Below are 71525 nucleotides of genomic sequence, written 5' to 3'. Positions count from 1 at the left end.
CCGCAACGGCGCCAGAAAAAGAGCTTGATGGCGTGTAACTCACACGTTCGTTGGGAACCCCAAGAGGAAGGTATGATGCGCACAACAGCAAGTTTTCCCTCAGAAAGAAACCAAGGTTTATCGAACCAGGAGGAGCCAAGAAGCACGTTGAAGGTTGATGGCGGCGGGATGTAGTGCGGCGCAACACCATAGATTCCGGCGCCAACGTGGAACCTGCACAACACAACCAAAGTACTTTGCCCCAACGAAACAGTGAGGTTGTCAATCTCACCGGCTTGCTGTAACAAAGGGTTAACCGTATTGTGTGGAAGATGATTGTTTGCAAGAAAACAGTAAAGAACAAGTATTGCAGTAGATTTGTATTTTAGTATAAAAGAATGGACCAGGGTCCACAGTTCACTAGAGGTGTCTCTCCCATAAGATAAAAGCATGTTGGGTGAACAAATTACAGTCGGGCAATTGACAAATAGAGAGGGCATAACAATGCACATACATGTCATGATAAATATAGTGAGATTTAATTGGGCATTACGACAAAGTACATAGACCGCCATCCAGCATGCATCTATGCCTAAAAAGTCCACCTTCAGGTTATCATCCGAACCCCTTCCAGTAGTTGCAAAGCAACAGACAATTGCATTAAGTATGGTGCGTAATGTAATCAACAACTACATCCTTAGACATAGCATCAATGTTTTATCCCTAGTGGCAACAGCACATCCACAACCTTAGAACTTTCTATCACTGTCCCAGATATCAATGGAGGCATGAACCCACTATCGAGCATAAATACTCCCTCTTGGAGTTAAGAGCAAAAACTTGGCCAGAGCCTCTACTAATAACGAAGAGCATGCAAGATCATAAACAACACATAGGTAATAACTTGATAATTAACATAACATAGTATTCTCTATCCATCGGATCCCGACAAACACAACATATAGTATTACAGATAGATGATCTTGATCATGTTAGGCAGCTCACAAGATCCAACAATGAAGCACAATGAGGAGAAGACAACCATCTAGCTACTGCTATGGACCCATAGTCCAGGGGTGAACTACTCACTCATCACTCCGGAGGCGACCATGGCGGTGAAGAGTCCTCCGGGAGATGAACCCCTCTCCGGCAGGGTGCCGGAGGAGATCTCCAGAATCCCCCGAGATGGGATTGGCGGCGTCTCTGTAAGGTTTTCCGTATCGTGGCTCTCGGTACTGGGGGTTTCGCGACGGAGGCTTTAAGTAGGCGGAAGGGCAACGCGGGGGCCACACGAGGGCCCCACACCATAGGTCGGCGCGGCCAGGGCCTGGGCCGCGCCGCCCTAGTGTGGCGGCGCCTCGTGGCCCCAATTCGACTCCTCTTCGGTCTTCTGGAAGCTTCGTGGCAAAATAGGACCCTGGGCGTTGATTTTGTCCAATTCCGAGAATATTTCGTTACTAGGATTTCTGAAACCAAAAACAGCAGAAAACAGCAACTGGCTCTTCGGCATCTTGTTATTAGGTTAGTTCCAGAAAATGCACGAATATGACATAAAGTGTGCATAAAACATGTAGATATCATCCATAATGTGGCATGGAACATAAGAAATTATCGATACGTCGGAGACGTATCAGGCTGCCTGCGGCGTCGACCCGGACGCCGTCGAGGCCGCAGCCTCGGTGTCGTCCTCGTCTGCATGATCGTACGGGCCTGCAGCGCCCCCCATCGCAGCCCCACCCTTCCCTGGAGGACGTTGCTGCCTCTCCGCTGCTGATCCTTCCTAGCTCTGCTAGGTCGCGCTGCTGCTACTCGAGACCCTGCGACGTGTGAAGTGGCTTGAGCTGTGCCTCTCTCTGTCTGTCCTGTTGCCCTCCCCCCCCCCCCCCCGTAGACTTCCTTCTGCCCCTAGGCCGAATTGTGCTTGCAGCATGCTTTTTTTTGCTTTACCTGCCTTGGTGTACCCTGTTCTAATGAATAGCAAATTTGTTTTTAACTTACCGTCCTAGAATAGGGTTAGGTGACCCCGACAAATGCGATAAGGTTCGCGCCGATATCACCTTGGCCCAGCCTAGCATCGTGGGCTTGCAAGAGTCCAAACTTGGGCTTATTCAACCCTCTAAAGCGGCGTCCTTCCTCCCTTCCAACCTTCGCTCCTTCAGAAATGTCGAGTCAATCGGTGCCTCACGTGGACTTGTTACTGCTTGGGACACCAATTTGTTTTGACCTTAATTTCTCTTTCCCTTCGCGTCACACCCTCTCCCTCGATTTCTCCCTCCTTAATGACGGTAGCTCCTTCCGTTTCTCCAATGTTTACACCCCTTGTGACCATTCGGAGAAGGCAGACTTCCTCCAGGATCTTACCCTCCACGCCCCCGGGGACAACATCCCTTGGAACGTTGCCGGCGATTTCAACCTGACTCGTGCGCCGGCCGACAGGAATAACTCCAACTTTTCCTTCTCTGAGGCTACCTTGTTCAATGATGCTATCAATTCCCTTGGCCTCATTGAACTCCCCCACAGGGACAGACGAATGGCCGGGCCTCCCCCACTCTTATTAGGCTTGACAGAATCTTCATCAACAACGGCTGGAACGACCACTTCCCCTCGTCCTCTCTAACTTCGATCGCTAGGGATACCTCTAATCATGTCCCTCTTCTTGCTAAAATATCGACCCTCATCCCAAAAAGTGGAGTTTTCAGGTACGAGCCTGTCTGGGCTCTCCATGCCCGTTTTCGTCAGACTATCACCGCTACCTGGGGATCCACTTTCCGCCCCGACCCCATGGCCAGATTGGTTGCCCGTTTGCGCCTCTGTCGCTCCTCTTGTAAAAGCTGGTGTAGACGCGTCTCCTCTTCGACCCAACGAGAGGCCGACTATCGGCTTCTCATTAACCTTCTTGATCTCCTGGAAGAGGGGAGGGCTCTCTCCCCGCACGAGTTTCGTCTCTGTTCCCTTACTATGGATGCCCTGCACCTCTCAATCAAAGAGAACGTTGTCTACTAGAAGTCTCGGGCAAAAATTCGCTACGCTCTGGAAGGGGACGAGAATAGCAAGTTCTACCATGCCTCGGCCACTTGCAGAATGCGTCGCAACACTATCCCGATGCTCACTGTGGATGGGGTCAGTTCTTCGGACCACGCCAGCAAAGCCGCCACGCTGAAGGCCTTTTACTCTGACCTCCTCGGCGCGGTCACTACCCCTGTCTGGTGTTTTGACCTTGGCTCCCTCTACCCGGACGCTCCAAACCTCCCCAAAAACTTAAGTGCCCCCTTCACCCCCGAGGAGATCATGACTGCGTTCTTCTCTATGAACAAGTTGTCCAGTCCCGGGCATGACGGTTTCGGGCCAGCCTTTTACGCGACCTTCTGGAACACTATTTCGTCTGACGTTTTTGAGATCTTCACGTCCTTTTTTGACGAATCCATCGACCTCGCCCGTATTAACCGCGCCTTCCTTGTCCTTCTGCCCAAGGTTGATGCTGCCACTCACCCCTCTCAGTTTCGCCCCATCTCGCTTCAAAACTGCATCATGAAAGCATCACAAAAGTTCTCACCTCTAGGCTGCAAAAAGCCATTCAAAATCTTGTGGACGCCGACCAGACGGGGTTCCTGTCTGGCCTCCGCATCTGTGAGAACATTGTCTATGCTGCCGACCTCCTCCGTTGCTGCCACTCGCGTAAAGCCCCCACCATTGTTTTCAAGATCGATTTCCGCAAGGCTTTTGACTTTGTCAACTGGGACAGCCTGCTTGCTATCCTCAAGGCTCGTGGTTTCGACGACCACTGGTGCCGCTGGATGGAAAGTATCCTCCGTACTGGTCTCACTGCAGTCCTCCTAAACGGTGTCCCCGGCGACTGGATCCGCTGTAAAAATGGCCTCCGCCAGGGGGACCCCCTCTCCCCGTACCTCTTCATCCTTGTGGCTGATGTTCTGCAACACCTGGTCCGCCTGGCCTGGGGGCGTGGAACCCTGTCCCACCCCATTGTTGACAATGCCCCTGTCCTGTTCTTCAATACGCGGATGACACCCTCATTCTCTGCAGAGCCTCCCCCGGCGCCGCTGCCAACCTCCTGGTGGTGCTTGAGGACTTTGCGTCCGCTACCGGATTGGCCATCAATTTCCACAAATCTTGCTTCATCCCCATGAACATTCCGCAGTCCGATGCTGCATCCATTGCCGCGGCCCTTGGGTGCCCCATCTCCTCCTTCCCCCAACCGTACCTTGGGCTTCCCCTGTCGCCAACTAAACTCCCCGCCTCAGCGTTCGCTCCTCTCCTCCTCTCCTTTGACAGGCATCTCTCTGGCTGGCGTGCTCACTTGTGTCTTCTGGGGGTAGGCTCGTGCTGTGTAATCTCGCAACTTATTTTATCTGCTCGTACTTGCTTCCCCGTGGTGTTATTGACAGTATAGATAACAGACGCCGCACATTTTTTTTTTTGGACCGGGACGGATTCATGCTCCGGGGCTCGTTGTCTAACCGCCTGGGATAAGGTTGTTTTGTCTAAGCAGGAGGGTGGTTTCGGCGTCAAGGATCTCCACCGGCAGAACAGGTGTTTGCTTCTCAATTTTATACATAAACTCCACCAACCTATTTCATTGCCCTGGAAAAGTTGGTTCTTTTCTCACACAGGTCGTGACTTGGGCGAGCTCTTGGCGGCTCCCTCCTTCTTAGAGCGGATTGTGGGGGAATGCCTTCCCCTATACCGCTCCATCACCAGGGTGGCCATCGGTGATGGGCGCTTCACCTCCTTCTGGCTGGACAGGTGGCTGCCGGGCAGCGCGCTTGCTGAGCGATTTCCCGCCATTTACTCGCACAGCACGCGACAGCACGCATCGGTGGCCACTGTTGTGGCTCTGGGCCTTGACTTGCAGCCCCGCCTCTCCTTGGCTGCTGAGGCTGAGCTCCTGCTCATCCATCGCATCATCGATGACACACGGCTCCGGGATGCCCCGGACAATTGCTTCAGCGAATCCCCCTCTGCGCCCCGCTTCTGCTCAAGGGAGGCATACCAGATGCTCTCCCTGCCTCGGCCTCGTGATGCATCCGCCTGCATCACTTGGGCCCTGTGTCTGCCCACGAAGCTGAAGATCTTCATCTACCTCCTCGACATCGACCGCCTGAGCACACGGGTCAACCTCTTCTACAAGAGTTGTGCCCCTTCCGATATCTGCGCTGCTTGCCCGACAGTTGAGACTGGACGGCACCTGTGCTTCGCTTGTCATCTGGCCACCGACATCTGGTCTCGCCTGGACGTCCCAATCCCAGCTGAACCTTTCTCCGTTTGGGACATCCGATCCCCTCTCCCCCTCCCCGACACGTCTTGGCAGTTTGGGGTTGCGATGATCCTCTGGGCCATCTGGAAAAGTCGCAATGACCTTGTCTTCAATGGGAGGGCGAGCACCTCCAGCTCCACGCTCCGGAATGCGAGCGACGACCTTGTCCTTTGGAGGTGGAGGCTCCCGGTTTCTGAACGTGCTCACCTCGACTTGCTGCGCTCTTATGTTTTGACTAGGGCTATGTAGACCCTGCACTCTATCCCCCCCCCCCTGTATTTCCCCATCTGTACATATGGACCGGCTGCTTGGCCACTCGAGTTATAATAACAAACGGTGGGGTTCCCCCCCCCCCCCGTCAACCTTGAAAAAAAACTTAGGGCTTGTTTGGTTTATCTCCTTTTCAACACTTACTTGATCGAAATGAGGGCTGGTTTGGTTAATCCCCTTTTCAAGGGTATTGAAGTGTATTGGGGTGGATTGGAGTGTATTTTGACTTGTGGGGGATTAAATCTCTCTCAATCCCTTCCAATCCAGTGTAATCTGAGTGAACCGAACAAAGCCTCCATATGAATCAGATGGGACTAGGAGTACGATACATATTAGCAACACGCACAAGGCAATGATAGGAGCAATGGGTTACTGGGAACAACGTGATTTAAGAACAGTACATGATCAGCAACGGATAAATTGATGATATAAGCAGCATTGGTGTTTCCAGTGTAGCATCTTAGAATAAATGGAATACCTAAGCAAACAGATTCATAATATTCACCATGTATATTCATGGTTGGACAGAATTCGAATAAGACTTAAACTGAGATGATAAACGACACGGCACAAGGCATTTCACAATATGATTGTAGCAGCATCAGGCTACTGAGAAATGTGTGATTTTAGAAAAAAAAATACAACTTTCAAACATACAACACAACATTGGGGTTTCGGAAGAAGAAAATCGATCAGCATCCGACGATCAATGGAAGACATTAACAGCATTGGGTATTAAATAGAATCTGATATCAGCACTGTATATCAATGGCATAACTCCCTTCATAGAAAAAAATATATCAATGGCATAACTAAGCAAACTGATTCATAATATATATTATCAAGGAGTTCACGGTTCGATCAACCACATAAACTAAAAGGAAACGTTCCACAAGAATTACTTCAACTTAAATAATAGCTAGAAACGATGACGGGAAGCTGCATCCTAGCGAAGCTTAGAGGCCGCCGCGAAGACGAAGGACGAGGTGGAGGGTGGACTCCTTCTGGATGTTATAGTCTGCGAGGGTGCGGCCATCCTCGAGCTGCTTGCCAGCGAAGATGAGGCGCTGCTGGTCCGGTGGGATGCCCTCCTTGTCCTGGATTTTAGCCTTGACGTTATCGATGGTGTCCGAGGACTCCACCTCTAGGGTGATGGTCTTGCCGGTGAGGGTCTTCACAAAGATCTGCATCTGCAAGGTGAACAAAGGGTTGATGATCAGATCAGTATAGGTCAAACGATTGGGGTACAATTTTAGTTGTGTATTATAAGAAAAAGACTTGTCAAGCGCATCTTGTAATGGTTTAGGATCTCTATAATCATCAAACAGCCATCTAATCGTTAAGGAAACATGTCATAACAATCAATAATCAAATACGTGTGATTAGTCAGTTTCACTGTGAACAAGGGACATCCAATCCAATATTGCTAACAGGACTAATGAAACAAAATCACAACGAAAGCACACACTTGTAACAGATCCAATCAGTAGTTTTTTTCCCCTTCAGAGTAATATCATAGCAGTATCAATCTTCATGTTGATTAGAGGAACAAAACTACCGCATCAGAGAAGACACAACTAGGCAATATATATACTCTGGCGCAGGGTTAGGGGAGCAAAAATACGGCATCCGAGTCGACAGATCTAAGCAGTATATGTACTGTGATGCAAAGATGCTTATAGGGACATAAGCATCAATTAGACCAACCCTAAATTAAGTGGATGAGAACCAGCCGGAAACGACACCTCGACGCAGATCTTAACATGAAAAACCTAACTAAGATCGTACAGAGAAACACAACGCGATTAAGACGAGTAAACTACCTATAGCTGCGCGAGATTAATCTTAGTCGATCAGGATCTAAAATTGCATACTAGGACCGGATCACGAAGAACAGCAAGCGATCGATATATTCAGAAGTTTACCTTGACGAGGCGATTGGATCTCTTGGTTGAAAGGGATTAGATTAGATGCGTGCGCTATCAAATCGATGGACAAAACCCTCGAGGGTACTCTGTATATATAGCCGGATTATCTCCAGAGGAGTCGGCGTGCTTTTACAGCGACCCACGAGGTTTCCGGGACGGACTCCGCACACGTCACGCGCCGCCTCTCTTCAAGTGGGCCGCGTCTATCTCTGAGCCGATTATTTACAATCCAACGGTGCAGATAGCTCACCGAATCATCATTAGAATATTTACTAAATTTTCTCGCATATAGTGCATGAAATCAATTTCATTGGCCTACCTAGGTCCAGGGATTTGGATTTCTCCCAATTATTGGTATTTCCAGTGAATGTCTTCCATTTCATTCGGGCCAAGTAGAAATATTTACCAAACAAAACCTTTCTGAATTTTGGGAAATTTTCTTTAGTATATTTCAACTTTTGGTTGAGTTTTTCCCAGAGTCTAAACTTTGGTCATATTTCGTTCCTTATTCAAAATTTGGCTCTTGCATTTTTTCTGAATTTTGAATAAGTGGGCAAATTTCAACCATTTACTTCATACCTGATAAAAAACGAAACCCAAAATCAAATTCCTACCAATGGGCGTGAGGGTGTACGATCACAATCACCTATATCACAAATCCCCCTCGATATATAGTATAGAGAGATATTTCATACCGTTATTCGGCTATGTTCATTCGAACATACATTGTGAGGAACAAATAGCATGGGAGATATAGAGATTAAAAAAACTACATTAATAGGACATATGAAAGGGATAAAATAGCACGGGATTTGAGCTCACGTCGATATTTCCGTGAAACCAAGAACATGTTAATGTATTTTCATGAATTGTGGCAATCCAAGTACTATGATCCAAAACAAGTAAAGTGTAATTCTAAGATGTATAAGGATCAAAGCTCTGGAATTCCTACATTGCAAATAGGCTTTGAACATTGAAGTTTTATCAGCATAGCTCTAAAAGATTTTGAAGATTAATTGAACGGATCTTATGCCACCTAGAGGGGGAGGGGGAAAGGTGATAGTCAAGTTTCAGTACATTTTCAATTTAGACTCGACACAAAAGGTAAATTTCGAGATATGCAACAATGTGAATTTACCTATATGACAGAGTGCAATCAAGTAAACAAGATACAAGATAGTAAAGTATGGTAAAGTATAGAGGTAACCGAGAGTGAAGCACATGGAGATACAAGGGTTGATTCCCGTACTTACTTTATTTTGAGGGGAAGTACATCTATGTTGGATAGGTATGGTGCCACAAATACTAACCAATGCCACAACGGCCTCAGCCTATTATCTGGCAAGCAAACCACAAAGGTTAGATCACGATCCACTAAGTTTTACCCTTCAAGGTGGGAACCGAAACCTTTACACAAAGGGTTGGAACAAACTTCACAACTCAATTGGTGCCTCCCAACAATCGACCACAGAGATCTTACAACACAATCAAGCTCTGAGGGTGACTTCTCAAAAAGTTAGAGTTTCACAACTTGATTCTTCATGAAATGGGTAGGATAGTTAAATCCCTTTGGTGGAAGTGCATATCGAGGGTTCCTGACTTGATTCCCAAAAGAGCAACAAGATTGAGTGGCTTGGGAGGAAGATCAATAAGAGCTTTAAACTTTGGAACAATGAGGAGAGAGAGAGTAGAAGTCGCCACCTTCAATTGAAAAAGAAGGGTGTGATACGTCCAAAAGGGCGAGCCAGGTGGGGGCCCGAGGGCCCCACACACTAGGCCGGCGCGGCCCAGGAGGGGCCCGCGCGGCCCTAGTGTGTGGCGGCCTCGGCCGGCCCCCGATGCCCTCCTTCGGACTACTTATTGCCTTCGACCTAAAAACGCACGGGGAGAAGTCGAAATCGCCAGAAACCATCCAGTACGCCGCCACCGTCGCGAAACTCCGTCTCGGGACCAGAAACTCCGTTCTGGCACTCCGCCGGGACGGGGAATTGGAGGAGATCATCGCCATCATCATCACCGACGCCTCTCCATCAACCAGCCATGTTTCCCCCATCCATGTGTGAGTAATTCCCCCGCTGTAGGCCGAAGGGGATGGTAGGGATTGGATGAGATTGGTCATGTAATAGCATAAAATTGTTAGGGCATAGTGCCTAGTGTCCGTAATTGGTACTTTTATGATATTGTTGCAACTTGTTATGCTTAATGCTTGTCACTAGGGCCCGAGTGCCATGATTTCAGATCTGAACATGTTATCGATTCATTATGATATTCATTGTTTTATGATCTTACCTGCAAGTTGTATACACGTGTTGCTGACCGGAACCCGAGGCCCCAAAGTGACAGGAATTGGGACAACCGAAGGGGGTGGCGGTGATATGAGGATCACATGTGTTCACGGAGTGTTAATGCTTTGCTCCGGTGCTCTATTAAAAGGAGTGCCTTAATTCCCAGTAGATTCCCTAGAGGCCCGGCCGCCACCGGCTGGTAGGACAAAAGATGTTGTGCAAGTTTCTCATTGCGAGCACGTACGACTATATATGGAACACATGCCTATTGATTGATTAGTACTTGGATACCGTTTTATTATTATCTGCAAATGCCCTGCTTTGATTGTTACATGAGTTTCTCTCATCCATGCAACGCCTGTTCATCCATCCCTGTGCCTACGATATTTTAATCCTCGCTGTTTACTATAATCACTACTGCTGTCTTTGTTACTCTCATCGTCGTTATTTCACTACCGCTATCGCTATAAAGCTGTTAATACTGATAAACTCTTGCGAGCAAGTATGTTTCCAGGTGCAGCTGAATTGACAACTCCGCTGTTAAGGCTTTCAAGTATTCTTTGTCTCCCCTTGTGTCGAATCAATAAATTAGGTTTTACTTCCCTCGAAGACTGTTGCGATCCCCTATACTTGTGGGTCATCAAGACTATTTTCTGGCGCCGTTGCCGGGGAGCATAGCTTTATTTGGAAGTTCACTTGGATTGATATTGTTCGCTGCAAATTCTCCATCATGGGTAAACCTCGCGATCCTAAAGTCGCCATATTACCATCCACTACAAGAAAAGGTACAACTCGAGTACCTCTGTTGCTCTTGATTCACCATCCGTGATTGATAAACTTGTTTCACCACCACATGCTTCACATGCTCGGTACTTCGCTCGATCCGAAAAATCTTATAATATTGATGATGCTTCGCTGTGCTTGATGATAGTGGTTCATTGGGATCTTTTCTAGATGCTACAATTGCTAGGTCTAGACAAATTGAAAATGCTGAAACTCCTAATGAAAATGCTGCTACACTCGTTAATTCACCCGAGTCCGTTGAATACTCTAGTGATGATCTTGATGAGGATTATGTAGAACTTGATGATGATTTTATTGATAAATGCAATGCTACTACCGATGCAAGAAAATTAAAAAGTTGCTTGCACAACATACTCGTTAGATATAAACTGTCTCCGATCCTAAATTTGCCACATCTCCTATAAACATTAAGGATAAAGATTATGATTTTTCTCTTGATTTGTCTCATATATCTATTGTGGAGAAAACACCTTTTTGTGGTACTGAAAAAGAAAGTGCTGTAGAACACATGATTGAGCTATCTACTCTTAGTAGCTTGTTTCTGATGATGTTAAGAAGCGTACTTATTTCGTTGCTAAAATTTTCCCTTTCTCATTAAAGGATGATGCTAAAACTTGGTATAATAGTTTGCCACCTGATTCTATTAATAGTCCAAAAGAATTGCTTGATGTTTTCTTCCGGAAATACCTTCCTGCTAGTGCTCAACATATTGCTTTGCTGAGAATTTATAATTTTGATCAGGAAGATGGAGAGAAATTGCCTGAGGCTTGGGCTAGATTTTGCTCTCTTATTAGAGCTCGGCCTGACCATGATTTGGAAAAGCATGATTTACTTGATATATTTTATAGTGGACTAACCATTGAGTCTAGGGCATACCTGGATAGTTGTGCTAGTTGTGTTTTCGGGAAAAGGACTCCAGACGACGCTGAAGAATTATTGGCGAGAATAGGCCGGAATCATGATGATTGGTCTACACCTGAACCAGCCCCGACACCAATATTGAAGAAGAGGGGTATTTTAAATTAAATGATGAAGATATGAGGGAAGCCAAGAAATCTTTTAAAGAGAAGGGTATTAAATCCGAAGATGTGAAGAATTTACCTCCCATAGAAGATTCATGTAAGATCACTCCCCCTTCATCCATGATTGAGGTACACTCTCTTGAACGCTTTACTAGAGAAGATATTCCATATTCAAAACCTCCCGCTCAATGCTTAGATGAGTTTGATAATTATATTGTTAAGCAAAGTAATTTCAATATGAGAATAGAGAATCATTTAATGGAAAATTCTCGAGCTATTGGTGAATTGCATGGTATTGTGGAGAGAACCTCCAATGGTGTTAAGATGCTTGTTAAACATTTTCAAATGGTTCAAACTCAAATTGATCAACTCACTAAAGTGCAAAATGACTTGTTAAAAGATAATTCTAAAGAAAAGCATGCTTATGAAGTAACAACTAGAGGCGGTGTTTCTACCCAGGATCCTCTATATCCTGAAGGGCATCCCAAAAGAATTGAACAAGATTCTCAACGAACTGAAACTAGTGCTCCATCTAAGAAAAAGAAAAAGAAACATAAAACTGTTATAGAATCCTCTGAGCCTGTTAATGATCCTAATAGTATTTCTATTTCTGATGCTGAAACTGAAAGTGGTAATGAACATGATAAAGATAATGGTAAGAATGATGCTTCTGATAAAGAAGAGGTTGAAGAAGAACCTGAAAAGCATGCTAAAAATAAAAAGTATACTAAAGAAGATTTTATTGCTAAGAAACATGGTACGTAGTGAAAGAGAACTTTGGGTTCAAAAGCAAATGCCTTTTCCTGCTAAGAAACTAAAATCAAAGGAAGAAGAACACTATAATAAATTTTGCGATTGGATGAAACCTTTATTCCTGCAAATACCTTTGACTGATGCTATTAAATTGCCTCCTTATTCAAAGTATATGAAAGATATTGTCTCTAACAAAAGGAAAATTCCTAATGAGGAGATTTCCACTATGCTTGCTAATTACTCTTTCAATGGTAAGGTTCCAAAGAAGCTTGGCGACCTAGGTATACCGACTATTCCTTGTTCTATTAAGAATAATTATGTTAGAACTGCTCTATGTGATTTGGGAGCAGGTATTAGTGTTATGCCTCTCTCTCTTTATAAGAGACTCTATTTAGATAAGTTGATACCGACTGATATATCTTTGCAAATGGCTGATAAATCTACTGCTATTCCTGTTGGTATATGTGAGGATGTTCCTGTTCAAGTTACTAATAACTGCTTGATATTAACTGATTTTGTTGTGTTGGAAATGCCTGAAGATGATAATATGTCTATTATTCTTGGGAGACCTTTTCTTAACACCGCAGGGGCTGTTATTGATTGCAATAAAAGAAAGGTTACTTTGAATGTCGATGACAAGGAGCATACCGTTTATTTTCCCAAGAGGATTGAGAAAGCATGTGGAGTTAATACAATTTCTAATGTGAGAACTATCAAAGTGGGAACTATTGATTGTCCAATATATGAGCCTAAAGAAGAATATCAAACTCTTGTGATTGGATCCATATCAATACAATACAAGGTAACATGATTGATTTGAGGTTTAATTCTTCTTATGTTATGTAAAATTTATTTGGTGGCAAGACTTGATCAACCTTGTTAACAAATTCATTTTATATGCATAGAGGAACTAAACAACATCTCTTTCTCCCTCCACTTGATCTACTTGCTGTAGCACTTTTATTTTGCAAAGTTCTGTAGTTAACTGGAGATTTCAAAAAAAATTCTGCCCAGTAATAATAATTTTGACACCCAGATATGTGCATTTTTCAAAGTTTTCAAAAATTTACAAAAATTATACCGTTGGTCCTATTTTTCGACGAGGCACCTGGGAACACCTGGGGATGACCAGTGGGGCACCCCAGGGTGGCACCCCACAGGCCGGCGCGGCTAGCAAGGGGGGCGCGCCACCCTGGTGTGTGGGGCCCTCCTTGCCCCACTTCATCATCTCTTCCTCCCACTCTCTTCTCTCTCCCGAAAAAACTCGCACCAGGTTCCTCTCACTCGCGTTTTTGCTCAAGAGCTCCAGATTTCTCGATCTCTTTGCTCAGCCCAGATTTCTGTCTGAAATTTGGCACATTTGCTCTTCGGTATGTGACTCCTCCGATTATCCAAGTAGAATTTTGTTTGGTGGAGTATATCTTGAATATTTTGCTGCTGTAGGTAACATGTTTAGTGAGCTTGCATGCTTGTTCTAAGTGGTAGAAACTAGTTTTGATGCATGATTAGTACTTGATACGCGTACAGCACGCGTCCGTTGGGAACCCCAAGAGGAAGGTGTGATGCGTACAGCGGCAAGTTTTCCCTCAGAAAGAAACCAAGGTTTATCGAACCAGGAGGAGCCAAGAAGCACGTTGAAGGTTGATGGCGGCGAGATGTAGTGCGGCGCAACACCAGGGATTCGGCGCCAACGTGGAACTTGCACAACACAACCAAAGTACTTTGCCCCAACGAAACAGGTGAGGTTGTCAATCTCACCGGCTTGCTGTAACAAAGGATTAGATGTATAGTGTGGATGATGATTGTTTGCAGAAAACAGTAGAACAAGTATTGCAAGTAGATTGTATTCGATGTAAAAGAATGGACCGGGGTCCACAGTTCACTAGAGGTGTCTCTCCCATAAGATAAATAGCATGTTGGGTGAACAAATTACAGTCGGGCAATTGACAAATAGAGATGGCATGACAATGCACATACATGATATGATGAATATTGTGAGATTTAATTGGGCATTACGACAAAGTACATAGACCGCTATCCAGACATGCATCTATGCCTAAAAAGTCCACCTTCAGAGTTATCATCCGAACCCCTTCCAGTATTAAGTTGCAAAACAACGAGACAATTGCATTAAGTATGGTGCGTAATGTAATCAATAACTACATCCTCGGACATAGCATCAATGTTTTATCCCTAGTGGCAACAGCACATCCACAACCTTAGAACTTTCTGTCATTGTCCCAGATTTAATGGAGGCATGAACCCACTATCGAGCATAAATACTCCCTCTTGGAGTTAAGAGCAAAAACTTGGTCGAGCCTCTACTAATAACGGAGAGCATGCAAGATCATAAACAACACATAGGTAATAGATTGATAATCAACATAACATAGTATTCTCTATCCATCGGATCCCGACAAACACAACATATAGAATTACAGATAGATGATCTTGATCATGTTAGGCAGCTCACAAGATCCGACAATGAAGCACATGAGGAGAAGACAACCATCTAGCTACTGCTATGGACCCATAGTCCAGGGGTGAACTACTCACTCATCACTCCGGAGGCGACCATGGCGGTGAAGAGTCCTCCGGGAGATGATTCCCTCTCCGGCGGGTGCCGGAGGTGATCTCCGGAATCCCCGAGATGGGATTGGCGGCGGCGACGTCTCAGTAAGGTTTTCCGTATCGTGGCTCTCGGTACTGGGGGTTTCGCGACGAAGGCTATTTGTAGGCGGAAGGGCAGGTAAAGGGGCATCACGAGGGGCCCACACCACAGGCCGACGCGGCCAGGGCCTGGGCCGCGCCGCCCTGGTGTGTCGCCACCTCGTGGCCCCACTTCGACTCTCCCTCGGACTTCTGGAAGCTTCGTGCAAAAATAGGACCACGGGCGTTGATTTCGTCCAATTCCGAGAATATTTCTTTACTAGCATTTCGAAACCAAAAACAGCAGAAAACAACGAATCGGCTCTTCGGCATCTCGTTAATAGGTTAGTGCCGGAAAATGCATAAATACGACATATAATGTGTATAAAACATGTAGATATCATCAATAATGTGGCATGGAACATAAGAAATTATCGATACGTCGGAGACGTATCAGCATCCCCAAGCTTAGTTCTGCTCGTTCCGAGCAGGTAAACGATAACAAAGATAATTTCTGGAGTGACATGCCATCATGACCTTGATCATACTATTGTAAACATATGTAATGAATGCAGCGATCAAAACAATGGTAATTACATGAGTAAACAAATGAATCATAAAGCAAAGACTTTTCATGAATAGTACTTAAAGACAAGCATCAATAAGTCTTGCATAAGAGTTAACTCATAAAGCAATAAATCAAAGTAAAGGTATTGAAGCAACACAAAGGAAGATTAAGTTTCAGCGGTTGCTTTCAACTTATAACATGTATATCTCATGGATAATTGTCAACATAGAGTAATATAACAAGTGCAATATGCAAGTATGTAGAAATCAATGCACAGTTCACACAAGTGTTTGCTTCTTGAGGTGGAGAGAAATAGGTGAACCGACTCAACATAAAAGTAAAAGAAAGGTCCTTCGCAGAGGAAAGCATCGATTGCTATATTTGTGCTAGAGCTTTTATTTTGAAAACAAGAAACAATTTTGTCAACGATAGTAATAAAGCATATGTATCATGTAAATTATATCTTACAAGTTGCAAGCCTCATGCATAGTATACTAATAGTGCCCGCACCTTGTCCTAATTAGCTTGGACTACCGGGATCATCGCAATACACATGTTTTAACCAAGTGTCACAAAGGGGTACCTCCATGCCGCTTGTACAAAGGTCTAAGGAGAAAGCTCGCATTTTGGATTTCTCGCTTTTGATTATTCTCAACTTAGACATCCATACCGGGACAACAGATAATGGACTCCTCTTTAATGCATAAGCATGTAGCAACAATTAGTGTTCTCGTATGAGATTGAGGATATATGTCCAAAACTGAAACTTCCACCATGATTCATGGCTTTAGTTAGCGGCCCAATGTTCTTCTCTAACAATATGCATGCTCTAACCATTAAGGTGGTAGATCTCCCTAACTTCAGACAAGAAGGACATGCATAGCAACTCACATGATATTCAACAAAGAGTAGTTGATGGCGTCCCCAGAAGCATGGTTATCGCACAACAAGCAACTTAATAAGAGATAAAGTGCATAAGTACATATTCAATACCACAATAGTTTTTAAGCTATTTGTCCCATGAGCTATATATTGCAAAGGTAAAGAATGGAAATTTTAAAGGTAGCACTCAAGCAATTTACTTTGGAATGGCGGAGAAATACCATGTAGTAGGTAGGTATGGTGGACACAAATGGCATAGTGGTTGGCTCAAGGATTTTGGATGCACGAGAAGTATTCCCTCTCGATACAAGTTTTAGGCTAGCAAGGTTATTTGAAACAAACACAAGGATGAACCGGTGCAGCAAAACTCACATAAAATACATATTGTAAACATTATAAGACTCTACACCGTCTTCCTTGTTGTTCAAACTCAATACTAGAAATTATCTAGACTTTAGAGAGACCAAATATGCAAACCAAATTTAGCAAGCTCTAGGTGTTTCTTCATTAATGGGTGCAAAGTATATGATGAAAGAGCTTAAACATGAGCACAACAATTGCCAAGTATCAAATTATTCAAGACATTTTAGAATTACTACATGTAGCATTTCCCAATTCCAACCATATAACAATTTAACGAAGAAGATTCAACCTTCGCCATGAATACTATGAGTAAAGCCTAAGGACATATTTGTCCATATGCAACAGCGGAGCGTGTCTCTCTCCACACAATGAATGCTAGGATCCATTTTATTCAAACAAAACAAAAACAAAAACAAACCGACGCTCCAAGCAAAGCACATAAGATGTGATGGAATAAAAATATAGTTTCAGGGGAGGAACCTGATAATGTTGTCGATGAAGAAGGGGATGCCTTGGGCATCCCCAAGCTTAGACGCTTGAGTCTTCTTAAAATATGCAGGGGTGAACCACCGGGGCATCCCAAAGCTTAGAGCTTTCACTCTCCTTGATCATATTGTATCATCCTCCTCTCTTGATCCTTGAAAACTTCCTCCACACCAAACTCGAAACAACTCATTAGAGGATTAGTGTACAATAAAAATTAACATGTTCAGAGGTGACACAATCATTCTTAACACTTCGTACATTGCATAAAGCTACTGGACATTAATGGAACAAAGAAATTCATCCATCATAGCAAAAGAGGCAATGCGAAATAAAAGGCAGAATCTGTCAAAACAGAACAGTCCGTAAAGATGGATTTTATTGAGGCACCAGACTTGCTCAAATGAAAATTCCCAAATTGAATGAAAGTTGCGTACATATCCGAGGATCACGCACGTAAATTGGCATATTTTTCTGAGCTACCTACAGAGAGGCAGGTCGAAATTCGTGACAACAAAGAAATCTGTTACTGCGCAGCAATCCAAATCTAGTATGAACCTTACTATCAACGACTTTACTTGGCACAACAAAGCACAAAACTAAGATAAGGAGAGGTTGCTACAGTCCGTAAAGCGAGAAATCCATACTAGATTTGGTAGTAAAGTTCATACTAGATTTGGATTACTGCGCAGAAACAGATTTCTTTGCTGTCACGAATCTGGGCCTAATTCTCTGTAGGTAACTCATAAAATTAATCCAATTTACGTGAGTGATCCTCAGATATGTACGCAACTTTCATTTAATTTGGGCATTTTCATTTAAGCAAGTCTGGTGCCTCAATAAAATCCATCTTTACGGACTGTTCTGTTTTGACAGATTCTGCCTTTTATTTCGCATTGCCTCTTTTGCTATGATGGATGAATTTCTTTGTTCCATTAATGTCCAGTAGCTTTATGCAATGTACAGAAGTGTTAAGAATGATTGTGTCACCTCTGAACATGTTAATTTTTATTGTACACTAATCCTCTAATGAGTTGTTTCGAGTTTGGTGTGGAGGAAGTTTTCAAGGATCAAGAGAGGAGGATGATACAATATGATCAAGGAGAGTGAAAGCTCTAAGCTTTGGGATGCCCCGTGGTTCACCCCTGCATATTTTAAGAAGACTCAAGCGTCTAAGCTTGGGGATGCCCAAGGCATCCCCTTCTTCATCGACAACATTATCAGGTTCCTCCCCGAAACTATATTTTTATTCCGTCACATCTTATGTGCTTTGCTTGGAGCGTCGGTTTGTTTTTGTTTTTGTTTTGTTTGAATAAAATGGATCCTAGCATTCATTGTGTGGGAGAGAGACACGCTCCGCTGTTGCATATGGACAAGTATGTCCTTAGGCTTTACTCATAGTATTCATGGCGAAGTTTCTTCTTCGTTAAATTGTTATATGGTTGGAATTGGAAAATGCTACATGTAGTAATTCTAAAATGTCTTGAATAATTTGATACTTGGCAATTGTTGTGCTCATGTTTAAGCTCTTGCATCATATACTTTGCACCCATTAATGAAGAAACACCTAGAGCTTGCTAATTTGGTTTGCATATTTGATTTCTCTAAAGTCTAGATAATTTCTAGTATTGAGTTTTGAACAACAAGGAAGACGGTGTAGAGTCTTATAATGTTTACAATATGTCTTTTATGTGAGTTTTGCTGCACCGTTTATCCTTGTGTTTGTTTCAAATAACCTTGCTAGCCTAAACCTTGTATCGAGAGGGAATACTTCTCATGCATCCAAAATCCTTGAGCCAACCACTATGCCATTTGTGTCCACCATACCTACCTACTACATGGTATTTCTCCGCCATTCCAAAGTAAATTGCTTGAGTGCTACCTTTAAAATTCCATCATTCGCCTTTACAATATATAGCTCATGGGACAAATAGCTTAAAAACTATTGTGGTATTGAATATGTACTTATGCACTTTATCTCTTATTAAGTTGCTTGTTGTGCGATAACCATGTTTCTGGGGACGCCATCAACTATTCTTTGTTGAATATCATGTGAGTTGCTATGCATGTCCGTCTTGTCTCGAAGTAAGAGAGATCTACCACCTTAATGGTTGGAGCATACATATTGTTAGAGAAGAACATTGGGCCGCTAACTAAAGCCATGATCCATGGTGGAAGTTTCAGTTTTGGACATATATCCTCAATCTCATATGAGAATAATAATTGTTGCCACATGCTTATGCATTAAAGAGGAGTCCATTATCTCGTTGTCCATGTTGTCCCCGTATGGATGTCTAAGTTGAGAATAATCAAAAGCGAGAAATCCAAAATGCGAGCTTTCTCCTTAGACCTTTGTACATGCGGCATGGAGGTACCCCATTGTGACACTTGGTTAAAACATGTGTATTGCAATGATCCGGTAGTCCAAGCTAATTAGGACAAGGTGCGGGCACTATTAGTATACTATGCATGAGGCTTGCAACTTGTAAGATATAATTTACATAACTCATATGCTTTATTACTACCGTTGACAAAATTGTTTCATGTTTTCAAAATAAAAGCTCTAGCACAAATATAGCAATCGATGCTTTCCTCTTTGAAGGACCATTCTTTTTACTTTTATGTTGAGTCAGTTCACCTATTTCTCTCCACCTCAAGAAGCAAACACTTGTGTGAACTGTGCATTGATTCTTACATACTTTCATATTGCACTTGTTATATTACTCTATGTTGACAATTATCCATGAGATATACATGTTACAAGTTGAAAGCAACCGCTGAAACTTAATCTTCCTTTGTGTTGCTTCAATACCTTTACTTTGATTTATTGCTTTATGAGTTAACTCTTATGCAAGACTTATTGATGCTTGTCTTGAAGTACTATTCATGAAAAGTCTTTGCTTTATGATTCACTTGTTTACTTATGTCATTACCATTGTTTTGATCGCTGCATTCATTACATGTGTTTACAAATAGTATGATCAAGGTTATGATGGCATGTCACTTCGTAAATTATCTTTGTTATCGTTTTACTCCGCTCGGGACGAGCAGAACTAAGCTTGGGGATGCTGATACGTCTCCGACGTATCGATAATTTCTTATGTTCCATGCCACATTATTGATGATATCTACATGTTTTATGCACACGTTATGTCATATTCGTGCATTTTCTGGAACTAACCTATTAACAAGATGCCGAAGAGCCGCTTGTCGTTTCCGCTGTTTTTGGTTTCGTAAATTCTAGTAACGAAATATTCTCGGAATTGGACGAAATCAACGCCCAGGGTCCTATTTTGCCACGAAGCTTCCAGAAGACCGAAGGGGAGTCGAAGTGGGGCCACGAGGCGCCGCCACACTAGGGCGGCGCGACCTAGGTCTTGGCCGCGCCAGCCTGGCGTGTGGGGCCCTCGTGTGGTCCCCCGCGTTGCCCTTCCGCCTACTTAAAGCCTTCGTCGCGAAACCCCCAGTACGGAGAGCCACGATACGGAAAACCTTACTGAGACGCCGCCGCCGCCAATCCCATCTCGGGGATTCCGGAGATCTCCTCCGCACCTCGCCGGAGAGGGGATTCATCTCCCGGAGGACTCTTCACCGCCATGGTCGCCTCCGGAGTGATGAGTGAGTAGTTCACCCCTCGGACTATGGGTCCATAGCAGTAGCTAGATGGTTGTCTTCTCCTCGTTGTGCTTCATTGTTGGATCTTATGAGCTGCCTAACATGATCAAGATCATCTATCTCGTAATACTATATGTTGTGTTTGTCGGGATCCGATGGATAGAGAATACTATGTTATGTTAATTATCAAGTTATTACCTATGTGTTGTTTATGATCTTGCATGCTCTCCGTTATAAGTAGAGGCTCGCCAAGTTTTTGCTCTTAACTCCAAGAGGGAGTATTTATGCTCGATAGTGGGTTCATGCCTCCATTGAATCCGGGACAAGTGCTGGAAGGTTCTAAGGTTGTGGATGTGTCTGTTGCCACTAGGGATAAAACATTGATGCTATGTCTAAGGATGTAGTTATTGATTACATTACGCACCATACTTAATGCAATTGTCTCGTTGTTTTGCAACTTAATACCGGAAGGGGTTCGGATGATAACCTGAAGGTGGACTTTTTAGGCATAGATGCATGTCGGATAGCGGTCTATGTACTTTGTCGTAACGCCCAATTAAATCTCACTATATTTATCATGTCATGTATGTGCATTGTTATGCCCTCTCTATTTGTCAATTGCCCGACTGTAATTTGTTCACCCAACATGCTTTTATCTTATGGGAGAGACACCTCTAGTGAACTGTGGACCCCGGTCCTATTCTTTACATCGCATATAAATCTGCTGCAATACTTGTTTTACTGTTTTCTGCAAACAATCATCTTCCACACAATACGGTTAATCCTTTGTTACAGCAAGCCGGTGAGATTGACAACCTCGCCGTTTCGTTGGGGCAAAGTACTTTGGTTGTGTTGTGCAGGTTCCACGTTAGCGCCGGAATCTCCGGTGTTGCGCCGCACTACATCCCGCCGCCATCAACCTTCAACGTGCTTCTTGGCTCCTCCTGGTTCGATAAACCTTGGTTTCTTTCTGAGGGAAAACTTGCTGCTGTGCGCATCATACCTTCCTCTTGGGGTTCCCAACGAACGTGTGAGTTACACGCCATCACTTACTACCCGTGCGTGGATTTTATGAGAAGTGCAGGAATCTTGCAAGATGTTCAAAGTCTAATCTCTCGTGCAGGGTTGGATGATTTTGTTGTTGGTGAACCATGCCAATATACAAAATTGACTATGTCTGTAGTGCAGGATTTTGAATTCAATTGGTCGCGATCTAATCCCATGGTTCGGTACAAAATTTATAATAAAACTGTCAACTTGCCATTTGAGAATTTTTGTGCAGCAATTAGAGTGCCGCAATGGGGATCATGCGAGAAGATAAGGGGATCGCCGCAAGAGTTCTTGGACCTCTTCAAGATGATTTGTCATGGAAGAAGCTTCTCAGAGGATGGTGGTAAAATCAGTAGCATTCAACTCCCAGCTATTCGTTACTTTGCTTATTTCATCACCAAGTGCGTTCTTGCTAGAAAGAATGGAAGTAAGTTATCTATCCAGGATTTAGCCTTTCTAGCTGCTGCATTACAAGGTGATAGGACTTACAACTTGGGGGTTTTGATAGCCAATAGACTTGCTACTAACCGTGAGAAGGGAGAAATTTGTGGAGGTCTCATCGCCTCTCGTTTATTAGCTATGCATGGTGTAGAACCTCACCATCTTGATATTCAACTTCCCATAGAGAAACTTGACATAGTCTCCATGATTAAGCATGAATTTGTTTCTGACTCATCCAATTTGAGTAACCTATCTTACAGAATAACATTTTACAAGAAAGTTTGGAGGATAACTAAGAAAACTGAAAAATTAGTAGGATTGCCTGCACCTGTTCTATTTAACTTTGATTCCAGGAAGGATTGGTCAGTCACGGAAGGTGAACTGAATGCATACATAGAGGGAGATGGCCATCATGCAAGGGACGGAACGGAGGAGGCCGAGGAACACCTTGACTCATCCGATGCAGCAAGCTCTTCGCATCAACAAGTTGGGTATGAGGAGCCTCCACGCTTTTCTTCTGCATCGGGACCTTATTATGACTACGCCATGTATGATCCACCGGCATGGAACCCAGACCCTCGTTGGGGTTGATCTCCACTTAGGCCAAAAGCCTAAGTTTGGGGGGAGGTATACCGGCATCACTCATTCTTTGCATATTATGGTTGCTGGATACTTATATATACTTGTTTAGTTTCTTTGAGTGGTTTTCTAATGAGAGGGAGATGATATTTGGGGAAGTGCTGCCTGAAAACAGATTCTGGACTGTTACTAAAAAAAATCGTGCGCACAGCCAGAACGTTATTTTGAGCTGCCAATTTTTTTGCATGTTCCCTGGGTTGTTATCTAACTTTCATTAGTTGAACACTTTTCGAGCTGACCAGCGTAAGATTTTCTTAAAAATCGATTACTGTACTGCTGTCAAGTTTTGGCAGATTTCTGCTATCTTGCCTTTCTGTGTTTCTTTTAGTTTTCATTTTCTTATTCTTGCTTTGTTTCTTTCCTAAAACACAAAAAAACCAAAAATATTTCTGTTTTTTCTCTTCACCACTTGTTTATTTTAGTTTCTTGCTTTTATCTTGCTTTATTTGCTATCGTTGGTTTGCTATAAGAAAATCCAAAAAGATTTTGCTTTATTTGCTTGTTTCCTTTTGCTCTTGCTTCCAAATTCGAAAACACCAAAAATATTTGTTGTTCTTCTTTGGTTTTGTAAAGTTCATTATGAGTTCAATGGTCTTCGGTGGCTGGAGCGTGGTTTTCATTCCATATTATTCAAGCTACACAAGTGAAAAGGCAATAATGATGATATACGACGATCTGATTGTGGTGAGAGGCTGGTATGAACTCTATTTGTTTTCATTTTTGTACATATACTCATCCATGTGAGCATGCTTAGTTGGTTCATGTGAGGTATATGCCATTTAAGAAATTCTAGTAGTTCATGATCTCTCATGATTAGCTCCAATTTATTAATATGAGTAGCATGTCATAAATATTTGCTTGCATTGTTTTATTCATAGATAGGTATGACATTGTGGTATCCTCCTCTGAATAATTCTCTTGAATCAACTTGGCACATGCCCACGCATGCATATGACTGAACAAAATGTCAATTAAGCGTCGATGATTTACTTTACCTCGGAGTTCTTGTATCACTTTTATGCTTCCGTTAATTTATTTTGTCGCAAGCATGATTATGACAGTTACTGCTCTCTTGATTGTCGCTTCTCAGTCTATTGCTAGCCTTCACTTGTACTGAGTGGGAACGCTGCTCGTGTTTCCAAACACATGAAAACCAAGTTATTCCAGAGTGTCCACCATAAATACCTATGCATGGCATTTCAAACCATTCCAAGTAAATTCTCATGTGCTACCTTTAAACCTTCAAAATGCTTCTCAATTTGTGTTGATGTTTTATAGCTCATGAGGAAGTATGTGGTGTTTATCTTTCAATTTTGTCATTTACTCCTGATAGACTTTCATAATGGACTAGTGGCTTCATCCGCTTATCCAATAATTTTGCAAAAAGAGCTGGCAACGGGGTTCCCAGCCCCAATTAATCAACTTTCATTAATAATTCTGTTCACATGTTTTGCCCTGATTCATCAGTAAGCAACTTAAATTGCAAATAGACACTCCTCCATGGTATGTGATTGATGGAAGGCACCCGAGGATTCGGTTAGCCATGGCTTGTGTAAGCAAAGGTTGGGGGGAGTGTCATCCATAACAAAACTAAAGTACGTGTGTAAACAAAAGAGAAGAGGGATGATTTACCTTACTGGTAGAGATAACGTCCTTCATGGGAGCCGCTCTTGAAAGTCTGGTTGACGAGGTAGTTAGAGTACCCATTATCATTCGTTGACAACAACAAACACCTCTCAAAATAATTTTACTCCTGTTTTACAAATGAAAGCTCTAGCACATGTTAATCCCTGCTTCCTCCTGCGAAGGGTCAATCTTTTACTTTTACATTGAGTCTCCATCCTTTCTTTGAGCACTTTCTTGAGAGCACAACCTGTCATTCTTAGTATAATATGCTTGTCCCAAAATGTGATTAATTGTGGTATAACTTTGATGCTTTTATCTTTGATAATCTCTATTTCCAGTCTTCTCATGAACTTCAAAGGTGCCCAAGCATTTATGTTTTGCTGTACAATTACGGGCAAGCGAGATACCACTTTATCATATCATTCTATGAACATTGCAATCCTACTGATAGACATGATTCATGATGCTCATTACTAATTTGTTGGTACCTTTTCCATGATTGACATAGCTATTAGATGATTTTATTTGCATGTATCTTATTATGAACTGCTTAAGTACTTGCCATATCATGAGAATATTTACATCATATGAACAAATGTGTTCGTGAAAGATCTTTTATCGCACTCAGTTGTCAACTGAATTGCTTGAGGACAAGCAATAAGCTAAGCTTGGGGGGAGTTGATACGTCCAAAACGTATCTACTTTCCCGAACACTTTTGCTATTGTTTTGCCTCTAATTTGTGTATTTTGGATGCAACTAACACGGACTAACGCTGTTTTCAGCAGAACTGCTCTGTTGTCTCGTTTTTGTGCGGAAATCCAACTTTCGGGAAAATCCTCGGAATTTATGCGGAAGGTCCTATTTTCCCGGAATATTGGCGGAGCCGAAGGGCGAGCTGGTGGGGGCCCGAGGGCCCCACACACTAGGCCGGCGCGGCCCAGGAGGGGCCCGCGCGGCCCTAGTGTGTGTCGGCCTCGGCCGGCTCCCGACGCCCTCCTTCGGACTACTTATTGCCTTCGACCTAAAAACGCACGGGGAGAAGTCGAAATCGCCAGAAACCATCCAGTACGCCGCCACCGTCGCGAAACTCCGTCTCGGGACCAGAAACTCCGTTCTGGCACTCCGCCGGGACGGGGAATTGGAGGAGATCATCGCCATCATCATCACCGACGCCTCTCCATCAACCAGCCATGTTTCCCCCATCCATGTGTGAGTAATTCCCCCGCTGTAGGCCGAAGGGGATGGTAGGGATTGGATGAGATTGGTCATGTAATAGCATAAGATTGTTAGGGCATAGTGCCTAGTGTCCGTAATTGGTACTTTTATGATATTGTTGCAACTTGTTATGCTTAATGCTTGTCACTAGGGCCCGAGTGCCATGATTTCAGATCTGAACATGTTATCGATTCATTATGATATTCATTGCTTTATGATCTTACCTGCAAGTTGTATACACGTGTTGCTAACTGGAACCCGAGGCCCCAAAGTGACAGGAATTGGGACAACCGAAGGGGATGGCGGTGATATGAGGATCACATGTGTTCACGGAGTGTTAATGCTTTGCTCCGGTGCTTTATTAAAAGGAGTGCCTTAATTTCCAGTAGATTCCCTAGAGGCCCGGCTGCCACCGGCTGGTAGGACAAAAGATGTTGTGCAAGTTTCTCATTGCGAGCACGTACGACTATATATGGAACACATGCCTATTGATTGATTAGTACTTGGATACCGTTTTATTATTATCTGCAAATGCCTTGCTTTGATTGTTACATGAGTTTCTCTCATCCATGCAACGCACGTTCATCCATCCCTGTGCCTACAGTATTTTAATCCTGCTTGTTTACTATAATCACTACTGCTGTCTTTGTTACTCTGCTGTCGTTATTTCACTACTGCTATCGCTATAAAACTGTTACTACTCGATAAACTCTTGCGAGTAAGTCTGTTTCCAGGTGCGACTGAATTGACAACTCCGCTGTTAAGGCTTTCAAGTATTCTTTGTCTCCCCTTGTGTCGAATCAATAAATTGGGTTTTACTTCCCTCGAAGACTGTTGCGATCCCCTATACTTGTGGGTCATCAGGGTGCTATTTATACCTCCTCAAGGAATATAGTCGTTGATGGCTAACTTACATCGGAGACTCCGGTGTCTCTGGTCCCTGCTTTTTCCGGAGCCACTTAGGCCGGAGTCTCTGGCACTGGTAGGCCTAGAAAACACGGGTCTGGAGTCCCTGTACCAAAGTCTCCGAGGTATTCCAAAATTCTCTAGACCCCTATACTAAGAGTGGGGCATACGAGCCAATCACTCAAAACACTAGGGCCACAGTCTTTCTCCAGAGTCTCCGGTCTGGATACACCGGAGTCTCAGGTCAGGAGCTCATAGCAGCAGAATCCCCTAAGGCTCTCTCCGAAATTATTCCTTAGCAACCCCTCTAGGAACAACCGTCACCTATAGTTACATAACCAAAAATTATTGGCACCGACTTCGCCTTATCACTTTTGAGGGGTCGATCACTGTGATATGCTTAACATGAGTAAACACTAAAACATATAAACACAAGGTTAAATATTTTTGTGTTGTTAAGAATCACAAAAAAAACACTTAGAGGGAGAAATGCTCTTTCATTAATTGAAGAATATTGCATTCAAATCTAGAGATGTCTTGGAAAAAAAAACCGGAAGTAATATTTCCCATGAAATTTCAACATCGTACGAGGCTACTGTCTCGAGGGGTTAAGGGCGTGCCAGGCAAAGACAATGTTGTCGGTCTCCTCCACAATAAAGTAGGGAAACAATTAAACATACAATCAGCAACAAAATCGTCCCGTGTCGGCCGCTGATTTTTTTCGAAATGGGGGAAAAATCGCCCTAGCTTCTGCATCGAAGGGATGCACACGTCTTTTTTTTATTAGATTATTCACAACACCTTACAAGAGCAATACAAAATATTAAAATAGAAGCCACCTCGCTAAACCTATAGAGGGATGAAGGGGGTGACAATTCACCAACTCATATCATCCAAAAACCAAATGCCTTCCCAGGCCGCCCAATAGCAGATGAGAAGCACATCTAGTCAAGCAGACTCTCAGCATACGCCAACGCACACGCTATAGAAGTTGCTACCGCCGTCTTCCTCGACTCCATCTTCAAGAGAGATCATCGCATTGACCATGCCAGGCCTGCCATCGATGCCGCCACGGCACCAGACGACTCCACCATCCTGCGCGTGTCCATCACACTGCATCCATCCCGAGACACCACTGCACCATGCCGCGGCGACCCGATGACGTCGACACAACAAAAGCGCACCGCTCCACCTCAGCACCACCGCCATCCGTTGTCTGCTCCAAAAATGATACCACCAACAGGGAGAACGGCGTTGCGCGCCGCCATCATCCGATCCGAGAGACCCGGGTCTAGGGTTTCCCCTGGAGCAGCCCAGGCGAAGAACGCAGGCTGCAGAGACAATGCCTTCAACAAGGTAACGACGAAACGCGCCGCCATCATCCGTCCGAGCTGGCTTTCACTGGTAGTTGCGCCTCTCCATCGGGGCTAGGCGATGGATCGCAAGATCCGCCAAAGCTAGCCACACAACTAGCCGATCTCCTCCGGCGAGAGAGAAGACCACCACCGCGGTGCCACGATCAGCGGCACCTGACGCCCGCCACCTGCCACCAGGTCGACGCCGTCACCGCCATCGCCATCCAGGGCCGCCGCCCTTGGTGCCGTGGTCACAGACCTTGAGGAGGAGCAGCACGAGATCCGCCCCCATCCCCACCCGAGGAGAGGACCGCACCGCCAGGATCCGGGGCCGCACCGCCGCCCCCATCACCGCCCGCCCCGGTGAGGCAGCGGCGAGGAACGGAGCAGAGGGCCACGCCGCCATGGCTCCAGGGTCGCGCCGCCGCCCCCATCACCGCCCGCCCGACGATGTTGTGGCGAAGACAGGATGAGAGACCGCGCCACCATCGACCGACAGGTACCGGGATCACCCCTCCCCCCCCGGCGTGGAGGCGTGCCTCCTACCGCCGCACCAGGGGACCACGCGCGGATCCCCGCCCCCCATCACCGGCCGCGCCAAGTTTCGCCGGCGGTAGCCTCAGGGGACGGCGAGGAGGAAGGAGGGGGTGGGAAAGGCGGCGTCGGGGAGGAATAGGGCTCCGCCCCGAGTCGGCCGCTGATGTGGCATCATCGATGACACAAGCTGGAACAAGATGGAAGATGATTTTGTTGTAGATAGCATTTAATGAAGATCATTTTTTTAGTATTTTGGTTTCTTTTGTAGCATCAAGATTACTTGTATATTTGAACCACTCCCCGTTAAAAGATGTTATTACAACCAAATATACTCATTTATATTGGATATAACATGGGACAAAGGGAATATGTATGTTCTATGGTTTGCTGGTTTTTTCATGCATATTTGTTGTTTTCCACTGAATTGCCCCCACTAGGGTCTGACATTGCCAAGCGAGAGAGCAGACCTTCAGAACAGTGTCTCTTGCAATTCTCTACGGGTGATAAGTTAAAACAGTGGCTCACGTAAAAAAGATAAATGTTGATGCTCCAAGACGACTACGTACATGATATTTTTTTTGTCTTTTTTGTACATACTACATAAAATATTGTTTTCCCACGAAAACTTGTGTATGAACATAGAATGTCACGGTGTACACCAAAAGTTATATTACAGAACTTTTTAACATTTTTAAAATTGTTTTTTAATTATTTTGTATAATAGATGCATATGCACCTATGAGCCAAAACGCCACCTCCTCTAAAACTCCCATTATATATACTAGCAATGATAGGCGCGGCGCGCCGCGCCTGTATGGTGGCTGACTGATTTAAAAATACGTGAAACAACATGAATACACTATTTAAATTGTAATGTGTATAATAAACTGGATGAACTAAAATAGCTAGGATGGTCCATATTAGTGCATCCCCATCCCTTGCCCGGAGGAAATAGCATGGTTTTCATGGGAACGTTGTCTGCACCGGCGTGCAATTATCAGAAGGAGAATACCGACACCAGGTATGCATATATATGCTTAAACGCCTAAATTATTTGACTGAATGAATTGTTAGGACTGATCTTTGTGAAAGACCTAGCCCTGACGCGGTGGTGGCACAACATGTATGTATATATATGCTTGAACACCTAATTTATTTGCCTGAATGAATTATTAGCATTCATCTTTGCCAAAGACCTAGCGCGGGAGCAGTGCGCCTAGGAGACAACATGAGCTGAACAATACTACCTCCGTCTCAAGGAATAAGGCGCACGCGTATTTCAAGATAAACTTTGACCATAAAAATTGAGCAACATAATCTTGATTATATTATATGTAATTAGTATCGTTGGATTCGTATTGAAAAGCACTTTCTAATGATGCTAATTTCGTACAAACAATCTTTATATATTTGAAGTAATTCTTGGTCAAACAAAAAATACGTAAAACGAGAACGCCTTATTCCTTGAATCGGAGGTAGTAGAAGATATTTCTATCTGAAATTACGACAGAAAAATTAGGGGAGCGTCGACGTGTGAATAGATTCAGAAGTGAACATACCATTATCCGTGGAATAGGAAACATCGTTGCTCATATTACTTTAGATTCCATTACATAGCTCATTAAGCGATGGACACTAACAGGATGCAGAACACTAACCACATAGGTGACGATAGACCAAAATACACATGCACAAAATTGAATTTAAAGAGCAATGTAGACCACCATGCCTAGGCACGTACTCTGATTATTCCTGCCCCTTGCACGGTGAACTCTCGCTGGCGTTGTCTTTGTCAGAGAAGAGAATGATGATATCGTCGGCTGTACCTGCAGGGCCGACAGATAGTTTGGCTAAATGGTCTTCTATATCCAGGGATCACTTGTCAAGGGCCCTGGTCCCCGACGTTGGTGTCAGCCGGATTGAACCAACCAAGCTGCTCCTGCTTGGGTGGCATAGATGGCGGCACACATAATCGCATTTTACAAAATCTTCAATGGCACGCCTTTTTTATGCCGCACCTCCATAATCTCATTCCCTGACTCAACTGAATCCTGGAAACAGTTTTAGAAACGAAGTTGGTCAAGTTGTCAGTCCCAATACTAAGCTGCTTGCAGGCTAAAAATAGCTAAAATAAATCAGGTATTGTATATTGTGAAACAACATAATTCAACTATGAAGTGGAGATGGGATAAAATAACATAAGATTTGACGCGCTAAAAACGTATGATGGTCATGTTCTAGCTAATTTTAGATGGGATGGACTTGGAAAATACCATTCCATTATTGTCTAAAAATACATAGAACTGCAGTAAGTTACTTACTCTCACTTTGCCCTTGTAAGTGTCCTAGAATCTGGCGGATGAATGCAGTGCATAAAAACTTTTATATTCTACAGCACTTGAATAGATCCCTCACTTATGTTATACCCAATATTCAAGTCTTTAACCATAACTTAGGTGGTTTCTCTGCAATGTCTCGATGCAGCTTGATACCTGACATCAACACTGTCCTAATTAATATACAAGGAGTACATATAATGACATCTTACAAAACCCAACAACAAACCTTTCTGAAACAAGATGCATAGACTATCATTCACTCCAGGTGGGCTAAGCAACTACCAAAAAAAGGTTTAATTTGTGTTTATGCATAATTCTATAAGATTACACTATTAATAGATCACTGGAACCACACAATCAATTATTCGCTTCTCTCTAACACATTGCACTTTAAAAAATATATTATCTCATTCACATACCGGAGTACTTCAAGAGATTCTACATGTCAGTGAAATTGTTTACATGTATTTATGTTTCAAAACACATTCTTCTTTTTACATATGATATATATGATTCTTCTAGAACAAATAGTACTTAACAAACTCAGTATTGTGAAATATTGAGCACATGATAGCTTATAATTCTGTAAGTTTGAAAGATACAGTCGAGGGCAAAAGAAAATATGATATATATGATTCTGATGAGAATTAGTTCAAGGTATATATGATTCTCCACAAGCAACAGCACACAAGTGAAATTTTAAACTAATCATGAATTATATAATTTGCACCGCTGTCTAATTTTATCAGCATTTGCATTTATTGCAAAATCCCCTTCTTTGGGAAAACTATCATTAACCTCTAAACATGATGAATTACCAGTGCCAAGAAAATATGGCAAAAGGGGGGATATACCTTGAAATAATTCTCATCAGATTTCTATCATTTTCATGATTTTCCAGGGTCTCATTTTACTGTCAAGGTAGTAGAACTTCAATAGCAGCCAGTCTAGTGACAAAGGTGAATTCCAAATATGAAAGGTGAAAGAGCTAAGTCATGCATCTTGTGGTGATCTGTCATTGTTATCCACTTCTTTTCCAACGAGGATCAGAAAAGTAGCTTGCATGCCTGCGAGGCTCAGGTGACATGTGTTTGGATCTTCCTTTCTTTGCTTGCCTATTCTCAATGTAATGTGGATTTGTAGGCTTTTGGAGAAATTGTGGATGGGTTGGTCACTTGGACCTCCGCACCCTCTCATATATATAGCTCAACTTAGGCTTACATGTTAACTCATACACTAGAATAGTCTAGACACTACTACTATACTAACACTCCCTAGAATACTCTAGACTTTGCTAATAAACTAACTTAGATTCTAGCACACTACTGGAATATTCTAGACTTTCCTAGGAGACTACTAATCCCCAATTCCCCTAGAGCATTCTAGACTCTACTAGAGTACTATTACACTAATCTTAGATTCCAACACCCCCCCTCAAGATGGGCGATGGATATCTATCATTCCCATCTTGTTACATGCCAACAAACATTCCTTACTACCTAATCCTTTGGTTAGAAAATCTGCTATTTGTTCTCTAGAGGTTACATGGCTTAACTTCAAGGTTCCTTCGTCAAGCCGTTCTTTAATGAAGAATCGATCTATTTCCACATGCTTTGTTCGGTCATGCTGAACGGGATTGTTAGCAATGTTTATTGCTGACTTGTTGTCGCACCAAAGATTCAATGGTCCTCTCCGCAGTAGCTTCAATTCTGATAGGAGGCCTTTCATCCATAACATCTCACACAAACACACCGTCATTGCTCTATACTGTGCTTCTGCAGTTGATCTTGAGACCACATGCTGCTTCTTGCTCCTCCAAGATACCAAGTTTCCTCCTACGAAGACACAAAAGCCTGATGTTGACCTTCTGTCATCAAGGCAACTTGCCCAATCAGCGTCACAATATCCCTCCACACTCAAGTGCCCATTGGCCTTGAACCATAGACCTTTTCCGGGACTTCCTTTCAGATAGCGTAAAATTCTATAAGCTGCCTCTAGATGTCCACTTCTTGGGTCATGCATGTAGCGGCTCACCACACTCACGGCATAAGATATATCATGTCTCGTATGGCATAAATAGATAAGTCGACCAACAAGCCGTCGGTAGCGCTCTCTATTAACTGGATCTCCTGACTGAGCACATAGCCGGTGATTTTGCTCAATAGGAGTTGAAGCGAGCCGACACCCAAGCATACCGAGTCTCATTGAGTAGATCCAACACATATTTCCGTTGAGAGATAACTATTCCTTTAGGAGATCTCGCAATCTCAATACCCAAGAAATACTTGAGTTGTCCTAGATCCTTAACATCAAATTCTCTCGCTCAATCTCATCTTCAGCCGGCTTATTTCATCATTATCGTCTCCAGTGATAACAATGTCATCCACATAAACTGCAAGGATGGTAATACGACGCCCTGAATGCCTATAGAACACGGTATGATCCCTATTACATTGCTTGTAACCCATATTGCGCATGGCTCTCCGGAACCTATCAAACCATGCCCTTGGTGACTGCTTGAGACCATATAAAGACTTCTTCAATCTGCACACCTTCCCCTGGGTGTTGGAGTTACTAAAGTCAGGTGGAATGTCCATATAAACTTCTTCCCGGAGATCTCCATGCAAGAAAGCATTCTTTACATCCAGCTGATGCAAGGGCCAACCAAAGTTAGCAGCACAAGAAATAAGAGTTCTTATAGTACTCATCTTTGCAACAGGCGCAAAGGTCTCGTCATAGTCAATCCCATATGTTTGATCGTAACCCCTTGCCACCAACCTTGCCTTGTATCGTTCTATTTTCCCTTCGGGGATTGCTTCACGGAATACACCCATTTGCAAGTAATCGGACGTTTTCCGAGCTGGAAGAGTAACAAGATCCCATGTATTGTTCTTCTCAAGAGCTTTCATTTCCTCCAACATGGCCTCGTACCACTTTGGGTCTTGTTTTGCTTCTTTCCAATCTCTTGGGATCACCACAGATTGCAATGATGCGATGAAGGCCCCGTAGTTCGTAGATAGAGATGCATATGATACATAATTAGCAATGTCATGCTCCTCCCGGTACCAATTTGGAGGTTTTCTAGCTGCAGCTCGGGTTCCTTTTCTTAAGGCAATGGGCAAGTCCATTGAATCCCTCGTAATAGATGGACCTGCGTCATCGGACAATTCATCGGTTTCAACACTCGTTGGAGCATGTTGCTCCCCCTGCACTCGTGTGTCACTTGTCGTGGGAACCTGTTGTTGCACATGTTGCTCCCCGCACTGTGTGTCACTTGTCATGGGAACTCGTCGTTGCTTGCTGCTCATGCTGCGATTTTCTCCGTGTATACACTTTCAAGTTCTCTTCCTCGTTTGGCTTTCTCCATCTCTCTTCACTTGTAGCTTGTCTCCTTGTAGACACCCTTAGATTTTCTTCCTCATTTGGCTTTGTCCATCTCTCTTCACTCGTAGGAGATGGAATTGAACCAACAACAACTCTGGATGGTTCATGTTCCTTTGTCCTCAAAAGTTCACTCTCCCCCTCTTGACTAGCTTCGATTGTGCTAGGAGAGTCAAAGTCAAACAACGAGCTGAGGTCCGTCTTCTCTCCATAGAACGGCTCAGACTCTCTAAATGTCATATCCATGCTAACAAATGTTCTCCGCTCACTAGGGCTCCAACACTTGTAGCCCTTTTGTCCAGATGGGTATCCAATGAAGATGCACTTCACAACACGAGGATCCAATTTTCCCACCGAAGGTCTATGGTCTCTAACAAAGCAAGTACACCCAAACACCTTTGGCGGAACGATGAACTCATTTTGGCCATAGATCATTTCATATGGAGTCTTCATCCCAAGCACTCTTGAGGGAATCCGGTTGATGAGATAAGTAGCGAGTCATAACCGCTTCACTCCACAAGAATTTGGGCACATTCATGGTAAACATAAGTGATCGAGCCACCTCCAGCAGATGACGATTCTTCCTTTCAGCTACTCCATTCCGTGGAGAAGTATCGGGACATGAAGTTTGATGAAGTATTCCTTTTTGGGAAAGAAAATTGCCAAATTCATTGTTCACATACTCCGTCCCATTATCTGTCCTGATAATTTGAATACTAGCGTTGAAGCGATTTTGGACATATGCATAGAAGTCCTTGAAGCATGTAAGCACCTCACTTTTATGTTTCAGAAGATATATCCAAGTCATTCGGGAGTAGCAATCAATGAAGGTGACAAAATACTTCATCCCGCTAACAGAGACCACCGGGGAAGTCCATACATCAGAGTGAATCGAGTACAAAGGGCAACGTGCTCCGCAGATCCACGACTCACATATGATGTCCTGGTGTGTTTTCCAAACTCACATGCATCACACACAAGTTTTTCTTTGTCCACCTTCTTCATTTCTTCGGGGAATATCTTACTCATAGTATCAAAGGACATATGGCCCAATCGACAATGTTGGAGTATCAACCTTGCCTCATCATCATTGGTAACAACTGTGAGAGCAGTGCACAACGCTTCATCGGTTTCCCTTCTATCCAAGTACCACAATCCCTTATGTCTCACACCTATCCCAAGCCTCCTTCTAGTCTTCCTCTCTTCAATTATACAATTATATCGATCGGCAATTATTCGACAATCAATATCATCAACCAAAGAGCTCATAGACACCAAACTCACCGGAAACGATGGAGCATATAATACCGAAGACAATGTAATGGACGGAGTGCATTTCACTCGTGCCGACCCCTTTCACGAGTTGATAAGTTCCATCGGCTGTTTGGATTGTCTCTTTATGCATGGGTGGATGTGGAGTATATGATGCAAACTCACTCCACTTACCCGTGACATGTGCTGATGCTCCCGAATCCGGAATCCAATTTGAACAAGTTCCATTTAATGCGGGAGCCCGACTTGAGATTGCTTCTTCCGTTTGTGCAAGATTCACACAATTTCCTAGGACAGTTGTTTTTCCACTTTGTTTTGGAATTTCTGCACTCTCCCTTGATTGTCTCAACTTCTCAATCTCCTTGAGCAATTGAGTCATTTTCTCAAGTAGCTTCTCAATTGTTTGATTCTCCCCCATTGATCAATATTGCTGAAAATCACCAACAAACCAGCTTATGTGCTTCTTCTCTTCTCTGCTATATTTGACCTACTCTTGCAGTTCTCTCGACTCCTCTGGATATTTCTTCTGTCTGCACACGCAGCTTAGGTCTCTCCTCTGTCCTCTACTCGCACACGCAGAAATCAGCACCTTTGCTTCTCCCTCTTCACTGCAAGCCACATGCACCTGCACCTCACCCAGCTGCTCCCTTCACCACCACACCGAACTTTGCAAGATTCACCACCACTCCGAACGCTGCAGACGGTTGGCTCCGCACCTCTGCAGCAGCTCACATCAACACTTCTACCTGGGCAGCACTCCACTCCTCTGCCCGTCCGTTGTATTCCCCTGGATTTTGCGGAACTCCACCTCACTCCACCGAATCACCACAGGCAGCCCGTAGCACACACCATCACTGCCTCTAGCTCTGATACCATGTAGGCTTTTGGGGAAATTGTGGATGGGTTGGTCACTTGGACCTCCGCACCCTCTCATATATATAGCTCAACTTAGGCTTACATGTTAACTCATACACTAGAATAGTCTAGACACTACTACTATACTAACACTCCCTAGAATACTCTAGACTTTGCTAATAAACTAACTTAGATTCTAGCACACTACTGGAATATTCTAGACTTTCCTAGGAGACTACTAATCCCCAATTCCCCTAGAGCATTCTAGACTCTACTAGAGTACTATTACACTAATCTTAGATTCCAACAGGATTCCACTCCCAGGAGCTCGCATTAAAGAACCAAAGGGAGCTTACCTTTCTTTACGAACTGCCGCCTTTCAAATAGGAACCTGCAAGACATCCCCCCGAAAGGATAGCAGAAAAAGCAAATAAGAAATTGTTTCGAGCAGAAGGATAATTATAACCAAAGCCCTGCTGCGAGTTGGTAAATGAAGTGCACCATGTATCGAACTATTCAACTTGGACAGCAAAAAAATTCTGCCCAATTGAAGGATAATTTAAGCAAAAGCATGATCCAATGTTTATTTTTTCTACCAGGGACAACAAGAACAATATGTCTAATTATAGGATAACTTAACCTGAAACATGACCTGATGTTAATGTTCCGAAACATGCAGCATGTAACAGGCTACTCAACTTGGACAGTAAAAACAATATGTCTAACTATAGGATATCATAGGCTAAAGTATGATTTAGCGTAAACATGGTCTGGTGTTTATTTTCCTAACCTAGAAAGTAAGTACAATATGTGCAATTAACCCAAAGCATGGTTTTCATGTTTATTTTTAAATATTCAACCTGGACAGTAAAACAATATGTCTAATTATAGGATGACCTAGCCTAAACTATTACTTAGCTTAGAACATAATCTGATTGTTATTTTTCTAATATAGAGAGTAAGAACAATATGTCTAATTAAACAAAAGCACGGTGTGCTATTTATTGGTAAGTTCACAGGAAATACTCGCTGCTTTATGAAGTCCACTGAAAACAGTAACAAAGAAGTGTACAGACTAAAAGATGTGTCATGGTTTAGAAATGGCATACAATAAAATTTATAAGACAAAGCACATAATACAAAGCCTTGTTGACAAAAATGTGCAACGTTGGAGATGTAAGCTGCCCAAATTCCTCTATATTAAATAAACACTGGATAAAGAATGAGGAAATGTTTTAATTGTCTGAATGCAAAGCACAGATATACCTGAAGCTATGTCTAAGTTACTGAATGTACCTGCAAGGCTGCAACCATGATATGATCTGATGTGCATACTCTTACAGATAGTCCATTACCTCCTGGTATACAATATTTATAGTTTTAGTAGCCACCACATCATTTTTGGCTATCACAAGTATTTTTAATCCTTTTATTGATGTGATGAAATGCCGGCTTAGAATTGTCAGTGAGAAAATACAGGTTTTGGTAAATAAATGGCTACCTTATCCAATATATGATCGTATTTTCATTGCCGAGACGAATTTCGCACCTCCAGGCATCCATATCATTTGAAGGCTGAGAAAATTTAAATAATCAGTTAAACAATGAGGAGGCATGTTTGGGAGTTCTCCATGGCTCATGCTTTTAAAATTCGTTTGAAGTACCAAATATTCAGTAGATGGCACTTCATTTACAAACGAATACACATATGTGAGAGTATGTATATAAGGAACGTTTAGTGAAAGCTAGATATGCAATGATGAATGAAAACAAATATCAAACACTTGTCATACAGATCTGGGCGCAGCCGCGCAGGGATTTGCAATAGTTAAACGTGACAAAGAAGCAGCAAGAATGGACAGACAGCTGATATATAATTAGAGTGTGCGTGACACCAACATTCAACATGACTAATGGCTTCTTCTACTTTATTTTCCATGTTAATTATGGCATGTATTTACAGGTAGATAGCTCTCTCAAAAAAAATTGAGAATGGAAAATCTGCTGCAAAATTGAACATGGCACCGGTTGATTCTACATGGCTCGCAACTACTCAGTTTACAGATCAAGAAAAAGTCAATATGAAAAGCAAAAACAACAGAGCAGAGCAAATCTAGCCTTAGTTTCATAAACCATATAAGATTGAACTCACAAGGTTCTAGTATAAACCTAAATGTATTTCATTAGTCGTGTTAAAGTACAGGCTAAAATCTAGTGAATAACTATTTTACTTATGTTTTGTAGCGTGCATAAATTAAAGAGAATTATGCTATTACCCTTTATCGGTATTAGTTTGCACCATATGCCAGAATTAGCGAAAACGCCGACTTGGTTGTAGTCGATGGCGTCCGCTGCTCCATGATTCTTTTCGAGTCGGAAACTCATGACGTCGCCCATCCAGAATGTGCTCCACCTCAACTCACTGCTGCTCATCCTCACCCCGTCGTCCATCTTCTCGTACCGCATCCTGAACCTAACCTGTGCTCCAATATTGATCTGTCAAGTTGAAAAATGTTAGAATCTGGATCATCTACGTGTCTCCGCGCAAGCACCACACATCTTGGTGCTGAGCCATGAACTCGTGCAGTCGTGCTTGGAGGGGAACCGGCAGCGGCCGGAGTACTCACCGACATGCTGCGGTGGAGACGGAGCATCGGTGAGTAGCAGCAACAGCACGTCGTCCCTGCAGCATGGTCGTTGCCATCCGGGGAAAGCAGCGAGGAGGCATCCTCCTTGTGTCCGCGGCGGCGTGTCTGGAGGTGCAGCAGCCGCGCGGACGTGCCGGAAGGCCGAGTGTCGCATGACCTTGCCGCCGGCGAGCGGGAGCGGACGAAGGGTGGCGAGGGAGAGGCAGTGGACAGGGGGATGTGCGTGACCTGCGGCTGGTATCATGGGCGGGCACATGTGTATTCATGGGTATGCAGGTGAATACCCAAAATTTTGACAAAATTTTCAAATTATGTGAAATATCCATCAGCGCTAATTTACTTTGTGTAGAAATCTGTGCTTCTCTGGACACAAAGATGTGGAGGCTTGGCTGGTTAGAGCAGTTGCATGCTCCCTTGATGGTCATGAGATCGAATGCTACTTGCCACTGTTTTGTAGTACATTTTCTTTTATTTTTGAATACCCATTGTTAAAAGTCTGTGCCCGCCCATGGCTGGTATGCGCCGTCCTTGAGGGGTGGCGGGTACAGAGGAGCTCGTGCAGGAGTTGGAGAATGGTGGAGGAGTGGGGGATCGGGGAGGAGGAGCTCCGGCGGCGGAGGCTGGTGGAGGTGTGGTGGGGGATCGGCAAGGACCTTGGAGTGGTGAGGAAGACGATGAATAGAGAGAAGAGAGGAAATCAGAAAGGGATTTATCCAGAGAGAGGACAATAAATGGTCAAAGCAGTGCATCTTTCATGGCCCACCACTATGTCAGGGACAGACCAACGCAGCTATGGCCACACCCAACAATACCCAGAGCATCCACCATTAGAGAACCAATACATTTTCAAACAAAATCTGAACCTGCCTAAAATTCTTAGGGAGCACCGAAACTATACACGGAAAGAAACACACAGCAATCAACCACCATGAAACACACGCGTCATATCAGCCTTAATCTAAAAATAAGTCCAAAATTAGGAGAAAAATCAAAGCTGTTAAGTTTTAGTATAGTAGATATGCTCTTTAAACCACATAGACCATAAGTATGGGGGCTTAATTTTACATAGTACTGGCAGTAGTAATGACTTTATTCCAGCAGTGTGTACATCATAGTTACATGTGCTAGCTTGATGGCCTGATTCATGGCTGCGACATCCCAGGTCGGGGAAGACAACAGTTAAGCACATCTTTAATGATCATGGCTTCTTGGGCGGCGGAGTGAGTGCCGTCTTTAGTTTCTGCACCGTCGGCACGTCGGTCTTGAACGACTTGGCAAGCACGGTGTCATCGACGCCGGTGCCGAAGACGGTGACCGGCACGGACACAATGCCTGGGGCGGCACTGCCAAAGGCCGAGAGCGCCACAGCTGGGCCGGCCCCCTTGTTGTTCTGGTAGTGCACCAGCCCCTTCGGGAACACGAACATGTCTCCGATGGTTAGATCTTGCGTGTAAAGCTTGCCAGCCGTGTCAATGAAGCCCACGGAGAGCGCGCCGTCAACGACGAGCAGAAGCTCGGCGGCGCGCGGGTGGGTGTGCGGCGGGTTCACGGTGCCCGGCGGGAACACGAGCCTAGCGTAGGACACGCTCTGCCCATTCAGGGCCGGGAACTCCACCATGCTGGCCTTGGTCGCGGCGAAGGCGGCCACCGGCATCGTGTAACCGCGAAAGCTGGTGAAGGTGAAGTAGTCGCCCGTGATGTTGGCGGGCTCGCCGAGCATGGTCGGGGCGACGAAGTCGGTGAGGATGTCCGGGTCGCCCGCTACAGCAGCCATTGGCGCCGAGGCCAGTGCAAGCGCCATGAGTACCAAGGAGCAGTAGCAGCTGACTGACGCCATTAGCACAAATGGTCTTCTTATGCTGATGCAAGCTAGCTCGTGGTTGTGGCGATGGAGAAGCTTGATGATTCATCAGTAAGGCGGCACACTTTATAAGCAGTATAAACACCAAAGAGATGATGTCTTGTTTGACTTGTTCCTCAGTCTCTTGTTCGACAGCACAAGAGGTTGCATAGAGAATAACGACCAATTTGCTGGCAAAGATACTTGCAAATAAAATAATAGCAGGCCAATTTACCCGAGTTGCTAACTTGGGAAATCTTTCTGCTTAAGTACTTGCTGATGTACAATTCTGTATGTTTGTTTTGTCAGAAAAAAGTTGTATCATGCCGTAATTTGATCTGAGAAGAAAAAACATGTCTGCAATATATCCGAAGCACACCGTTATATCAACAAGATTTAAATTGTTGGCTGGCTGAAACTTGACTTGCTAAAAATGACTCAGAGATCTGAATTGAACCCAATAGTAAAGTTTCATTTACTTCTGTGAACTCATAGAAATGATGATTCATCACGCTCAATCCTACATATATGACCATATCCTCCCAAAAACCAGGTATCAATAGCTTCTGAAACATGAGCATGGACATCAGAAAATACAAATACAATCTGACAATTTAAATATATCTCGCTGTTCTTGAAAACATCTTTAAAACCTGTAAACCAATTCAGAAGCATTCAGAATTACTGCCAAGACCCACAACACACACCCACCCACAATAAACTGAAATATAGCATCAACATCCAGTACTGGACTATTATAACTTCCACTGAACACATCATTGATCATGTCATCCTGACGCCTCACCTTTCCAACAGGCCAGGAAGATAAATACGCAGAGTGTACTAGGGCCATGAAGAAACTTACAAACAATGCCCAGGGTGTAACCATGCAGTTTTGAGGATGACCAACACGCACAGAAGAGTAATGGAACAAGAAAAACAATACTACCGGGGGATCCACCTTCGGAAGAGGAGATTGGAGGTGGAGGGCTGGAGGCAGCGCTAGTTTTTTTTAGACTTAAAGTTCAATTTACTGTAAATGAAAAGGACGAAGGCATGATAAATGAAAAGGATAATTCGTCAGTTTTTATATGACTATTATTCAGTTTCGTCAGTCCTAGAGATAGGTTTTAGACTTGTCGTCTTTCCGTTTGGTTTTGTAACAAACTGACGTGTTGGCAGCACGATTCCTCGGGGTGGCACGAGATCCATGCCCCATGGAGATCGACCACGTTCTCTACCATCGTCTCTCTCTGAATTTTTTCCCTTTGTTCTCTGTTCATGAGAGAACTGAGAGATTGAGGGCAACAGTAGATACATATACACTGATAAATATACACTGAACGTTAAGTAGGACCATGAGGAACTTGGTTAGGCAACAATGCCCAGGGTGTCGCCACGCATCTAGCAGCGTTAGGTTTTGAGTTCACTGAACGAACAATATGAGCATGAAACTGAAATAAAAATCATCCCAACATTGCATCAATATAATAGTAAGTCGAAGCAACTGCTTATGGCATAATGTTCTCCAGAGCAAACACAAGTTGATCTCAATCCACGGTAGAACTGCCTACTGAGACAGACAACGCAAAGAACCTAAATTAAAGACTGAAAACCTAAACGACAAAGAGCTGCATTATCAGAGCAAGCTTAGAGGCCACCGCGGAGGCGGAGGACAAGGTGGAGAGTGGACTCCTTCTGGATGTTGTAGTCGGCGAGGGTGCGGCCATCCTCAAGCTGCTTGCCGGCGAAGATGAGGCGCTGCTGGTCCGGCGGGATGCCCTCCTTGTCCTGGATCTTCGCCTTAACGTTGTCGATCGTGTCAGAGGACTCCACCTCCAGGGTGATGGTCTTGCCGGTCAGGGTCTTCACGAAGATCTGCATCTGAAAGAAGGAGATATGGTTTAGATCGCATCTTTACAGGTCAGAAATTTGAGGTAGAGATTTGGCGTCACAAACAAAATCAGTATGAAAAGCACAAGGGACCGATATGTTCTATAGTTTCCTAAAAGGCATATTAACAAGCAGGCTACTGCACTGCAATGAACAGCTGTAACAGAGATAAACACGCAGATCAATTCTTCGTGCAAGAGGCTATGGACATAGATAAATCGGTTGTGAGTTTCAATTTTAGTGCTGCACTACGTATAGATAATTGTGCAATCCTAATATAATTCTGGTACTCTATCTAGACAAAATGGAATCGATTAATTTCGATCAGAGGAAGTAACTAAGATTAGTAATGCACTAGGATCACAACAAAAATACAATTAGATCATCGTTATCTTTTCTTTCATGCATGTAAAACACTACACAAGATCGACCAAGATGAACACAGTCAAGTCGTCACTCAAAAACTTATGCGCAGGATTAAGAGCAGCCTACAACAATAAGACCCTAATTGACGCGATCAAGATGAATAAACTCCAGTACATGGGCACGGTTAAGGAGATAATGATAATCTAATCTAAAATCGCAAACAAACCGACGAGTATCGATCACGAAGAACTGCAATTGTTTACCTTGACTAAACGGTGATTGGATCTGGATTTCTCTTCGATCGATTGGGCTATCTGTTGGAGAAACCCTCGAGGGGAACTCTGCAATTTATAGATGCCGGGCACGTCGGTGCGAGGCGATTCCGGAACGGTTACCGCCACGTCGCACCGCCTCTCTCGACGTTGGGCCAGGCCCGTCAGAAGCCCGCGAGGTAGTTTGGGCTTACAGGCCCTGACAACGTCCGTAGCATAATTGGGCCCACCCGACGAGCCCAAGTCGGGCGGCTGGACACGAATCGATCGGACCGCTCGCCGTCGCCGCATTCCTTCCCCCGCCCGCCCGGCCGCGCCGCCCTCTCCCGGCCGTGCCCTCTCGCTGCCCTGCGCACCACCGCCTCCCCTCCCCTCCCCTCCGCACTCTCGCCGCCCAGCGCCGACGTCGCCCTCGGCCGCTCGCCAGCGCCCCGGGCGTCCTCGGAGCCGAGGCCTGCGGCGGGGGCCTGTCAGATCGACCGGCCGCGGCGCCGCCACCTGGCGGAAGGAGACCGTCACTCCGTCGATCGGTTGCGCCTCCCTCATCCTCTCCCTGCGACGCTCCCTCTGCATCGTCGCTCCCTCCCACCGACTGCAGCGCCGCAAGCGAGCGCAACGAGACCGGCGGCCTGCCGGCAAGGTAAAGTATCCCCCTTGCCTCATTTTCCTTTCCCATTTTCTGAAGAAGCAAGCGCAGGCAGTCCTCTTTGGGGCAAGTTTTAAGGCGAACCAAACTCAGATGAAATCTCGCGTCTCCTTTTACTAACACCACGGATGCTTCTTTCTCGCACTCATGTCAACAATGTGGACTTGCAGGCTTTGATCTGCGTGCTCGCAATGGCGTTTATGGGCCGGATAGCTGGCACTCAAGTTTGCTCGGAGCTGCGCGGCTCACTCGTGAATCTGAGGATGTACTCATCCAGGGTGGACTGGAAGCAGCTGAGGCCAGTGATTCTCAGGAGGATTAAGAACCGGTCCAAGGATTATCCCGTCAGGCGAATGATCCCGGTGGCCCAGGAGGTGGTACGGGCCAGGGAGATCCTCACTCAGGGCGTCTCGATCCTGCTCAGAGCTGTTCCTGTACATTCATGCAAGTAAGGCCAAGCAATGTGAAATTGTTCAGTTCTTGTCTTGATTGTAGTGAGACAATGAATTTAGTATTCTAGTTTGCTGCTGAAATATGCTTCTTTCGTAGTAGACCATCTTCCTTTAGGTATGCCAAAACGGCTGAAGAAATGGCCAAACAGTTAAATAAACATAGGTAGAAAATTGGTCATCATATGCTACTCGTGCTGCTGTGTTCCTAATACTGTTGCCATGTTTGCCTTTTTAATCCGAGCGAATTTCAGTTACTCAAACAGTCATCTTCAATGTGCATGTTTGATCTGATTACTTGATCGTTGTGAACATTTCTGCACTATTCAGTTGCCTTTCGTGATGTTGCTTTAACTAGTGCGTTATGTGTTTACTCCTCCTGAAGCTTTTCTGTCCCAAATGCCACTGCCATGTTTGCCTTTTAGTCCGAGGGAATTCTAGTTACTCAAACAGTCCTCTTCTATGTGCATATTTGATCTCATTAGTTGATTGGTGTGAACCTTCTGCACTATTCAGTTGCTTTCTGTGTTGTCGTTCTAATCAGTGCTTCCCGTGTTTATTCGTGATGAAGGTTTTGTCCTGAAATTCATGTTGGAGCAATGGCACATCAGATGAAAACATGCTACGGTTTCAAACGTATGATCAAGGATCAACCTCACAAATGGGGTCCAGGCGGCTTGAATAACATCCTTGTCCCTGTTGAGGCATTCCATCTTGAAAACATGTTCCAGGATGAGATAAAGCATGACCAGAGGTTTGACTACAATCGTGTCCCAGCTGTACTTGAGCTCTGCCATCAGGCAGGTGCAGAGATACCTGATGGAGTTCTGTATGGACGTGATCAGCTATTAACGGCAACTGAAGATAACAACCAAAATCCTGCTCCTTTGCTACCTGATGAACTTAGATTGATAGGTCAGAGAACACTGGAAGCATGGGAAAGGCTCAGATTAGGTGTAACAAAACTCCTATTGGTCTACCCTTCCAAAGTGTGCGAGAACTGCTCTGAAGTGCATGTTGGGCCATCAGGGCACAAGGCAAGGATGTGTGGAGTATTTAAGTTTGAGGGCTGGCGGGGAAAACACATATGGAAGAAGGCTGAAGTGGATGACCTAGTACCCCAAAAGATTGTGTGGCATCAGCGGCCTCATGACCCTCCAGTTCTGGTGAACAGTGGACGGGATTATTATGGTCACGCGCCTGCTGTTGTGGAGCTTTGTGTGCAAGTGGGTGCAAGAGCGTCACCGCGATACAATTGCATGATGAAAGAGCATGGCTTAGCAGCACCTATTCAAATGGACCAGACCACGTAAGAAGTTCATGGGTTGCTTAGTTAGATCTGCCATGATGACGATGTTAGAACTGTACATATCAGACAACAAGTGACCCTTTTGGATGTGGATCAAATCCAAGTTCACAAAGATTGTACTTTAGCGGAATTCATGTTGATCAATGAGGCAGATAGTAATCCACTTTGAAGATTATTTCTGTTATCGGAACAGGAGGTTAGAACATAAGCATAGTTCATTGTTACTATTTATCTTAGATTCCTCAGATGATATCAGGCAATTTCTTTCAGTGGGCAATTATCTGCACTGTAAATTAACCAGAGCAGATTATTTTGAGGCCCTTAGTTATGCCGGTTCATTTGGTGAAACAGAGGGATGGGCAGTTTTGTTATGAGCAAGCTATGCAAAGGGAGCATAATTTGTCATAAGTTTTGTAACATCAAGTGTCATCATAGTTTTTGTGGATACCCTTTTTCCAAGGGGATTACTGGATTGTTGTTCACATAACATAGATGTTATACCTCTATTATTTTGTAATAGCCTGATCGGCACTTTTGTTATAAGAAAGCTATGCAGGGGGAGTTCACTTAGTGCAAGTTTGTATTCCGTGTGAACAACAAAAATAATTTATATGCCATGACATTCTGTATTAAAATTTGCTGCCATCGCAAAGCACTATTTCTTGAGGTGTAGTTTGTACACACAGAGGTCAGGAGCAGCAGCGCTGAATAGCAGCTGCAGGAGTGGGAGCTGCTGCCAGCGGTCGCGAGGAGAATCACATCCATCCACCTCTGCGGATTCTTTGTCCCTGAAGATGCCGGCCAGCAACGCTTGACATGCCCCTCCGCCTCTACTTTGTTAGGCAGGTACATGCTTTCTCTCTTGCTCTCTGTCTCTCTTATTCTCTCTCTGTCACAGCAACCTTGCTCTGCAGGGAGGAGCACGGACTGTGCAATCTCCTCAAGGTGAACTGCTCCTCTCCCTCCTCGAGGTTGAGGTAAAAGTGGTTCCAAACTCCCCCTCTTTGATTTAATCCCTGGAACATCTCATCTTTGTTTGTACAGATCCGTTCTATCTTTGCATAGAAGGTGTTCGATGAAAATCCTAGATAAGATTAGCGTGTATTTATGCTCCATCTAGCTGTTTGTAAACCATAATGCTAATTATTTCAGAAGTCATCTCATGACCATAAAGCCAATATCGTTAAGAATGAACTTACTGACATATTCTCTTGAACCTGCTCTTCTTTGCTATGCTATTATGTGGTTTAGGTGGTGAACTTGTATTTTATGTAACTGATTGAACCTACTACGGCTACGTTTTACGTACTACTGGTTATCCTTTAGTTCATAGTTTCCATTATATATATGGAGTAATTTGATATATAAAACTGAGTGTCCATTTAATAGTAAATAGAGTTATTTTACTTGTAAGTAATCTGACGAAGACAGTGCACATAAGGGAAAGGCAGGGGAAAGGTGCAGCGAGTTTTTGCTGCTTTGTGAAAAAGAGATCCGCCATTATTCTAAACTGTCTTTTTTAATGCGTCGTCTTCTTTGAGGAAAAAACAGAAAATTCATGGAGCGATGCATGGAGATTCATGATGGCCTTGTTCATGTGAAAGGTAACCCCCACACCTCTGAACATCGTTTATTCAGTTACTGCTGCGGGTACCTAGAATTCAATCATCTGGATTCCTCTTATTTGGATTGTCGCTATGGTATTTGATACTACTACTGTTCTGACTCCGTCTTAACTTTGACAACATTTTGAGTTATTGATGTTGGTCTTTGAGCTGCAATTATCATTTTCAGGCCTCAGAAAAGTGGAGTCACTTAATATGAGATATTGTAACTACATCACGGATTCAGATATCAAATATTTATAAGGTAGCAGCACAACTTTTTTTCCTGATATTATCTTCTTTGGTATATCATACAGTGTGCGTCAGACTTATAAACATTCTCTGAATATGATGGAACTTTGAACAGCAGATATAAGGAACCTATACAGCATATCCTGTTCCTCAAATCTGAACAGCACTTCTCTTTCTGCAGATCTCACAAATTTGAAGGATCTGCAGTAGTTTTCTTGTAGAATTACAGATCTGGGTGTTTCTTACCTCAGGGGTAAACAATGACTATAACATGCCTCTTTCTTTGTTAGATGTTGGTACTTTTATTTTGAGGTGGTTGGATGATCCAAGGACCAGTCGTGCATTTTGGTGTTTTATGGTCTACTCATGATCTCTATGTAACTGTTTGACGTATATCTGATCCACAGCTTCTCATGGTTTATATTTATCATCTGTTTTATGTAGGCTTGTCTAAGTTAACTCAGCTAAACCTGGAGCTGTCCAGTGACTGCTGCTTGTTTAGAGGCTATCTCAGGTCTTGCAACTTCCCTAATCCCTAATAAGGGTTTACCTAGATCCACTGGGCTTGCTTGCTTCGTTAGCTGAGACTTGTGGTCTTTTGGTTTGTTAACTTGTCAAATATTTGGTAGAATTTTTTTTGGTGTGTTTCACTAGATTTTTGTACTCTTAACGCAAGAAGATTCGTGAGCATAATTACATGAAATTATACTGAAAAATGTCCAGTTATGTACAATTTCTTCCAAAGTTATGTTTAGCCTTAAGGGGCCTGTTTGGATTTCAGATTTGAACTAGTTACCAAAAAAACTTTACCAAGAACACTATTCTTCCAAACAGCTTCTAACTGTTTATCGTTTGTTCTGTCCATTGTACATGAGGTCTCCTTATAGTGCAGAGTTTTTTTTTGACAAAGATTATAGTGCAGAGTTAAGTGCCATGTCACGTGTTTACCATCTGAAAATAACAAGTCAGGTGTTTCTCATCTGAAAATGGATTCAGATCAGGTCATTTCTATATCCACGTAAACTGCTTTGTCTTCCATTTTTCTTTGTTTTCTTCGAGGTGCCCAAATCTTAGGTGATCATTGGATTTAAATTGAACAAGCAAGAAATGGTTTATTAGATATATTTCTATGGTCTTGCTAATAGTCATAAGCAAAGTTGTGATGCCATCTTGGACTTCTTCAAATCTTTTTTTTGAAGTAAGGACTTCTTCAAATCTTGATCTCCTATTTTTTCTACTTGAGGGATTCTGAATTCATTACCACTAATTATTGTTCTTTCCAATGCGTCCATAGTTCCATCATTTGAGTTTGATGTTTCACGGAAAATCAAACATGTATTTTGCTTATTTGTTAAAGTAGTCAAATGGTTATGATCTTCTGTCTTTGTTTAGCAGATGGTGTGGCAAGAAAGGGAGATTGCTGGCTGCTGCTCAGCTCCATATCAGGTGGAGCGCAAGATCTTTACTCGCGTGGATAACAGGATAAGGCTGCGTTGATCCCTGTTTTATTCGACTCAGTACAGCAGAGTATGTACGCGCCATTGCCTCTTCCTTTTCAGCCACCCATTGAAATGTCATATTGTATTGCAATCCAGATGTGAAGAGGTAACTCTCGGAGGTCCGCAACAAGGACATGCCAGATAATTTCTGCTGGTCTTACAAAAGGTATCTATGAACAATTAACCCATTTGTGTGAATACTTTTATATTAATAATTTCTTCTCTATGAGAGGTTTAGAGGCCCTTAATTAGCTGTTGATGATAGCTTTTTTCCCCCCTGAAACCTATATGTAGGCAGTCTTTTAGTTGAATCCCCACCAGTTTATTTTCAGTAATCAGTGTACAAATGACCAAGTTTTATGTTTATGTCTGAAGATTTTGATTCACATTTTCCTGCGTCTTTTGCTTCCTTTTCTATCTTAATCTTATGATCTCCTGAATATGCCAAATGCTCCTAGAATTGCATCCCTATAAAATGCTTTCTTAATGGTGCTCCATATAATTTTCTTTCCACTAGAGATGTGTCCACTGAGAGTGGAGCACACACTAAGATGTATTTATTTGCAAAGTTTGAGTTCAAAAGTTGGACGTACTTTCAAGGCCAGCTAATTCTCTAGTTCATGCTTTGTGTGTCTATTGTACATATTGCAGTTATAGACCAGTTCTATGAATCCATTTTTTTATATCTTGGCAAGGCCCACTTTTCTATACAGGTCATGGTTGATCTCTCGTGATGAAAGGTAAAATTGTGTTGTTCCAATCAGTAGAAATTTTTCATTTATATGCGAGAGCTTAATTCTTCTCCAGAATCGATTGAAGCTATCATATGCATCTTATGCCCAACAGCTAAATGTATTTTTGCAATTTACCTAGAATGAGCTCGTGTATGCTCTATGATGTGATTGCAGGTGCAGATTGATTTGAATAAAGAAGTAACTATTTATGGATGAAGGGTGGGCATGATCAGATGGTAGGTATCGTTTTCTTCGAGGTTGCCTTCAATTATAGGGAGCAAATCAGGTGGTTAATTGTTATATATGTGGATGCCATACCCTGTTCTATCTTTGATAGAGCTTTGTTAGTTTTTGAGCTGGGGATTGTTTTTAACCAAATCTTAAAATTAGGAAGCTGACACAAAATAGCTCATTTTTACCTCAGTTGAAGCGATGCAACTGTTTTAATTTGTATGAATTACCAACATGCAGAGAGCAATTGTATTTATTTCGTATTTCTTATGACCCCTTTCTCTTTATTCTAATTTAGGATGGCATATGGACGTTTTTGTCTCTGATGCCGTTTTATTTTCTCCTATTCTCTTACCTTCAGTTTCAGTTTTCTATTCTGTTCAATTTGAAAACACACCAGGTCTTACCAGCTAATTAGCTCATCTAAGATATTGGTCAAGTAAATGTGTGGATGCTAAAGAAAATAAATTATTTTTTTGCCAATTTGTGTGTATGTCTTACAGATGATTTTCATGTTTAAATAGTAACACGAGAAAGAACTATTGTTTGCCGTCAAGTTCTTCTACAGGTAGGATTTCTGAAATAGACTGGCTCATGAACTACCTATTATTCCCTTTATCTTGAGTTTTATTTCTATAACTCACTGTTTAGCAGTGAACTTCTTATAATTTGACCAGTTGGCTTCTTACAAATCCATTATGAAATGTGTTTTTCCATCTTTGTTTACTTCCTTTCTTGCCAAGGACACATGAAAATTCTGCAATCTTGATATATCCCCAAGCTGGCCAGCAATAAAAGCTGGACCATAGCCTCATTACATAATATTCCTCTTATGCTTGAACGCTGGTCACCTTTTGTGTGACAGGTACTGATCGGTTGCTGATGTGGTTTCAGGTTTGTAGGGCTAAAACATTATCTGGTGAAGACCATCAGTGATAACACCACATTGACATAGTTTGGAACAGTATTCTTATTAACTTTTAAGACTTGAGCTTTAGGATTAAACATGGAGGTGCCATCCAAGAAAAAGCATTTGGAGAAAATGATGAAAAATTACTTCTTTTAGATGTACAACCAAGGTACATAATCGTGATTTTTTTGCATGATAATCACGATTTTATTGTATGGAAGATGATTGATCTTCTACTCTTTAACGATTTTAATGTATCCTTTCATTCGCAACGGTCTTAACTTTTGGTGATGCAAGTATCTATTATGTCTACTGTAATATATTCCCTATTTTCCTGATTGTATATAAGCCTTAGGTACCCTGTTTCCGATTTCGTGTGCTTTATCCTAAATTCATCCTATCGATTTCGTTTTGTAAAACCTAAGAAATAATAAACATATTATCATTTTCCACATAATTTTTATCATCATTAAACAGATTGTGCATCGGCATGAGTTTCACGGGGTTGTGCGCTAAGGCACACCCCTAAATCTAATACTGTGAACAAATTTCCTGGCAAGTATGCCTTTTTTGTTAAACGAAAACATACTTTGATTTACAGATATCTATCTTTCTTTTGAAAAAAGACAAGGCAAAAACCAAATGAATTCGGGCTACTGCAAGAACATTAGAACACTAATCAGAGTATATGAAGTAAATTTTGAGAATGTTTTCACTGAATCCAGAGTGTGTTGTAGTATTTGTAAGCTCAACATTTTGTTCTGCTTTAGGGTTACTTGCAATGGCAGGGCCGGCCTAAAAAGTTGAGCGTATTGTGAAACCCAAAGCTTATAAGCCCAGCCCAGACCAAAGCCTACCGTCTGCCGTCACCAGCCAGAATCCACTACACGGCGCCACCTCCATTCTCTTCTTCCCAAGAAATCCTAATCAGCTGAGCTCAGCATTCGCCGGCGACCATGGCGGGGCTCCCAAGAACAGGACCGACGCCGCTAGGCCTCGGCGTCCCGGAGGAGATCTTCGGCCTCGAGATCCTCGTGCGCCTGCCCTCCAAGGACCTCGTCCGCTGCCGCGCCGTCTGCCGCGCCTGGCGCCGCGTCGCCTCCGCCCGCGACCTCCTCCTGGCACACCATCGCCGCCAGCCCTCCCTCCCCATCGTCCTCCTCTACAACCACCACAGCTCATCGGATCCCGACCTCCACGCCTTCGACCACCGGACCGCCGCCGCCGGCGGCGGCGAGGCCCGACTCCAGCTTGTCGCCCGGGCTAACGACGGCTCTGACGCCGTCGGCGTGGAGGCGACCTGCGACGGCCTCCTCCTCCTCTCGGTCTGTAACTTCTACCCTTTTGTCCAGCGCGACTTCATCTGCAACCCGACCACGCGCCAGATTGGCCGCGTCCCGGAGATACATGGCTTCTTGGCCACGGGGCTGTACCGCCATCCTCCTACCGGCGAGTACCGCCTGCTACTGCACACCAAGTCCGAGGACCTGCTGCACAAAGATCCCTTCTACGTTCTCGCGCTGGGCTGCAGCCAGCCGCTGCCGAGGTGCATCGGGGGTACGCCGGAGCTGTCAGGCTTCTTCTGCGCCCCTGTGGTGGTCCGAGGCAACCTGCATTGGAGCTGGTGGCCAGGCCCTGTGAAGGACCATGCTCTCCGCCGGATAACGGTGTTCGACACCACCGCCGAGTCGTTCCGTCTGATGCGCTCTCCGATGGCTCACAAAGGCAGAGCGTATCTGTACGAGGCGGATCATGGCACCCTTGGAACATACGGCTGGAACGACAGCAAGACCGCCGTCGATATCTGGGTGCTGCACGACTACGACAGCGAGGCCTGGTCGCGTAAATACCATGTCAAACTCCCCAAACTCCCGGTGGCAGAGATCGGGGGGCTTGAGAGTCGCAATGCGACGGTTATACGAGACGGGAGGGATGTGTTTGTCCTCTACAGCTCTGGACACGCGCTGTTTCTTGTTGACACCGAGGGGACATTGCTCGCAAGTTCACAGCTGGATGGCTATACCATCTTCCCGTCTACGCGAAGGATCAAGGAAAGCCTTGTTCGGCATAGCTTCTTTTCGGCGCTGCAGGGTGCTTCCGATGATTGCTCTTCAATCTCATGGCCGGAGAGAGGTGTCTAGTCCTTGTTGCTGTTGTTGTAGCTCTAGTGTGTCTTGCTCTAGTTTCTCTATGAACTGAATGAAGTTTGTGCCCTCAAATTAATACTCTTTTGGTGATGTATGAACTATGTTTGCCGATTACTTATTAGCTGAATTGATGGTTGTTGCGAGAGTTGTTATGCTCTCGAAAGTTGCGACTGTTATTTGGAAGCATTCTCTAGCTTCTCTCAAAACATATAAGAAATATGCAAATTCTACTCATATCTAGAGAAATTGAGTAGAGCCAGTACCGCGCTTGTGTTGCTGGAGATGCTAAGCTTGTTTGTTGAATTGCTGAGGGTTGAATGCTTTACTGCCACTATGTCAAATTTTATGGACTTGTTTTTTATGCCTTTGCTAGACGATTTTAGATGATCAAGTATGGCTTATGCTTATGTTTTCTTGGGCTTTAGAATCTATATTGCATCTATTATTTTTGTGGTATTCTGAACACATGGGCATGCTTCAGTGCTCCGTGAAGAAGAGTCCTATCTCTGTTCTGTTATCAAGTATAGTAAGTCCATTTTGTTTCTTTAGCTATAGAAAATAACCTCACTGTTATCTTTATATACTAAGAGACAAGGCAAGTTGATGGAGAATTCTCATTGTAATTGCGATAGTCTCTTAACGTATAAAGGTTGATCCAGATAAAGCCTCTTTCAGCATGCCCTGTTTTCACCGCTGCAGGGTGTTCTGAATGCTTGGTCTTTCACATGAATACTCTAGAGTTAGTTGGTTGGTGCTTCCTTACAAACCTTGCTGCTCTATTGTGCTTCCCAGCTTCTGCATTATATATTATGCATTTATCATCTCTCCGGCTACACAAAGGATCAAGGAAAACCTTGTTCCGCATAGCTTCTTTTCGGCGCTGCAGGGTGCTTTGGATGATTGCTCTTTCATCTCATGGCTGGAGAGAGGTGTTTAGTCCTTGTTGTTGCTGCTGCTCTAGTGTTTTTGCGCTAGCCTCTCTATGAACTGGATGAAGTTTGTGCCCTGGAATACTCTCCTGTTGATGTATGGATTATGTTTGCGGACTGCTTAGCTGAATTGATGGTGCTTCTCAGCTTCTGCATTATATACAGTGAAAACTAGTTTATGCCCACAAGTTCTCTTTTCCCATTGTATTGTGCATGCAAACTATTGAAGACAGGGCTATAATCAAGAAGCTATAAATGATATTATGAGCATAACATTTAGAGTATTTTTTTGTTCCCAATGTATGAGAGACCCAGGCATTGCACAAGTTGATAAACTGTGCATACATGCTTGCTGATGTGCTGGGTTCTGAATGTTTAACTGTCTTTTTATTATTGGAATCTTATCAACACATGTAAAGGCTACGACATGCTTCTCAAATGCTTGGTGAACCAGTCACATTTTAGCCAACTATTCAGTGAAGGCTCACATGCATACTAGGAGATTATAACGTATATCTTCTTTGAAGTGGTTATAATGTGCATGATATTGTTATCAACTTGGTGCCAATGCTTAGCATGTCTGTGATATTTGATGGGAGAAAACTGTGCAACTTCAGCATAAGGTAAAGTCTGAAGATATCTTTGCTGAGTTCAACATTGCCCTACGCCCCAACCGGCACCTGAATAAGATCACTCAGGAATACTGGTAAGCAGGATACAACTGAGATTCCATACTACCAAGTCGGCCAATTCACAGATAATATTGGGAGCTAAGATTGCTGGTCAGGTTTTCGTAAGATTTGTTACGCGCCTTTGTATTGGGCTGTCACCAGCTGCTGCCGATGTGCATCACTGCATCAGGTCTCTGCCTGACCTGGCGTGCTAATTCACCATAACCTGCCCCGGCCCGTGTTAATTTGCGCTGGACTTGGGACGGTGCAATGGGAGATTCAGACAAGAGCACAAAAACAAACACTATTAATAGCAGTGATAAGCAAAAAGTTACATTCAGCAACTCAAAAAAAGAAAGACACCACCAATGCTTCAACTAGATGCCAGCATGAAAATTCAGCAGAATTTATATTTATGGTAAGCTGATATTGTAGCTGCCCATGACTCTATGGCCTAATATTATTCAGCATTTGAGCTCTGTCATCCGTGTCACAGGACATCATAGCTCAGGATCTCAGCGGACAACTCGTTTTTACAAGTGATATAATTGATAGGACTACAGTCAAGCCTCACAAGAGTCAATTGAAACACATCCTTCAGTTAACCACTTCCTTCGAGTTGGCCATTGGACAAAAGGTGCGACATATATTGCTGAAGAACACACACAACTGCTGATGTAAAACTTGCAAACTACACAAGGAAATTTAATCAAAAAAGGACCGCATTGATGGTTGCAAGAGTTGTTCTGCTCTGGAAAGTTGTGACTGTTATTTGGAAGCAACATCTCCATTCTCTACTTTCTCTCAAAACATATACTCCGATTCCTAAAAAAGCTTCGTAACTTTTTCTAGATACGGAGGTATATATCTAGACAAAGTTACGAAGCTTTTTTTTAGGAATGGATGGAGTATGAAATATGCAAATTCTACTATATCTAGAGTAATTGAGTAGAGCCAGTATGGACACGTGTGTGCAATACTCTGAGGTAGATAGTCTGCTTGGTGATGTTGAATTGCTGAGGGACGAATGCTTTACTGGCACTGTAACAAAATTTATAGACTTCTCTCTTATGCCATTGCTAGAATATTTTAGATGATCTAAAATGGCTTAGCTTTATGTTTTCTTGGACTTCAGAATCTATGTTGCCTATATTTATATTTATGGTATTCTGTACACCTGGTTATGCTCCGTTAAATGGTTGGCTTTAGCGGACAAGGCATTTTCTGAACCCGGGTGTAGATGCTCCTGTTTGAATAAAAATCGGAAAAATAGCAAATAAATTCAAAAAAAATCTGAAATTTTTGTACAATGAACATGAACGAGTGTTCTAACTGCACACCAAAATCTCCAGAAAAAGACATATGCAGCGGTATGTGCAAAAAAGACAAAGAGTGATGTAAGACCATGCACTATGTAGGTTCGGATCAAAGAAAAATGTGTCAGAGTTAGGAACCGGCTTTGTTTCTCTGCTATGTGAGGAATCGCTTGTGGGGCGCATGGTTAAATAAACAACTAGCTCTTTTCTACTCCTTTTAGCCTCTTTCACACTCGGCTGTGCTACAAGGACCCACAAATGCATGCAAAAAAGCGAACCACAAAGTTGATGCGCTTTTCTTGTCAGATCCATTGAACCGATGCTCTACTATGTATGGAATCGATTCATTGAGGACTTTGAACCGCTTTTCACTCACATAGTACATGGTCTAAGCAACAAATCTAGATGTTCCAAACAGCACCGCATTTTGTCCTTTTTACCAGACCACTACATATGTCTTTTCTCGGATATTTTTGGTTTGCGGTTAGGACACTAGTTCATCTTCATTGTCCAAAAATTTCAGATTTTTTTCGAATTTGTTTGCTTTTTTTTATTCAACCAGTATGTACACCCGAGTTCAGAACTGTTTTTTTTTTTCGGGCTTTAGCCAACTATTCAGTGAGAAGTTTTATCTTTGTTCTGTTATCTAGTATAATAAGTGCATTGCGTTTGTTTAGATGTAGTGAATCCCCGTTGTGATGGTCATACTCTCGTAATGTATAAAGACTAATCTAAACAAAGCCTCATTTCCACATGCCCTACATTCCTACATGGTGTTCTGAATGCTTCATCTGATGACTCTAGGGTGAGTTGGCTCGTTCTCCCTTACAAACCTTGCTGCTGTGAGACTGCCTTTTCAGAACCTGGGTGCATGTGAACCCACTTTTTCAAAAGTGCTTTTGTGATGTAAAAACATGTTTTAAAAATCGAAACACAAAATGAATGCAAAGGTGACCTCAAACATGTGCCCTAGACATGAGTTTCGTGACGAAAAAACCTTTTATTTTGCTTCGGCAAAAAAGTGAGGGCTATATAGCAGTATATATGTGACGTATTTTGTATTTTTTAGATTCTGAAATAAAAAAGTGGTTTCTCCGCGAAAACTTTCTACGCACACATGGAACATGCATACGTACCATGTTATTTTTATTTCAGAGTTTTTTAACATTTGGAAAATGCATTTCCCACATGGGTTCACGTGCACCCTGTTGTGGCTCTAGTGTGCATCTCAGCTTCTGCATTTGTGTAGTGAAAACTCTATGAACTGCATAAAGTATATGCCCACAGGTTTTTCTTTTGTGTTATGTAAGCTATGAATGTTATGTTGGCATAGCATTCAGATTCCTTGTTTTTTCCCAATGTACGAGAGACCCAGTATTCTAAGTTGGTAGACTGTGGCGCGTGGGTGTGCTTGCTGATGTCCTGTTGAATATTGTGTAGGATCAACAAGTCGGTACACCATGATGCATACGTGTTCTTAATGGAGTATAATATTGTTTCTGAGTAAGATGATATAGGAGTATTGAATCAAGAAGTGAATCAGGATCCACCTGAGACTTGTGAGTTGGGACAGTGCAAAGGCATATTCAGATAAGAGCACATAAACTAACACTACTAGTAACAACAGTCCTTTTAAGATTAACAATACTAATATCAGTGAAAAGCAAAGTAGTTACATCTGGCAACAAATGAGAAAAAAAAAAAGACACCACCAAAGATTCAACCAGGTTCCAGCATGAAAATTCAGCACAATTTATATAAACGACAAGCTGATAATGTAGCTGTCCATACTTTTTGGCCTAATATTCAGCATTTATGATTTCATCTCTGCCGCCCGTCGTAACAGGACATCATACAAGTGATGTAATTGACAGGACTACAGCCAGGCTTCAAAAGGATTAACAAAAAAACACATCGTGCAGTTAACCACTTCCATCGAGTTGGCCGTGAGACAGAAGGTGTGACATGTATTGCTGAAAAAACACAATATAAGCTGATATAATGCTCGCAAACTACACAGGGAAAATAAATCCGAAACAAGGAGCACAGTTGTTGTCTAATGCATATATATTTGCAAAGGATTAAGAAACTTACAGCATGGTAAGCATACGGTGGTTTGCCTTGCCGATCAAAGTGCTTTGCCATGATGGAGAATTCTATTGGACCCCAATCGTCTATCTCAAAACAATTACCTAATGCAGCCTTATAGAGCTGCGAAAAGAGGGAAAAAAAACAGACATCACTTCCCTTAAGCAAATGAATAATTGACATGGTAAACAGAATGACACCCTTTTGCATCTTATTAATGCTGAGATGAAATGAAAAATTGCTAACCACGAAACCTCTTTTCAGTTCCATACCTTTGCAGTATCAGTTAGTAGCTCAGTACCAGAAGGGTAGGAGGCATAGTACTGATCGGCCCTCGAAATGCCAGCCCTTGTCCTGAAGTATGTTCAGAGAGAGCGAAGAATATTTTCATGTAAGAACAGTAATAAGTGGGAAGATACTGCAAGCATGTAACCAAAGGTAATTCAGTAGCGACATACGTATTGCTTGTGTAAGCATAGGTAACGAGGGTAGTGAAGGCATAGAATCCGGCATAAGACGCCAAGCGCCTAAGCTTCTGAATCCTTAAGATTTCCTTGCACTGGTACAATATATCCATCGCCTCAAGGCAGCAGCTTGACACTGGTGCCAGGAAAAAAGATAAATCAGTTGGGGACAGAGACAGTTCCATACAGTCAACACTGATGAAGCCATCAGGAAGAAAATTCAGTATCTCAGATTGCTCTTGCATATTACAAATTCCTTATGGATTGCTAATGCCACAAACGTAGCTACCAGCTGTCTGTCATAGAAGCTAACTAAGGAAAGCACAGATATTTGCATCTATAACTCTACATATTGCTTCAAGTATTCAACAATTAAAGAATAACGCAAGTATGGATTCTAGGGTATCCACATGTAAAAACAATACTACCAGCTAAATAATACAACTAAGGGAGAATGCCTAAGTTTGTCATTACAGAAACACCAATCGGTACAACCAGATCCAGCAAACAATGGGAGCGATAACAAATTCGAAACCCGAAGCCGCGCGGGCGAGGACCAATCAGATCGCCGCCGTTTATGTGTGTGTGTGTGGGGGTGGGGTGGGGGGGGGGGGGTGGGGGGAAGGTGGGGGCGCACCTTGTAACCTCGGACGAGCAAAGTGGCGGTGATGAAGACAGTCGCTTGGGTCGAGCTCTCAAGGTTGAATGGGAGGCTGCTGCTGGCCCCGCGCCAGGCGCCCGCGGCCGCTAGGTCGCCGCGAGCCCCGCCTTGCGCAGTCACGCCGGTGCTCGGGGAAGGTTAGGGCATTGGGAGCGTCAGCGCTTTGCGAGCAGAGGGCAGAACAGACTACCGAGTCGACTGACAGAACATCCCCGCAGAACAAAATTTTCAGGAACAGACCAAGTATGCAGAATAACCCCCGCGGAACCAAACTTTCAGCAACAGCGGAAGTATAAATTTCAATCGAATTTCACACAGCCACCACAATTTCAAGAGATTCACTGGTAGAAAAACAGCCATTGATCGCGGTTCGCAACTGCCATTAGTCGCGGTTGCGCAACCGCGACCAATTATGCGCGACTAAAGGCCCCCCCTTTAGTCGCGGTTCCTTACGAACCGTGACTAAAGGCCCGTCCACGTGGGCGGCGGCGAGCGCGAGGCGGAGGACCTTTAGTCGCGGTTCTTCCGGCCAGCCGCGACTAAAGGCCTCCGCAGGTTTAGGGTTTTAGCCCCCCCCCCCGATACGTCCCCGACGTATCCATAATTTCTGCTCGTTCCATGCTTGTTTTATGACAATACTTACATGTTTTGCTTGCACTTTATGATGATTTTATGCGTTTTCCGGAACTAACCTATTGACAAGATGCCACGGTGCCGGTTCTCGTTTTCTGCTGTTTTTGGTTCCGGAAAGGCTCGTTCGGGCAATATTCTCGGAATTCGACGAAACGAAGACCAAACCTCCTATTTTTCCCGGAAGGCTCCAGAACGCCGAAGAAGAGTCGGAGAGGGGCCAGAGGGCCACCACACCATAGGGCGGCGCGGCCTGGCCTGGGCCCGCGCCGGCCTGTGGTGGGGAGCCCCCAGGTGCCCCCCTGCGCCGCCTTTTCGCCTATTTAACCCCTTTCGACCTAAAAACACCGTACCTTTTGACGAAACTCCAGAAAGACTCCAAGGGCGTCGCCACCATCGCGAAACTCCAATTCGGGGGACAGAAGTCTCTGTCCCGGCACCTCGCCGGACGGGAAGTGCCCCGAAGCCATCTCCATCGACGCCACCGCCTCCATCATGCTTCGTGAGTAGTTCCCCCATGGACTACGGGTTCTAGCCGTAGCTAGTTGGTATTCTCTCCCCCATGTACTTCAATACAATGATCTCATGAGCTGCCTTACATGATTGAGATTCATCCGATGTAATCGGTGTTGTGTTTGTCGGGATCCGATGGATTGTTACGTTATGATTGTCTATCTACAAAGTTTATGAAGTTATTGTTGCTCGCAATCTTGTTATGCTTAATGCTTGTCACTAGGGCCCGAGTGGCATGATCTTAGATTTGAGCTCTATACTTATTGCTTAGATTGTATCTACAAGTTGTATGCACATGTCACTGTCCGGAACCAATGGCCCCGAAGTGACGTAAATCGGGACAACCGGAGGGATGGCGGTGATGTGAGGGACACATGTTTTCACGGAGTGTTAATGCTTTGCTCCGGTGCTCTATTAAAAGGAGTACCTTAATATCCAGTAGTTTTCCTTGAGGCCCGGCTGCCACCGGCTGGTAGGACAAAAGATGTTGTGCAAGTTTCTCATTGCGAGCACGTACGACTATAATTGGAAAACATGCCTACATGATTAATGATCTTGATATTCTGTCTTAATGCTATTTCAATCCTATCAATTGCCCGATCGTAATTTGTTCACCCAACACTTGTTATTGGAGAGTTGCCACTAGTGTAGATAGTTGGGAACCCCGGTCCATCTTTCATCATCATATACTTGTTCTACATGTCATTGGAAGTAGTATCAACTGTCTTCTGGTGCCATTGCTCTCGTGTTACTATTACTCGCTGTCGTGTTACTGTTACTACTGCTCTCATATCACTGCTACTTTCACATCACCCCTGTTGCTAGTGCTTTTCCAGGTGCAGCTGAATTGACAACTCAGTTGTTAAGGCTTATAAGTATTCTTTATCTCCCCTTGTGTCGAATCAATAAATTGGGTAATACTTCCCTCGAAGACTGTTGCGATCCCCTATACTTGTGGGTCATCAAGACTATTTTCTGGCGCCGTTGCCGGGGAGGCATAGCTCTACTCATAAGTTCACCTGGGGAGTACACTCCACCTCTCACTCTATTTTATTTTATTTTGTTTTGCTTAGTTTACTTTTGTCTAGTGTATTTGTGCTTAGTTTATTTCTGTCTAGTATTATTTTGCTTAGTTTACTTTTGCCTAGTTACTTTTTGTCTTGTTTTATTTTCCTCATATACCCAAAAATCTATAAAAATTTGAAAAATCTAAAAATTAAAAACTGCTGTTATGGGAGAACCTACAACCTACTTGGAGCTTATAGAATGTTATAATAATTATAGAGAATCAAGAACTGGTAAAATAATGAGTGCTATGATAGAAAAATTGAATACAATTGCTGAAATCTTGCTTGAACGCCATAATATAAACTGTTGCTCTCAATAGGATACTAAACATCTTAAATTTCAATGTAGCTTTAGTGAGGAATTTTTAATTAAGAACTATAATCGGAATTGCTATATTCATTATGGGTTCGAAGAGGTAGAACAATTTGTCTTATTTATGGGAGCCTCCGAGATAGAATCCTTCATGGTTGAGAATTATGAAACTTGTGTTGTTTGTAAGGGCCTTAAAGATTATGTCTCTACTATCCTTAATTCTTGCATAGAATGCTACAAGTAGGAATCCTTATATCCTTGATTATAAAGAGAGACACATTAATGCACAAGAATGCACTCACAATTTGCAGGAACCGGTGGAAGAAGAAATTGATGAACCTGAAAGCTCATTGGATGAAAAAGAAGAGGAGAGCGACGAACAAAAGGAGGAAGAATGGATTAGCTACCCATGTCAACCTTCTAATGAGAGTAACTCTTCATCTCTTACACTATTTGATTGTCCTCCATGCTTACCTGGAAGAGGTTGAATGTTATGTTCCTGTGGATTCTCTTGAAATAGTACCTATGAGTAAAACTTGTGAGAATAATTATGCTACTGTTATATATGATAATCCATGCTACTTTGATAAATCTTATGATAATGCTTTGTTTGTGCCTGATGTCGAAATGCATGGTACTAAAGAATTTTGTTTGGCAAATGTCTATGATAAAGCTCTAGATGATGGTCCTATGTTACTTGATAATATTAATTGTACTACTAATGAAAATGGGATTGGAGAATTCTTGACTTATTCTATGAGTCCCATATCTATTGAGATTGATCAACTACCTTGTTATATTATTGATAAAAGTGAGTTTGAAAGTTTTAATTCCACTATTCTTGAACTTGATAAAAATTATGTGTTTGAAAATCATGAAAAGTATGCTGCATGTGATAGCTATATTGTTGAGTTTGTTCATGAAGCTACTGAAAATTATTATGAGAGAGGAAAATATGGTGGTAGAAATTTTCATGGTACTAATACACCTCTCTATATGCTGAAATTTTTGAAGTTATTCTTGTTTTATCTTCTTATGCTTGTCACTTTGTTCTTCATGAATTTATTTGTGTACAAGATTCCTTTGCATAGGAAGCATGTTAGGCTTAAACTTGTTTTGGATTTGCCTCTTGATGCTCTCTTTTGCCTCAAATACTATTTCTTGCGAGTGCATCATCGAAACTGCTGAGCCCATCTTAATGGCTGTAAAGAAAGAACTTCTTGGGAGATAACCCATGTATTATTTTGCTACAGTACTTTGTTTTATATTTGTGTCTTGGAAGTTGTTTACTACTGTAGCAACCTCTCCTTATCTTAGTTTTGTGTTTTGTTGTGCCAAGTGAAGCCTCTAATCGAAGGTTGATACTAGATTTGGATTTCTGCGCAGAAACAGATTTCTATCTGTCACGAATCTGGGCTGTTCTCTCTGTAGGTAACTCAGAAAAATATGCCAATTTACGTGCGTGCTCCTCAGATATGTACGCAACTTTCGTTAGTTTTGAGTTTTCTGATTTGAGCAACGGAAGTATTTTATTAAAATTCGTCTTTACTGGCTGTTCTGTTTTGGCAGATTCTGTCTCTGTTTTTTTTGCATTGTCTCTTGTGGACTTTAAGCAAGGTTTTCTAGACGTAGAGAGCTGTAGCTAATGTTTTATTGAGTTCTTGCAATGTGCCACTACAGGACCAAGGTGGATTCAAATTTTTTGAGTACTAACCCCTCTAATGAAGTTTATGAGAAGTTTGGTGTGAAGGAAGTTTTCAAGGATCAAGAGAGGAGGATGATATATGATCGAGAAGAGTGAAAAGTCTAAGCTTGGGGATGCCCCCGTGGTTCATCCCTGCATATTTCAAGGAGACTCAAGCATCTAAGCTTGGGGATGCCCAAGGCATCCCCTTCTTCATCAACTTATCAGGTTTCTTCTATTGAAACTATATTTTTATTCGGTCACATCATATGTGCTTTACTTGGCGCGTCTGTCTGTTTATTTTCGTTTTGTTTATGTTTGAATAAATTCGGATCCTAGCAATCCTTGTGTGGGAGAGATACACGCTCCGCTTTTTCATATGAACACTCGTGTTCTTCATTTTACTTTTAATGTTCAATGATAAAAGTTGGAAGCTACAATACTTATGGTTATTTGGTTGGAAAAAGAAAATGCCTCATATGTCTTGGATAATTTGACACTTGGCAATTGTTTTGAGCTCTCAAATAGATCATTATTAAGTTTTTTCATGTAGTCTAAGCCTATTAGTGGAGAACTACCGTAGAGCTTGTTAAAATTGGTTTGCATAATTGATCTCTCTTAAGGTCTAGATATTTTCTGGTAAAAGTGTTTGAGCAACAAGGAAGACAGTGTAGAGTATTATAATGCTTGCAACATGTTCTTATGTAAGTTTTGTTGTACCGGTTCATACTTGTGTTTGCTTCAAACAACCTTGCTAGCCTAAGCCTTGTATCGAGAGGGAATACTTCTCATGCATCCAAAACCTTGAGCCAAAACCTATGCCATTTGTGTCCACCATACCTACCTACTATGTGGTATTTCCTGCCATTCCAAAGTAAATTGCTTGAGTGCTACCTTTAAACAATTCAAAATGCTTCTCAATTTGTGTTAATGTTTTATAGCTCATGAGGAAGTATGTGGTGTTTATCTTTCAATCTTGTTGGGCAACTTTCACCAATGGACTAGTGACTTCATCCGCTTATCCAATAATTTTGCAAAAAGAGCTGGCAATGGGATTCCCAGTCCCAAATTAATTAACAAAAATAGACACTCCTCCATGGTATGTGATTGTTGGACGGCACCCGAAGGATTCGGTTAGCCATGGCTTGTGTAAGCAAAGGCTGGGGGGAGTGTCATCATCATAATAAAACTAAAATAAAAGGGCACTCCTTCATGGTATGAGATTGTTGGCAGGCACCCGAGGATTCGGTTAGCCATGGTTTGTGAAAGAAAGGTTGGAAGGAGTGTCACCCAAAAATAAAAATAATTCATGGGAGCCGCTCTTGAAGGTTTGTCTGGCGAGGGGGTTAGAGTGCCCACTACCATTCGTTGACAACAACAAACACCTCTCAAAACTTTACTTTTATGCTCTCTTTATGTTTCCAAAACCAAAGCTCTAGCACAAATATAGCAATCGATGCTTTCCTCTTTGAAGGGCCATTCTTTTACTTTATGTTGAGTCAGTTTACCTACTTCCTTCCATCTTAGAAGCAAACACTTGTGTCAACTGTGCATTGATTCTTATATACTTGCATATTTGCATTCATCATATTACTTTGTGTTGACAATTATCCATGAGATATGCATGTTGAAATTTGAAAGCAATCGCTGAAACTTATATCTTCCTTTGTGTTGCTTCGATGCCTTTACTTTGAACTTATTGCTTTATGAGTTAACTCTTATGCAAAACTTTTGATACTAGTCTTGAAGGTATTATTCATGAAAAGTTTTGCTATATGTTATCTACTTGTTAGCAACTATAGATCATTGCCTTGAGTCACTTCATTCATTTCATATGCTTTGTAATAGTATGATCAAGGTTATGTAAGTAGCATGTCACTACGAAATTATTCTTTTTATCGTTTACTCGCTCGGGACGAGCGAGAACTAAGCTTGGGGATGCTGATACGTCCCCGACGTATCCATAATTTCTGTCGTTCCATGCTTGTTTTATGACAATACTTACATGTTTTGCTTGCACTTTATGATGATTTTATGCGTTTTCCGGAACTAACCTATTGACAAGATGCCACAGTGCCAGTTCCTGTTTTCTGCTGTTTTTGGTTCCAGAAAGGCTGTTCGGGCAATATTCTCGGAATTCGACGAAACGAAGACCAAACCTCCTATTTTTCCCGGAAGGCTCCAGAACACCGAAGAAGAGTCGGAGAGGGGCCAGAGGGGCACCACACCATAGGGCGGCGCGGCCTGGCCTGAGCCCGCGCCGGCCTGTGGTGGGGAGCCCCCAGGTGCCCCCCTGCGCCGCCTTTTCGCCTATTTAACCCCTTTCGACCTAAAAACACCATACCTTTTGACGAAACTCCAGAAAGACTCCAGGGGCGCCGCCACCATCGCGAAACTCCAATTCGGGGACGAAGTCTCGTCCCGGCACCCTGCCGGGACGGGGAAGTGCCCCCGGAAGCCATCTCCATCGACGCCACCGCCTCCATCATGCTCCGTGAGTAGTTCCCCATGGACTACGGGTTCTAGCTGTAGCTAGTTGGTATTCTCTCCCCCATGTACTTGTTTACGTCAGAAACCCCCTGGCGGGCAGAGACGGGCAACACAGTAGAGCCGGGAACAACTAGGGCTGCGGCTGGCCCCAGTCCCTCAGAGCGACGGCCCGCAAAGCCTCCTGGTCGCACGTCCGATGCAATCGCAAGGGCGTGCCACCTGACCTATACCTGGTCAAGAAGGTGTGGATGATGCCTCGCTTAGTTTCCTGCATGGCATACACGTAAACATTAAATACGAGCCTCGATCGGCTCTCGAGTTATCTCGTGAATCGGCTCAAAGAGCCGATCCACCCATGATTCGAACGAGGTGTCCGAATATATGGTGGTCCCGCTTGATCAAGATAAAGCTAATTAGATCTACGACGATTTAGGGTTTTCACCGCATAATCGGATCATCCTACTCACGATTGGGCCTCGCGCTCGCGCACGGTGACCGTAAGCCGATCCTAGACAGGGCCTAAAAACCAACACGAGGTTGATCCCCGGAACATCCTTTCTAGGGCTAGCGAACGCCACCCTACACGCCGCTGGATCCTCCAACCCTTTGTAAGGCCTAACTATTGCGGATGTTAAACTAATCCTTGATGAACAAGGAGCAACCGTAACGGATCAGATCTACTAAACTATGATCAAGCGGGGTGCCGCCCCTACACCTAAGATAGGTGTAAGGGCGGCTAGATGTGCAAGGGTTGCATAACGAAAGCATGTAATTCGAAGAACAATGCTAACCCTAACACATCTAAGATAACTACGTTGCTCGCCATCAAAAAGGCTTCAAGCACGAGCAACGCATGAACAACGTAGGCGAGCTTAGGCTGCCTAGATCGCAAGATGCGATCTAGGCAAGCATGGTGCTTACCGGAGAAACCCTCGAGACGAAGGAGTTGGCGATGCGCCGAGATTTGTTTGTGTTGAACGTTGGTTGTTGTTTATTCCATAAACCCTAGATACATATTTATAGTCCAAGGGACTTTCTAATTCGAGCATGCACCTAACCGTGCACGAGTAAAAACTCTAACTAACCGACAGGTATCCTAATATGTTACAGATACACGGGCCAACTAGCCCACATTTTGTATATAAAGGCCGATTCACATATTTCTCCCATATATATTCTTTAAATCCATCTTGATCGCAGCCCACCTCTCGACTCGGCCAAATTCTCGGTGATAACACATGCTCCCCCGGTTTTGGAAATGACATTTCCAAAATCATTATGCTCTTCTTTCGTCTGGTCATGTCGTGGCAGAGCAGTAAAACCGCCACGTAATCCCCATCATGATGCCTTGCCCTCTCCACTTCTTCACGTGGCCGTAAAACTTTCCTCGTTGGGCAACATCTCCTCGAAACCGCTCGTGGCATTGAATTTCCCTCATATCCCCTTTATTTAACCGTTCTCCACAACTTGCGCCTCCTTCGTCCTCCTCGCCTTAGCACCAAAAAACCCTCTCGTGCCACCATGTCTTCTTCCTCCTCCTCCGAGCTTTCCTACGGGTCCGACTCCTCCCGCGAGACGCCGCCGGAAATCCGTGCCCCGTGAAGAATGGGACGAGGAGAGCCACGCCTCCTCCATTTGGTCCGAGGACGACAAGTCCTTGACCAGCGGGGATGAAGATCTCCAGCTCCTCGCCGACGGAGAACCGGAGTCGGAAAGCGAGGACGACCGGTTCCCCCGGGACGGCTGCCCCACCTCTCGAAGAAGAGGAAGAGGAAGACGACGACGACGACGACTCCCTCGAGGGCTACCCGCCGGCGAAACGCCTCCGCATGTGGTGGGACGACGACAGCAGCGACGATGAAGACGGGGATGAAGCTCCCGTAGAGGGCTACGGGAGTAGCGACGAGGAGCCCACCGGCAGCAGTGCCGATGAGAGTTCCGAGGACGACGACGAGGGCAGTGATGGCCCGTAGAGTAGGATCTACTAGTATAGGCCTAGCCGTAGTAGATTGGTCAATAGACCCTTCTTTTGTTCTTCCTTCTTTGAGCAATCGGTTCTTCCTTTGTAAGAAATCCTGTTTATTAATGAAGAAAGTTCCCCAATTTGGTATTGCCGATTTCTTTTGAACCGATTCTCAATGAGCCGATGGCAACGCACCGGTTTCTCGTAATCCGCCCTTTGTCTCTCCGACCACAGGGTGACTGGAATCTTGGTCAAAACTCAATAAGCCGATGTCAACACATCAAGTCTTCGTGAATTATCCTTCATCCTTTCGCATAATGAACTTGAGTTCCGCCAGATCACCACCCTTTGACGAAAATCGCGGCGCAGGACTAGCCGGTAGCCACCCAATCGGCTTCCAAAAACGGAGCATCCATCGAGCCAGCCTGCCCCCGAGCCTCGGCTCAAGGCGAACGGAGACGAGGGCATGTCATTCGGACAGATGGACTTGGGCTAGACCATGTCCGAGAGAACTATCATGCGTAGTCGCCCGATTCCCAAGCAAAATCGGCTCTCCGAAGCAGTAGAACCTTCGTGGTGAGCTGCCCCACGAGCTTCCTCAGTCCTTCCTGCACCTTGCCGGTCAGATCGGCTCCTTTCCTTTGGCGGATCTAATGCAATCCATCCTTGACCTGATCTGCACGTCCAGGCTGCTCTTGGCATTGTTTTTGAAGAGAGGATCCGAGCCATTGAACCATTGAACCACTCCATTGAGGAGTTCTTCCATCATAGTCTCTCTTCGTGCTCCATTGACCCTCTGACGATGAATGCTTATTCCTCTTGAGTCGATGGCCATGCATCGGCTTTTATATCCTTAAGTCGATGTCTCGTCGCATCGGCCGTGCTCAAAAATATTCGAATTTTCGAATTTTTTACGGCCGACTTATGCATCGGCCCCCATACTTCAATACCCATCACCAAAGGATGAGACACTTCTACTGTATATCCTCGTGTTTTATCCACTCGGTGCCCCCCGAGCCGATTCTCGTCAAGAGAATTGATGGTATCGGCTCCGTTGGATAACATGTTGAACCCAGTGCAGTAATGGATGGTGAGGATAATTTTGGCCGATTGCCGGAATCGGCCTCCACGTTGCTTGCTCTGTGAAGGTTTTGTGATGTCCCTTCATAAATTTTTGGGGCCGATCACAAGGATCAGCCTTGCCACGTTTGCTCATCGACGTGCTCTTGCTACTTGTTCGTGCCGGTAGATAAAACCAGCCCAATCTCTGACTTTATCATGTTGGTGCGCTTGCTGTCGTCCACCTTGAGTGCATCGTGTATTCGTGGAGCACTAAGCTTCGTCGGAAGAACGAGCACCATGTTTGTGCCAGCCGATGTTTCATCATCGGCTTTCCTTTGCTTGGGGCGCCACTCCATTTTCCGTGGACGACCCTCTTCATCCAGGGTTCGCTGAACCTTCGCAGCCGCATCAGTGCCTTGCCTTCCTCAATGTATGCAAGTATAACCTCTCGGCTTCCTCCGAGCCGCGCAATCGTTGAACCCCGCGTTTCGGGAACGGCTGAGTCCATCGTGGCACCACCTTGGCCGGTGGTACCTGTCTTCTTCTTCTCCCTCGTCTTCTCGAATCTTCGAGATCTTTCAACCGAGGGGACTCGCCGCGTTTGCTTTGTGGCGGGAGAGGCCCTAGGCGCTTGAACACGGACACGTTGGCTGTCTCCTTCTTCTTCCGGCTGCATTCTCGGCGCTTGCCGATTGTGGGCAATCGGCTCATTCCCGAATCCCAGCGATGTCCGAAGAAGGGACAGTCCCAGTGCTTATCCTCGTCAGCTCGCTCCCCGAACTTCTCCTTGGCACAGCGCTCGTGCTCCTCCTCCTCGCGATCATGCCGACGACGTCTCCCGTCGTCCCTAACCAGACGATCTTCCCCATCATCGTCGTTGTATCGCCGGCGTTGGTCATACTGACTCACGTACTTGTTGAGGAGGTGATCAGAGAGAGCTCGTTGATACCTTATGTTTTTCGCTTCTCCCTCTGTGACGTAGCGCTTGCCATCTTGGCGGAGCCGATCGCGTGGAGCGGCTTCCTCCGTATCCTTGCTATGAGAGCAGCTCGCCCTCATCTCCGTCCTTACCGTAGTGGTGTCCAGGTCCTACCATGTTGATATTGCACGAGAAATCCGGCCGGCACCCTCCATGGTAAGTATACTCCACCATGTTTACGGCGGGGAAGGGGTGTGTGTCGACCTTCATGGCGTATTGGTTGAAAATCAACCGTCCGTTTTCTATCACCATTTGGATCTGCCGCCGCCACACCCTGCAGTCGTTGGTGGTGTGGGTGAACGTGTTATGCCACTTGCGCATGGCTTTCCGTTCAGCCTCTTGCACCGTGGGGATCTTGTGGCCTTCGGGTACCTTTATATGCTTCTCCGTGAGTAAGAGATCAAAAATCCGCTCGCTTTGGTCACGTCGAAGTCGAACCCTTTTGGAGGGCCTTGTGGCTTCACCCATTTGCAGGACACGGGCCTCGCCGCTCGAGTCCATTCAGCCACCGCTACCTCTCGATCTCCCGCAGCACCTTCATCCTCGTCCGCCTCAACCAGGGTCACCGCACGCTTGAATTTGTCCCGGTAAACATCCGGGTGACGCCGCTCATACGCCGACAGCCTTCGCACCATGTGCGCCAATGAAGGGTAGTCTCGCTTGGGAGGCCACGTCCTTAATCGATGATGAGAGACCCACCACCGCCAACTCGATCGCTTCTTTTTCACTTACATGAGCCGAAAAGCATCGGTTCCTAATGGTCCCGAAGCGCCGGACGTATTCTCGACACCGTCTCCCCGCGCTTCGTCGTACTTGTGCTAGATCGGCAATACCAACCTCGAAGCCTCCGAGTGATACCGCTCATGGAACCGTTCTTCCAACCGCTTCCAGTCCGGATGGAGTTCGGTGGCAGCGATGTGTACCACCCGAAAGCCGATCCCGTGAGGGACTCGTGCGAAGAACCTCACACGCAACTCGTCCGATGCCGAGATCGTGCCCACCTGTGCCAAATATCGGCTCACATGCTCGATGGAGCTGGAACCATCTCGATCCACTAAACTTTGTGAAGTCCGGGAGCCGATATTTGGGTGGTAGCGGGATCGGTTCGTAGTCGTTGGGGTACGGCTTGGTGTAGCCGAACGTCTTCCTCTTCGGCATCATGCCGAACCGATCTTTCGAGATTGCACAAATCTGATCCGCCGTGATGGCCGAAGGTGTCGAACCCCGAAGATTCGCCGGGTGGCATACTTAACCAGCCATGCTTGCTTTTCCGGTTCTAAGCCAACCGCAGGAGCTGGGCTTTGGAGGTTTGTCGGAGTGGCGTACTTAGCTAGCCACGTTTGCTTCGGCTCCCGATGTTCCTCCCGCCGCTCCGGAGGCCCCCGATGTTGCAGCCTCGGTTCGA

The 71525-nt window shown here is 44.1% G+C and overlaps 5 protein-coding genes and 3 long non-coding RNA genes across 9 annotated transcripts; 3 read left to right on the top strand and 5 right to left on the bottom strand.

Moving 5' to 3' along the window:
• Positions 1-6477: 6477 nt before the first annotated feature.
• LOC124674035 (ubiquitin) lies at positions 6478-6713 on the bottom strand. Its single transcript, XM_047210073.1, has one exon. It carries the CDS (start codon positions 6709-6711, stop codon positions 6478-6480), a length of 234 nt encoding a protein of 77 aa, XP_047066029.1. The 5' UTR covers positions 6712-6713.
• Positions 6714-30183: 23470 nt separating this feature from the next.
• Positions 30184-31104, bottom strand: LOC124674038. Its single transcript, XR_006992914.1, has 2 exons — positions 30965-31104; positions 30184-30687 (listed from the first exon to the last, which is right to left on the bottom strand). It is a non-coding gene; the product is annotated as an uncharacterized LOC124674038 (long non-coding RNA).
• Positions 31105-40336: 9232 nt separating this feature from the next.
• Positions 40337-40975, bottom strand: LOC124670848 (putative germin-like protein 9-2). Its single transcript, XM_047207318.1, has one exon. The coding sequence runs from the start codon at positions 40973-40975 to the stop codon at positions 40337-40339; it is 639 nt and encodes a 212-aa protein (XP_047063274.1).
• Positions 40976-42628: 1653 nt separating this feature from the next.
• LOC124674037 (ubiquitin) lies at positions 42629-42862 on the bottom strand. The gene has a single exon (XM_047210074.1). The coding sequence runs from the start codon at positions 42860-42862 to the stop codon at positions 42629-42631; it is 234 nt and encodes a 77-aa protein (XP_047066030.1).
• Positions 42863-44346: 1484 nt separating this feature from the next.
• LOC124675444 (APO protein 4, mitochondrial-like) lies at positions 44347-46483 on the top strand. The gene is made up of 2 exons (XM_047211520.1): positions 44347-44603; positions 45176-46483. Exons 1-2 carry the CDS (start codon positions 44347-44349, stop codon positions 45915-45917), a joined length of 999 nt encoding a protein of 332 aa, XP_047067476.1. The 3' UTR covers positions 45918-46483.
• A 344-nt stretch (positions 46484-46827) lies between these two features.
• On the top strand, positions 46828-48710 carry LOC124675445. 2 transcript variants are annotated; one of them, XR_006993287.1, is made up of 4 exons: positions 46828-46890; positions 47465-47517; positions 47708-47782; positions 47951-48710. It is a non-coding gene; the product is annotated as an uncharacterized LOC124675445 (long non-coding RNA). The 2 variants fall into 2 exon arrangements; XR_006993286.1 differs by having other exon boundaries at positions 46834-47517.
• A 458-nt stretch (positions 48711-49168) lies between these two features.
• LOC124678423 lies at positions 49169-51415 on the top strand. Its single transcript, XR_006994463.1, has 2 exons — positions 49169-50238; positions 51128-51415. It is a non-coding gene; the product is annotated as an uncharacterized LOC124678423 (long non-coding RNA).
• A 6527-nt stretch (positions 51416-57942) lies between these two features.
• Positions 57943-59438, bottom strand: LOC124677860. Its single transcript, XM_047213815.1, has 5 exons — positions 59396-59438; positions 58753-58894; positions 58567-58648; positions 58301-58417; positions 57943-58179 (listed from the first exon to the last, which is right to left on the bottom strand). Exons 2-5 carry the CDS (start codon positions 58869-58871, stop codon positions 58129-58131), a joined length of 369 nt encoding a protein of 122 aa, XP_047069771.1. The 5' UTR covers positions 58872-58894; positions 59396-59438; the 3' UTR covers positions 57943-58128.
• Positions 59439-71525: the final 12087 nt, after the last annotated feature.

Source organism: Lolium rigidum, chromosome 7 (genome assembly GCF_022539505.1).
Source record: "Lolium rigidum isolate FL_2022 chromosome 7, APGP_CSIRO_Lrig_0.1, whole genome shotgun sequence".
NCBI classification, from domain to species: Eukaryota; Viridiplantae; Streptophyta; class Magnoliopsida; order Poales; family Poaceae; genus Lolium; species Lolium rigidum.
This window is presented reverse-complemented; position numbering and strand designations above follow the sequence as displayed.

Excerpts from the sequence above, each read along its gene's own strand:
- LOC124674037 (XM_047210074.1), bottom strand. The coding sequence starts at position 42,862 with ATGCAGATCTTCGTGAAGACCCTGACCGGCAAGACCATCACCCTGGAG.
- LOC124670848 (XM_047207318.1), bottom strand. The coding sequence starts at position 40,975 with ATGGCGTCAGTCAGCTGCTACTGCTCCTTGGTACTCATGGCGCTTGCA.
- LOC124677860 (XM_047213815.1), bottom strand. The coding sequence starts at position 58,871 with ATGGATATATTGTACCAGTGCAAGGAAATCTTAAGGATTCAGAAGCTT. Across the intron at positions 58,418-58,566 it reads TACTAACTGATACTGCAAAG|CTCTATAAGGCTGCATTAGG; the intron begins GTATGGAACTGA and ends CTCTTTTCGCAG. Across the intron at positions 58,180-58,300 it reads CACCGTATGCTTACCATGCT|CAATACATGTCACACCTTCT; the intron begins GTAAGTTTCTTA and ends GTGTTTTTTCAG.
- LOC124674035 (XM_047210073.1), bottom strand. The coding sequence starts at position 6,711 with ATGCAGATCTTTGTGAAGACCCTCACCGGCAAGACCATCACCCTAGAG.
- LOC124675444 (XM_047211520.1), top strand. The coding sequence starts at position 44,347 with ATGGCGTTTATGGGCCGGATAGCTGGCACTCAAGTTTGCTCGGAGCTG. Across the intron at positions 44,604-45,175 it reads GTTCCTGTACATTCATGCAA|GTTTTGTCCTGAAATTCATG; the intron begins GTAAGGCCAAGC and ends TTCGTGATGAAG.